General features: G+C 38.3%; 2 protein-coding genes across 2 annotated transcripts; one reads left to right on the forward strand and one right to left on the reverse strand.

The window, feature by feature from the left end:
- Nucleotides 1-26,894: 26,894 nt before the first annotated feature.
- LOC149210549 (FCS-Like Zinc finger 10-like) lies at nucleotides 26,895-28,834 on the reverse strand. The gene is made up of 2 exons (XM_089394445.1): nucleotides 27,380-28,834; nucleotides 26,895-27,268 (listed from the first exon to the last, which is right to left on the reverse strand). Exons 1-2 carry the CDS (start codon nucleotides 27,943-27,945, stop codon nucleotides 27,178-27,180), a joined length of 657 nt encoding a protein of 218 aa, XP_089250571.1. The 5' UTR covers nucleotides 27,946-28,834; the 3' UTR covers nucleotides 26,895-27,177.
- Nucleotides 28,835-30,010: 1,176 nt separating this feature from the next.
- LOC149210550 (uncharacterized) lies at nucleotides 30,011-30,892 on the forward strand. Its single transcript, XM_089398995.1, has one exon. The coding sequence runs from the start codon at nucleotides 30,011-30,013 to the stop codon at nucleotides 30,890-30,892; it is 882 nt and encodes a 293-aa protein (XP_089255121.1).
- Nucleotides 30,893-72,089: the final 41,197 nt, after the last annotated feature.

Raw genomic sequence — 72,089 nt, forward strand, 5'->3', positions numbered from 1 at the left:
TCTACAATCAAAATAGAATGCAACAACCAAACAATGAGCTAGTGACTATGAGACCCAGTATCCTTGCTGCTTCAGCAAAAGGACAAGATGATTCTATCATGTCATTAGTCATTAAAAGGTTATGTGCATCACTAATCTACAGTCAACCGGTTGAACACACTTGCATAAATTAAAATTGCATGAATGAAAAATCTAATCTATCAAACTTGAAAGCAATCAAATAACATAATGAAATCAAAGCAAAATTGAACACACTTGCATGAATTAAAATTGCATGAATGAAAAATCTAATCTATCAAACTTGAAAGCAATGAAATCAAAGCAATATTTACAAAATTAAATCTACTCTACCTTACATTATTTACAAAATGAAATCTACTCTACCTTACATTCTAATATGCTCCATGACATCTACTTCACATCTCCTTCCATGTTGAGAACATCAAAGCTTTATTCAAATTCTTTAAAATTACAACAAAGTTCTCCAAAGCTTTCAAAAGCCATCAAGGAAGAACTACAAACTTAAGAACTAGGGACTAAGGACTAACAAATGAAGGAGAGAGATCTCCTATTTATACAAAAAGATGAGAGCCATCTCATTAATGATAGTCCATGAATCTCTCCCTCTACCTCTAGAGTCCTAATCAAAATAGGAACTGATAAGACACATGTCTTCTTAGAGTTACAATACAATTAGGAGATGTGACACATATCCTCATGATCCCATGATTCTTTCCAACCAAATTCGAGTTTGGCCTTAGAGTACCACATAAGGGTCTTCTAGAAGTCTCCTTTCAACCTACACATGTCAACAACCTCAACCCATTATTTAGGTATAAGCATATGCACATTATTTTCTAATTTTTAACCACAAATTCACTTAAAAGGCTTAGAATTAATAAAGATTGGAAAAACATAAATGTGGCCCAATGATAATGAAAGTGGGATGAATGTGGTGACATAGTAGTAAAATGGAGATGAAATGGAGGTGATATAATGGACATAATAGTGAAAGTGTAATGGAAATGAATGACATTTTCAAGACTCAACAACCTACATGAGCAGGTGAAGTCAAAATTATAGGACAATAGTCAAAGGTACAAAAAAAAGAAGATATGAAATGAAAGGAGGTACAATTTAATGTAGGGGACCAAGTTCTAGCGCATCTGATCAAAGAAAGATTCCATAAGGGCGAATACAATAAGTTGAAATTCAAAAAAATTGGACCTTGCAAAATTCTTTATAATTTTTCTGCAAATGCCTATGAGCTGCAATTGCCTCCAGGTATAGGAATATCACCCATATTTAATGTGGCAGATTTATTCCGATACACTGCCAGTCCGAGAGAGGACAGTTCAGCGCAGCCAAAGCGGGATACCCAGGAAGAGAGTAGTTCATGGATGAGACAAATGCCTTCAGCTTAGACACTTGAAATCGAAGGAATCCTTGATACACAAGTGGCCAGGCAGACTCGGAGAAAGGAGTACCTATAGTACCTCATCAAGCGGAAGAACCGCCCTATTGAGGACAGTTCGTGGCTTGACACAGGACATATACAATGTGCAGGGTATTCTATCGAGGAGCTCATGGACCGGAGCCATGAATTTTCATCTAGCCCAGGAGCTTGATGTAGGAGCATCTAGCTCAGGGAGGTCATGGCTGGAGTGTTTTTCTTTGCAAACAGATATGTTTCAGTTAGTTTTTATTTTCATCTAAATTTCTAGGAACGGCTGTCTCAGCCACTGTTAGTTTTTGTTTACGTTCTCTTTTATCTTTTTTATTTTAAAATTTACTTTTAGATTACAGTTAAGAGAGGACAGTTGTCAAAGAATAACCAAATGTAACTACTAACAGTTTGATAACTGTCCAGTGATCTTTACAAAACAGAGAAAGCAAACAATTATTGTAATCTTTTTTACCATCATAGCATTGAATAGAAACAAGCGAGAAATTGTTTTTTTTTACAATCTAAATCCATATACCATAGCTTGAATATTTCCTTTCTAACTTAACAGGACCATTGATTTATTTTATAACAAAGATAGGGAATGATTAGCTTATACAGGATCAAATAGAGTACGTAGACAAATTCCGACAAACAAAGGCGCGAACTTGCAGACAAATCAAATAAATCACTGTCGAAGGAATGGACGCATAGTTACAAGTACCAAATAGAACTCATATAAATTCCTTGATACTATTTAAATGTCAACAGAAATCACTCTATATACATATATATCAAAATTGAATATCAACAGTCCAAGATACAGTTGCCAGTTACAAAAAAAACATGAGAACAGAGTTGAAAATGCCAAGAACAACTGCGAGGTCACCATAGGACCATAACCTTACAATTCATAAGTTAGATAGCCGGAAGCATAAATATATAGTGAGGCCGAAGCCACAGTAAGGCCAAGATACACTAAGGCCGAAGCCAAACCCTTAACTATAGACCCATAGAACACCACTAACAGCTAACACCTCGGACAGAAAAGCATAGGGCTATCAAGGAGCGACCCTACCTGGTTCAAGCGTAGGAGTTAAGGCGTGAGGTCAATAAACAGAGCCTAGTCGCACACCTGCATGGCCAACTAGCAAGCCATTAGAACCAGTAAAAAAAAACCATAGATACAGATTTGAAAGTAGAGGTAAGGGTTACCAAGGAACTTATCGAAACAGCCGAGATCGTGCGAACCAGGGGAGAAGCCACGGACTAAGGTCACGGCCGCAGAGTGCTCACTACCCACAAGGGCCAAGAAAAGTCAGTGACAGGAGAAAACGAGGCAGAAAAGACTAGCACAGAGAGAGAAATTACCTCTGGAAGAATGCTGAATGAGAGTCAAGAGCCGAGCCACCCCGCAACCATAACCTGTGACAAAAGCCAAGCAAATAATCAAACAGTGGAGCAAGCACTTTGAGAACAACAACATATATCAAAATCCCACAACCGAAATCATAACCAGGGCCGAACAAAATTGAAACCAGAGACTGAGACCAAGGGTTCTAGACCCAGAGCCTCGAAACCGAGCTCAGAACAGGAAGAATCGTCAGCGCATGCAGGTGGAAACCTCACAGGTATTCATGCCTATGGCCGGTGAAACAAAACCCCTGTAAAGCAACCAGAACTAGAAACCTCACCTCGCGGAGCAGCAAAGTCAAAGAACCAGAGACCTCACCTCACGAAGCAACATAGTGAAACAGTGGCGAAATGACCCAGCTTAGGGTTTCGAGGGCATGGTAAGAGACGGGAAGGAGCGAGCCCCAAGACCAGGACACTTGTCCTCCAAATAATTAAACTGTAGGTGTTCAGGGCTGGACCCATCATCAATTCACTATTTTTCTTTTGATCCTTTGCCTTTTGCTTCCTTCTTTTTTTTTGTATGTCACTAGTAGTTATTGAGCAATTCTCTTAGAAAAAATACAGAATAACACGTGATAGAAGAAAAATAAAGTCACACTACATGTGACAAGAAAGACCCAAACCAGCTTGTCCTCCCGATAAACTTGATCCTAAACTGAGTTGTAGCTATATTGTATATCAAAGATCCTTTTTTCCCTTGGGACAACCATTTCACTATGATGCATCCATGAATGAAGACCTTTGACTATTTTTTTATTGTCAAATAAATTACTATTCACCTTACGTAGATTACAAGTATTTATTTGTAATGTACAATTGTGTCGTACTTTTAGTATTTTCTCACACTTAACAATGGGCACAAAAACCAAAAAAAAATGTTCAGTGCATAGTAATGTTATTTCACTTGAAAGACAATTCTGTTTCATTTTTCCCATATGGAATTGTACAAATGAAATAAAAACAAATCAACATTAATCCTCTATGTTCTTTGCATCTTTAACAACAACAACAAAAAAAAAAAAGTTGAACAAATTATTTCGTCTCAAACATATTTTTCTCTACTACATCGTTTCGCATTTTTGACATTTATTTTTATACAATTATGTCAAATTTTAACTTATTTCCTTGTATCTAATGTCAACGAGTCATTAAATATTTTTAAAATACCATGGAAAATAAATAACCCTCATTCTCATATGTTGTATGCACAAATAAAAAAAGAGAAAAATTCAAATAGGTATGATTACCTGCTCAACTTAGCAATTTGTAACTTTGTCAACTATTGTCGCTCTATGTCAAATGTAATTTATGAACACTAAGTATCTTTATTGTTGAAAATGCACATATTGAAAATTGTGCAAACAATTCCTCACTTAATTACACAATTATGTGCACATACAAATGTTTTTGAAGGTGGTGTCCGTGTTGTATATAGGCTAGGGAAAACCAAAAATCCAAACTCACCAGTCAAGACACAACTTGTGCATGAAGATCTTGTTGATAAAAGTGGTCTACTAATAGTCACAATCAATATAAGAAATAATCGTATAGACTAATTGAGTGAAAAAAAATTGCCTGGAAAAAGCATATGTATTAAAAAATTTGCAGTAAGAAACAAAGGATTCTATGAAAGAGGAGATACAAAAAATTATAAAGTCTTACATGAAAAAAGTTCAATACAAATAATACCTCAAGTTTGCAACAATCATAGACTAGTTCCAAACACAACAATACAAAACCTTCTTCTTTCAACTGAGACATATCCAATTGGTTCTATTGCAACTATGGTAATAACATGCCACCAAAAAAACATGAAATTTGAACTCAATATCAAATATGGTGAGACTACCCATCATATACAACTACTCTAAGTCAATTATTGCACCAATCCATTCTCCAGATTCTATTACAAATTGATCAATAACTACTGCTATGATTTTTTATTTTTTATTTTTATCAAGTGACATGGAAAGAAAACATGTGCTTTCATAATTACAATATTTCCTAACTCTAATGCTTAATCCTTTGCAACCAATGTTAGCTACAACTCAATGAAAATTACAAAGGAAACTTTCTGGAGATAAATCATCAGATAGCTTGCAAAAACATAGTACTCTACTTGTTCAAAAACATTGTGAGGAATTTTCCAAAGGGATGCTAGTTCTACGATCTATAATGACAACTTTCAGTGATGTTCTCAATGAAAGTTGTGCAAAAGTGCACTTGTTATCCCTCATCAAATCAACAACATAGGTATTTACTTACATTTTTATTTTTTCATTCTATCGACATGTAATATTTGGTTCAAAATATTTATATTTTAATCAAAATATGTATATTTCTTTCAAAATATTTATATTTTTCCTAACAAAATGCATCAAAACTTAATAATTATACTCACTTTTTGTTAGGTCCCTATAATACTAGTGTATTCTCTTATTATTATTGTCATAGTAGCCCCTTATTTTTATTGTTGTGCCCATGTTGTCCCCATATTGTTATTATTGTGCCTCATAGAAGCCCACTATTGTTATTGTTGTGCTCTTACATTATTATTGTTATGTTGGCTCTGATTATATTGTGACCCTTTAGACTCCTATATATAGAAAGGAGGTTTTTTCATTTGAATCATCTAAGAATTGTTCATTTGTGTAATTTAAAGGAGGTTTCCCCCTTGAAGAGGCTAATTTTGAAGTCGTTGATCTCTATTTTCTTCTATTTTATGAGCTGGTTGCATAACATTTGGTATCAGAGCTTTGGATTCTAGGATTTCGTTGCTTCAAACAAGTCATCGTGGAACTTTCATTATAACTATTTTTCTACAATGTTTCAGGAGCCAAAATTAAAACACATTGGATTCAAACTATTGATGAACCTCAGGTCCAAAGTTAAGATTCTGTCTTGCAACGTTTTCAGAGATAAGGAAGTTAGTTTTTTTCCAGGCTCCTGAATTACATCTCAAACAGGTGACCTTGGGAAAATTGTCATAACGTTCGCTCTAAGCATTGGATTGAAATTTCGAAAATATTTTCACAAAGCAAACAGAATGTAGTTTTCTGTATATCATTTCCAGGTCCAAATTTAGAAACAGTGACATGTGGCACTTCCTACCAGTTCACTCTACTGAACCATTCTATAAGTTGGTCATCGTGGGCAATTTGACATAACTCTTTCTTCGAGAATCCAATATTGATCAGACTTGTGGGTTTGGAAAGAAGACGAAGAGGGATAGGCGATATGAAATTATAGAGATACAACGGATTCAATATTGAGATCCAACAAAGCGAAAAAATGTGTGTAGTCTTTTTAAAAATTTGCATAAGTTTGGTTTGAAAAATTAGTTTAAAGTGATTCAGAGGGCATAGTGAAGTATAATTATCATTAATTAATTTCCCAAAGAAATAAAATGGAAACACCTTGTAAGCAACCTAAAATATCTAGCATGACTCATGAAGAAGAGGAAGAAATGCAACATGTGTAGGAATTTACAGGGTAAGTTCCACAGAAAGAATACCAAAAGGACACCGCTCACAACCAGATCTCAAATCAATACACCAGTATTTTTGACGTGGTTAAAACCCTCAGAGTGCAAGGAGGGAAACAGTCCATGGCCTGTCCCAACGTGGGTACTACAGGCAATTTATTAATCAAAGAATGAAAATTTACATAAGCTTCTCTCATGCACGGATTACCCGAACAATGACCCTCCATGCGCTTTAAATAGAACTCATGGACCAATCGGGTGTCAAGCCACGGATCAAGTGTCGGTAATACCGAGGTGAGAGTGAACCGTCGGATCACTACATATCGTGACCGTCGGATTGTAAGTTACAAAATGTACAACGGTAAAGAAACACACTTTACCTAACTCTAACCTAACTCTATGCTAGACCAAGTTGAACTTAACTATATCCTATGTGTCGGAATATCCTAACATCCCCCCTTAAGAACAACTTGGGATAGGATTGAAGGATTTACAAATATGACACAATAGGAGAAGGAAGGAGGCACTAGAGCCTATCCCCCCTTAGTGACAACTTCCTGAACTCCAAGCATATATCGAAGTTTAGTGAACTTCGCCTCTGTGAGAGCCTTTGTGAAGATGTCTGCAACCTGATCATCTGTTGGACAATATTGCACTTCAAGAACATGGTCATGAATGAGCTTTCTGATGAAGTGCATGTGTAGTTCAATGTGTTTGCTGCGCTGATGCTGGACTGGATCTTTGCATAGCTAAATGGCACTTTGATTATCACACCAAAGTGTGGTTGGATGCTGCTGCTCAAAGCCAAACTCTGATAGGATCTGACGAAGCCACAAGGCTTCCTTACTAGCTTCCACGGCACCACGATACTCTGCTTCTGCTGACGAAAGAGAAATGGCAGCCTGTTTCTTACAAGCCCATGTAATAGGTCCTGAACCAAGAGTGAAGACATAACCGGCAGTAGACTTCCGATCATCAAGGTCACCAGCCCAATCAGAATCAGTGAAACCAACTAACAGAGGAGCTGCTTTGGCACTGTAATGAATCCCAAACTGTACTGTACCTCGAACATAACGAAGTATTCTTTTAGCTGCTTTCCAATGACTTTCATGGGGGTTTTGCATAAAACGAGCAACAAGGCCAACAACAAAGGAAAGATCAGGACGAGTATGGGTTAAATACAAGAGTTTTCGACAAGTTGACGGTATAAGGTAGCATCAACTTCAGGAGAAGTACAAGAGACTGAAAGTTTGACTCCAGACTGAAAGGGAGAAGGGGCTGGCTTACAGTCTTCCATGTGAAAATGACGAAGAATATCACAAGCATACTTGGACTGGGAAAGGAAAATACCCTCTTGGGATTGCAAGACTTGAAGACCGAGAAAATAGTGTAAGTGTCCTAAGTCTGTCATTTCAAATTTCTTTTTAAGGCTGGACTTCACATGGTTTATAAGGTTGGGATCACTACCAGTAAGAATAAGATCATCAACATAAAGAACAAGGATGATAAGAGAGTTGCCCACTTTCTTGGTGTAGACAGTATTGTCAGAATGACACCTAGAAAAGCCAGATTCTAAAAGAAAGCTATCCATTTTGGCATACCAAGCCCGAGGAGCTTGCTTGAGGCCATAAAGGGATTTCTTAAGTCGACAAACGAGGCTGGAGTCTGTTTGTATGAAGCCAATGGGTTGTTCCATATAGATTTCTTCCTGCAAGTCCCCATGCAAGAAGGCAGATTTAACATCCATTTGATGGACTTCCCATTTTAAAGAGGCAGCAAGGGAAAGAACAAGGCGGATAGAGTTCATTTTGGCAACTGGAGAGAAGGTTTTAGTGTAGTCAATGCCTTCAACCTGTGAAAAGCCCTTAGCAACTAGACGAGCTTTATGTTTATCAACTTTCCCATCTGGTCCATACTTGGTTCTGTAAACCCATTTGCATCTAACAAGTTTGCGTCCCTTTGGTAGAGGAACAAGATCCCATGTATCATTTGTCATCAATGAATGATATTCTTCATTCATAGCTGCTTCCCAATGTGGATGGCCTGAAGCTTCTGCAAAAGTGTCAGGATCATGATTTACTGGAGCTTGAGCCAGTAAAGAAGAGGCTCTTTCAAACTGAGAACGTGTACGTCGCTGATCTGTAGGATCACCGGCAAGATCACCTGCTGCATCCCGAGTAGCACGGACCCATCTTGGAAGTTGAGGATCCTGAGAAGGTGGGGGAGGATTATCATCCTCGCTTTCATCATCAGAAGAAGAAATGTTTTCAAAGATAGAAGAGATAGGAAGAGGTGGCACATCCGCCGGACTAGGCTCGCAGGCCGATTTATTTTCATCAAATTTTACATCTCTTCTAATGATAACATTTTTGGACTTAAATGGAATAAGTCTATAACCTTTTACATCTTCAGAATATCCAACAAAAGTACATTTCTCACTCTTAGGTTCTAAAGCTTTATGCTTTTCATCTGGAATATGGGCCCATGCTTCACTTCCAAACACACGAAAGTGACTTACATCTGGTTTAATGGAACTCCAAGCTTCTTCTGGAGTGATATTCTCTAGAACCTTAGTAGGAGTGCGATTGATTATATAATTTGCACAATTAATTGCTTCGGCCCAAAAACTAAGACTGAGTCCTTTAGATTGCAGCATACAATTAGCCATTTCCTTTAAGGTGCGATTTTTCCTTTCAGCTACACCATTTTGTTGTGGAGTGTATGGAACAGTATGTTGCATTTGAATTCCATTTTCGTTGCAAAAGTTGATGAATGCGTTTTTAACATATTCTCCACCATTATCAGTTCTTAGCTTAAGAATTTGATGTCCAGATTGTTTTTCAACAAATGCTTTGAAGGCCAAAAAAGTGGTAAATACTTCGCTCTTGAGTTTTAAGAAGTATACCCAAGTGCGTCTGGAGAAATCATCAATGAAAGTTAAGAAGTACTTGCAGCCAGAGAATGAAGCAACAGGAAGAGGACCACATAAATCACTGTGCACAAGCTGTAAAGGGGCTGAGGCGTGCCAAGAGGCACGTTTGTCAAAACTGTCCCGATGATGTTTTCCGAGTACACATCCGGAACAAACACCATCTTTGCAAGATACCATAGGAAGACCTGTCACCATATTTTCTTTACATAGATGCTGAAGGGAGCGATAGTTTAAGTGACCAAACCGCTCATGCCAAAGTTTGCTCACTTCATCATTATGAGCAACAAATACTGAGGGAAGATGGGATGACCCAAAGTTGTGAAACTTATACAACCTTTTGGAATCATCAGCAAGACCAGTAGCTAGAATCTGTTTAGGATCTTTTAGATCCTTGATTACAACATCATGAGGTGAAAATTCAACAATTTTACCTTCACCTGAATGAGTTATCTGATAGACAGATAGAAGGTTGCAGGATAAGTTTGGAACACATAATACATCATTGAACTGACCATTGTCTAGATGAACAGTTCCAGTCCCTACAACATTAAGAGATCTATCATCACCAATATATATATTTTTGGTGTTACAATCATTTAAAGAAGAAAACATGGCTTGGTTTTTGGCCATGTGACAAGAGGCTCCAGAATCAATGAGCCACTCATGAGAATGAGAAGAAGAAGAAGATACATTTAATGCATAACCAGACTGAGATGATTGACGATGACATGCAGAAAGTGCCGTTCCGGAAGTTGAAGTTGAAGTAGGCTCCAGATGGATGTTATGTTTCTTCATTGCGGCTTCCAAGGCTTCCATCTTCTTAAAGCATTTAGATTCTAAGTGGCCATCTCGATTACAAAAGTTACAATGTCTATCAGTCTTCTTCCATTTGTTTTTATTGGTCTTATCATTTTGCTGAAATGATCTTTCATTTTGAGGTTGAGATGGTTTAGGACCATTCTTTTGAGGATATGACTTCTTAGGATTCTTTGAATTTGGGTGCTGCTGGGCGGCTAACGCTTTTGTGGAAGAGTTTCCAAGATTAAGAAGACCAAGGTGTAAGAGTTTTTCTTGTTCTCTTATTAAGGAATCACAAAAGGAGTCAAAGGAAGGGGCCTTGTAGTCTTGTCCTTGACAAATGAAAGCTTCCCTTGTAGAATGGAAAGTGGAAACAAATACAGAGTAGGCTGGTCCTAACTTAGTAAGGATGGAATAAATAAGGTTACCATCATCTTTCTTAACTTTAACACCTTCCAAGAGATATCTAAGGGTCTTGAATTTGGACAAGAAATCTTCAATGCAAGAAAAATTATTAGGATCCAAAGTAAGCAGCTCATTTTCAAGTTGATGGGATCTAATTTCATTTTTAATCCCAAAAACTTTAGCAAGTTTTTCTAATGCTTCATGAGGAGTCTCAAGTCCTGCAATGTGGAATCTAAGATCAGGAGAAATAGACATCCCTATCAAACCACGTGCTTGATCTTGTCTATTTTCCCATTTTGCCGCCTTGTCTTCATCTGTTGGTTTCTTCTCTTGGTTTGTGGCTATTCTGAAGAGACCTTTACTTCTAAGTAAATCTTCCATGTATTCTACCCATTGGAAGTAGTTAGTGCTGTCAAGAATGACTTGGCATGGACTTTCCATTTTAAAAAAAAACTGAAGCTGAAGATGCTGAAAGTAAGTGTACCAACGGATAGATCTCGAAAAAATAGGCGGTTTAAAAAAAACCGGCTCTGAAAAAGGCTTCCGGATGAAGAAGTTATGGCTTTTTGAAAAAAAACTTGTTGACGTTGCCGGCAAAGTGCGCGAATGTGCGGGAATGAAAAAATCCGCCCCCACAAAATGGAGACTTGAACCCAAGACCTCTACTCTCTAAAAATAGCTTTGAACCAATTGATCTATACAAAAAATTTGAGAGAGAGAGAGAGAGAGAGAGAGGGGGGGGGGGCCTCGGTTTGCGTGCTTGCCTTGAGAAAGTTCTTTTTCCCTACAAAACACAAAACACAAAACCCAACACGAATATGCAAAGAAAAACGAACCTTGCGGCTCGAAGTTAGCTTTAGCCAAAAAACTAGAAATTTTTTAAAAAAAAATCTCAAGGTTAGCTTTAGCCGAAAAACTAAATATTTTTCTCAATGTTTCTGATTTTCCGAGATCACACTAAGGTGCAGGGAAAAGAGCATACGCATGAGAAAAATCCTTCCTTTCTGTTTCTGATTTGCCCAGATCGCACAGAGTCGCAGGGCAAAGAGCATACGCAGAAATGAAAGGTATAGATCCGGTTAAAAAAAAAGGCTAAATAAACTCAGACCGAAATAAGCAGAGAGAAATTAACAGTAAACTGCAAAAAAAACACTGTATACCTCCCGATCTGAAAAATGACGCAGCTAGGGCTACCGGAAACCTTTTCGCATGAAACGAAAGGGGTTCCTCACTGGAACAGATGCTCCGAACGCAACAGAGCAGTCCTCTTGGCCCGAAAGCAGTCAGAAACAACAAATCTAGGAAACGAAAGCCGCATGCAGTTCTACCGGCTTCAGATTTGGATCACCAACGGACGCGGCCCTCAAATAGCTCTGATACCATGTAGGAATTTACAGGGTAAGTTCCACAGAAAGAATACCAAAAGGACACCGCTCACAACCAGATCTCAAATCAATACACCAGTATTTTTGACGTGGTTAAAACCCTCAGAGTGCAAGGAGGGAAACAGTCCACGACCTGTCCCAACGTGGGTACTACAGGCAATTTATTAATCAAAGAATGAAAATTTACATAAGCTTCTCTCATGCACGGATTACCCGAACAATGACCCTCCATGCGCTTTAAATAGAACTCATGGACCAATCGGGTGTCAAGCCACGGATCAAGTGTCGGTAATACCGAGGTGAGAGTGAACCGTCGGATCACTACATATCGTGACCGTCGGATTGTAAGTTACAAAATGTACAACGGTAAAGAAACACACTTTACCTAACTCTAACCTAACTCTATGCTAGACCAAGTTGAACTTAACTATATCCTATGTGTCGGAATATCCTAACAACATGATATATTAAAATTACAAGACCAAGTGCATCAAATTTCACTCTCACAAAAAGTAACAAAAGCTAAGTTGGATGGTTCAAAGAAAGGCATGAAAGCTAAGATGAATGGTGTGGAAGATAATATGAATGGTGTGGAAGCTAATATGGATGGTTTTGAAGTAAACATTGAATATTTGAAGAAATACATGGAGGGTTTGAAAGGAGGTTTGGCAACCTTGCTACAAGAAATGCTTCATAATGGTGAAAAGGTAGTAGAGGAAAATCATGATGAGAAAAAAATAAAAATTTAATCATGATTTCATATAATCTAACATTGGATTGAAGATCCACCATGTTCCAAATATCGATATGAGGAATTTTGATGGCAAGGATCTCTTAACATGGATACTACAGATGGAGCAATATTTCAATCTTGGCATAATGTGAAAAACACACAAAAGGTACGCATTGCAACTTTATATTTGGCACCCAATCAGTTTGTATGGTATCAATGGATTTTCTCTTGTAAACAAATTCTCACTTGGTCATTTTTTATGGAGGAAATGATATCACATTATGACGATACAAAAAGCAACACATTCTTTAGCCAATTGATAAATCTCAAACAAAAGGGTACAACGGCAGAGCACAATGAGGACTTCCAAAAATTGAATATAAGGGTAAAATATATTCCAGAGTAGCATAAGATTGATGTTTTCATAGGGACTTTAAAGAATAACATCCAACATGGTTCGTCTTTGGGAATCGGATTCATTGGAGAAGGCATTCAGGTGGGCAAGAAAAGTTGAAAGAAAATTATGGCAACAAGGAAGCATACCACTCACAACTATAAAGATGGAAGTGTTGCTGCTCCCAGACTTCCAAAACCTACAAGGTCGATACCTCAACAATTGGAAGAAAAAAGAGTGTTGTAGTAGGCTACAACCACCCTCCAAAATTTTTCCTTAGCTTCATTTTGGATCCTCCCTACCAACCATCCTTAGTAGCATGTCTTGCACTGTCAAGTACATAGGATTCAACTGAGTTTCAGTGGCCTGTCTTCTTGTGCATGTCAATGTGTTTGTTCCCCACCCGCAGGCTGTCATTCCAGACTTAGACAATTTTCTGGCTAAGATGCTCCCCTTGAAAATTGCGCAATTCTGGAGGGGAACCAACCTTCCCTCCAGAAATTGCACAATCTAGTCAAGAAACCCTCCCTTAGAAAATTGCACAATCTAGCCTGACACTGGGCTTCAACCCAGAAATTGTGCAATTCTATGAGGCAGTGACTAGCTGACCCCAGAAATTGTGTAATTCCTGAGGAACATCCAGCCTTGCTCAGCCCAGAAACTGCGTAAATTTCATCCCCAGGCTTGCAGACTGTTGCATGTGCCTTCAGGTTGACCAGTTTCCTCTGAGACTGAGCAATCCTGATTTGCATGCATGGGCCACTTTTCCTGAAAAGGAAAAAACAACATGTAAAAAGCATCCCTAGATTTTAGGGATCTATTTTTAGCAGTGGGAGGTTACATGCAAAGATCATTTTAGAAATTTCCTTCTAAGTGTCACTTTTTCCTAGATTTGTGGCATCCACATCATAAGCCTCAAAATTATTTATTCGACATTGCAGAGCTCATTCCTCATATCGCATCTAGGATTCATCAGCACGTTCAACTTAGCTTTTTTCTGGGTAAGTTTGCTTTACATGTCTTTTGTTGCTTTTCTGTCGCTTTTTGTATTTCAACTTGTGTGATTGTTATCTGCTTTGTTTCAATGAACACTTGTCGTCGTTTTGATGTATGTTAGCTTGTACAAGCATTGTTACAATTTTTATTTGCATCTCATTGTTATCGCATGCATGGCATTACTTTTGCACTAACAGTCATTGTTGTGGCGACTCGCTTCACAAACATGCATGCTTTCCCATATTATGAATCTTTCATTCACTGTTTTCATGCATGATCATTCACTCTTTCTTACACTTAGTCTCGCGATGCATTTGAACCTTCTCATGTTTCCAGTTACCTGTTGGCGGGTCTAGGCTGCCTTGGCCAGGGCCTTGCCTTGCCCGGACAACATTTCACATTTTTGAGAATGAAGGAACTTCCTTCCTCCCAGAAAATGCACAAAACTGGCCAACACTGACCTCCAGACATGGTTTGTGCAATTCTGGGAGGCAGTGCCCTGTTGGCCCAGAAAATTACGCAATGCAATCCCTGGGCTTGCATGCCTTGTTGATTGAAATTGCGCATTGCAGAATCTCAGTCCTCAGTAGGCCAAGATGGACTACGCATTGTGTAGTTTCAGTAGAAATCCAACCTCCTAATAGTCTAGACTGTGCCTTGCGCAGTTTTGGCAGTCAGTCTCCCAGCCTCCGAGTGAAAATTGCACAATATTTACTGTCAGTCACCTAGGTATGTTGCATGTAAGTCCTCAAATTTGTTTTGGTTTTCAACTAACATATTTCTTTCCATGAATGTCATTATTTCTCTAGGTATCGCAGGCATTCATCAATTTCTCAGCAATTCAGGTTCAATGGCCTCCAAGAGAGCATGGTCAAAGGACACCGTCGGAAGTGCAACTAGAGATGCAGTTGAGAAAGTGTTTATGAGCTTGCCGATTTACAAAGACACTAAGTTTTTCGTAGACAAATACATCTAGTTGAAATCGCAGGAAATCAATGACACATTCTCATGCACATTTGAGTAAAATATGGAAGACCATAGGGTCTATGTGAACATCCAAAAGTCTAGCTTGTACTGGATTTTATGCAGGTATCCTGCATTTCCATGCGCGGACATGGTCCACTAGATCGTCTCGAACACTGATCATGAGATGATGGTGTTAAGAATTATCAGCGGGACATAGCTTGCTACCTTCAGGGTGGAGGACTTTCAGCAAATATACCACTTGCCACAGCCGGTGATCACGATGGAGACACCCTTCAGCAGACTCAAATGCAAACTCCAGAGACATCTTGAAGAGTTGGGTGAAAGAGCTAGCCAAGTTCAGGACGACACCCAACCAATTTTACAAGATGAAGATACTGCAAAAATCATATAAGTACTTGGTCATCTTTGCATGTTGCTTATACGACCAAGAGAGCATAGAGACCTTCCTGTAGAGTTGGGTGATCGCATTGGACCAACTAGCCAACGAGGGCAGACCGTGCAACTGGTCCAACATGCTGGCTCTCAGGTTGAAGGAACATGTAACAAAATCCTGACGACTGCCCAAAGGTCAGCAAGAAGATATTTACATCTCTGCATACATTCTTGATGCAATTTGTGCCCGTCAACCGTTCCCTGGCTTGAGATGGGTATAGACACGTTCAGAAACCTCTATGCACACTTACTATAGGTTGTTTTCCGAATGCAACCTCTGCGGAGTTTTCACATAGATGTCAGACCACTTTGTCACCCCAGTGTACAAAATGATATTTGAGTAGGATCCACCTTGCATGTCGCAGCCAATGATGGAGACATTGATCGACATAGTAGATTGGTATGCCTCACCCCTTTGCACCTTCATATGGATGTACAACACAGAGAAGCCTCCACATGTTTTACCGAAGTTTTCCATGGACAAGCAAGTCATGTAAGAGGTGTCATATCACATCTCGACAGGGTTGTTAGCTAGATTGCCTAGGAAGAAAAAGGCACCTTGGCCCACTCTTCCTTTGCGGCCCGAGTTGTACAAAATACGAAATCTCAAGCATGCTGAGGCCGAAACATATGATTTCAAGAGATTCACCTTTGACACCAAAAGTTTCAATCCGTATGACTTGCATTGCTTGGTGAAGGAACACTTTTCTAGAGTGTGGTTTCCTTGGATCCACGAGGTGTGTCATTGGCCTGAGGAAGACCCATGGAGATACTGCTATCATTTCTCCAGGCTCAATGAACCAGTCAGCATAGTTGTGGAATGGTTGGCAAAGTAGGGAGAAGCAACATCTCAGAGAGCACCATCATCAGTAGTAACAGAGGGTAACGTACCTGTGCGTGACAAAGGTAAGATAAAGGTTGTTGATTGCACCAAGGTAGAGAAAAGCTGCAAGCTCAAAGCAGATCCACTTCTGTTGAAGTAGCTTTTGAGATTGAGGGTAAGAGGTGACAACATGACAGGAGGAACACGCAAAGGAAAAGAGAGAAACATAGGATGGAGGAAACAAAAAGGAGTTGCAAGAGTTGAAGCTATAACTCTCAGAGGAACAAGAACTACATAGAAGAGAGAGGGAAGCGTAGTAGGGATAGATGTAGAAGGAGATGCAACATGCACAAATTGATGAAACTGCGCCCATACAGGTTGTAGACTCGTCCGAGCAGCTAGCACAAAGAAGATAGGGTGAGCAGTCGCAGGAGAATGAATTCGCTCAAGAGATTGAACAGATGCTAGAGAAAATGGACATGGAGATGGTTCATCCAGAGTCAAAATAGGATATTGACCTCATGCCTCGTAACCAAAAGACCAACCCACCGACTTCACCAGATCCGGAAGCGGAGCAAGTCTTAAGAGATCAAGGAGACACTGAGATCCTTGAAGACAATATGGAAGCAGAGATGCACAACATATCGTTTGACGAGGCGCAACACAGAGTTGTGCAGTTGCGCAGAGTGACTACCCCGTATGTCCATGTATCTCCTGCACATTCTAGAGAATGAATTATCGCATTCAATGTGCACAAGAATCCAACAATATTGGCCGATGCTAATAGAGCATATGCCGAAGCCACTAGCTTGAGTGTTCGATTCTTGATAGCAAAGAACGAGCGAACGGCTAAGGAGTTACAAGCGGCCAAGCAGGGAGGAGAACAGGTTACAACATCCACCTGAGTAGAATTGAAGAGAGAAATATTGAGTGAAGTATCGTCTCTCAAGACAGTCATGCAGATGTTGTATTCCAGAATTGTCATCGTGCATAAGTCAGTTGTCTATCTCAACGGTTGGCAGCAGCACTATTCTAGGAGAGCACATATCTTGTCAGATTTTCACACTGTTTTCGACCACATGAAAACATGGAAAATGAGATACAAAGGAGCCCCATTGCACTTGCACAAGTTGAGGAAGCCCAAGGCAGTAGAGTTGAAGGCACGCATTTGGAGTCAGATCCGAAACTATGAGGAAATCCTGCAGCTCATCACCAGTTTGTGGGCTTCACATGCACAAGTGTTCAGAAGCATGGATGTTGTTATGTGCAAGCATGCGATCCCGTCCACTGGGACACTCACCGAGGCGAAGAAAAAGAATCAAGTCCGACTAGAGTTCGACATGTACTTTGATGAGTTGATGCGCATAGCCACCATCATAGACTTGGAGATCATCGCATACACCATGCATCAGTATGTTTCTGGTCTGGCTGCACTCAAGACTATGATGCACATTTTGTCAGACGAGTTGGACAGAGGAGCCAAATCAGTGTACCCGGATGCAACGAAGGTAAGGGTGCGTTTCCAAAAATATGTCACCACAGAGTACACAGACACCATCACGGACTACCAAGCTTGGCATCAATTTTCCACTGTCGATCATCGCGAGGATGTCGAAGAGTTGGTCTTCCCATTATTGTCTGAGTCTTAGTGATGTGTTGTATGGATTTCTCAATCCTATTTTATCTCACATGGGTATAATGTAGATTGTAATGTAACATCTTGCAAAAGTGAAAGACAAAGTGTCGATAGTCGAATGTAATAGTCATGTAGTAGTTGAAGATTCATGAGGGTAGGTGAAGAGTCACAAAGGGGAATTTCAAGGGTCACCCCACCCTTTTCTATTTATAGAACCTCATAACTCATTGTACAAGATTTTGGGAGCCAAGCTTCCTATATGAGTATATTAGAGAAAGCATGGAGTGTATTGTAAGGAGCCTTGACTTCTCCACATTGCAGAACTAATACATCTCTTTGGAGGAGTAGGCGACACTGACTGTAATGTTCTGTTATCAGGACCAGTAGTTGGACATGGTTGTATGTATGATTGGAACTTTCACTTCTTCATATAACAGAGCCATCACGTTTCATGCATATGTTGTTATTGTATTTCAGTTATCTTGGTTACTCTAATGATATATGTATCTGCTTGCTTATGCATGTAGGTATGGACTTTTCTATATATGTATGTATGAATCTTATTGAGACGTGTTATTGGTTTAACCATCACTTTGGATCGTTGGTTCACCTCACTTCCATCTTGTGATGTATCTTTGCTCACGCGTTCCCTTCGAAGCCACATGTTTCCACAAGTTTCCAAGGGGTGCACTTATTCCACTTTCCATGTGTTAGAACCCTTCATACACCTTCCTTCTCTTGATGCGCTTGTCACACCCTTACTACAAACAAGGACATATTGCTTGCCTCTACGTGAAACCACGGTCAAGGCGATATGGTACAACCCACTGCTGGGACTCCTACACGAAACGGTCTGAGGTCTAGTTAGGACTTCTTACTGGGGAGATCCCCTAACATGTTGGTGGGTCCAACACTGTCAACAAAGAGAAAAAGGGTTTTGCTACATTTATTATAACAAATACACTAAAGCTCATAAGTGTGTTGAGAAGAAATCATTTTACATAGATTTTGAAGAGGAGGAACAAAAGGAACAAGAAACGTCAAAAGAAGAGGATATACACCAAGAACCAACCCTAGAGAAAGAAAAAATGAATCTGACCATATCTTGTAATGCATTGGCAAGAATTACCACTCCTCAAACTCTCAATATAGAAGGACATATCAAGAAGAAAAAGGTAATAATGTTGATAGATTCGGGTAGTACCCATAATTTTATTCAATGTACGATAGCTAAGGAATTGAATTTCTTCCTATATTCAACACGAGAGTGTCAAGTAATGGTTGCAAATGGAGGAACCATAAATTTCTCTTGAAAGTGCCATAATATCAAGCTATCCATGGTAGATTATGTATTGAACAATTCAATGCTTTCTATTCCAATGGGTGGTGTTGATGTTGTACTAGAAGTCCAATGGCTACAATCTTTGGGTACGATAGCTTTTAATTTTCAAGAACGTTTCTTGAAATTATTTTGTGAAGGAAAGGAAGTTGAACTAAGGGGTATCACAGGGAAACCGGGAAATATAATTAGCTCTAGAAGCATGGAAAATATTCTAAAGAAATAAAAATGGAGCGCAATACAACAATTATGTTCAGTAGAGGTTCCCACATCGAAATCATCTATTTCTTTAGATCTCTAAAAAAATTTGGACAATCATTCCAAGGTATTTGAGACTCCCAAAGGCCTCCGACCTATTCATGATCATGATCATTTTATTCATTTGATTCCAGGAAGCGTTCCTCCAAACATCATGCCTTATAGATATCCATATGCCCAAAAGAGTAAAATGGAACATATGGTTGCAGAAATGCTAGAGGCTGGCATAATTTAGCCTAGTCAAAGTTCTTTCTCTTCTCCAGCAGTATTGGTGCACAAGAAGGATGGATCATGGCACATGTGTCCGGATTATAGGGAGCTCAACAATCTCACTATTAAAGATAAAGTTCCCATTCCTGTCATTGATGAATTATTGGATGAATTACATTGAGCAATTTACTTCACCAAGTTGGATCTTTGTTCAGGATATCATCAAATCAGAATGAAGTCTGAAGACATTCCAAAAACAACATTTAGAACTCATGAGGGTCATTATGAATTTTTGGTCATGGCTTTTGGCCTTACCAATGCACCTTCTAGATTTCAAGGTTTGATGAATTCCATTTTCAAACCCACCCTTAGAAAATTTTTGTTAGTATTTTTTGATGATATACTAATCTACAACAAGTATTGGAAGGATCATGTTCAACATGTTGATAGAGTTCTCAAACTATTGGAGGAGAAACAATTATATGCAAAAACCTCCAAATGTTTCTTTGGAGTAAAAGAGTTGGAATATCTAGGTCATATTGTATCTCATGAAGGTGTTAAGGTAGACCCTAGCAAAGTTAAATCCATTAAGGATTGGAAAATCCCCACATCCATAAAGCATCTGTGAGGATTTCTCGGGTTGATAGGGTATTATCGCAAGTTTGTTAAGAATTATGGGAGAATAGCAGCACCTCTAAAAATATTACTAAAGAAAGATGCATTTTCTTGGACTCCAAAAGAAACAAAGGCCTTTGAACATATTAAAGAGGCAATGTGCCAAGCACCGGTCTTAGCTATGCTAGACTCCACAAAAACTTTTATTGTGGAATGTGATGCCTCAGGAAATGGAAATGGCGTTGTTTTAGTGCAAGAAGAAAGACTCACTTCTTTCGAAAGTCATCCAATAAAAGGAAAGTATTTACAGAAAGTTATTTATGAGAAGGAAATGTTGACAATACATGCACTTAAGAAATGGCGACCTTACCTAATGGGAGGACACTTCAAGTTACAAACGGATCATGATAGTCTTAAATACTTTTTAGAACAAAGATTATATTTAGAAGAGCAGCAAAAATGGGTGACAAAAATGTTGGGTTATGACTTTGAAATCATCTACAAAAAGGGGAAGAAAAATGTTGTTGCAAATGCACTCTCAAGAAGAATGTGGAAGCATTATTTTGTGCAATTTCTATTATCCAACTAGGTTGGATAATCAAAGCAAGGGATGAATGGAAGAATGATGAAGAAGTGTGGGAAATCATTCAAAAGGTACAAGTCCATACAACTTGATTGCAAGAAGTCTAATGATGTATGTAGGTTGTGCATGTTGTAGGGGTTGTATGTAGCCCAAAGTGTTGATCTCTTCCTCTTCTCAGAGTTCGATTGAGTTAGTTGCATTGAACTATCTACTAAGTGTGCCATTGGTTTGGATGTCACTAATTAGTAATAGGTGACATCAAATTAAGTGCTAAACAACATCAAAATTTAAAATTCAAGATTGGTTTTCACCCAATAATGCTAACATCCAAATGAAGAAGGTTGAGAATAAATTGCATGAAAATTTGATGACCAAAACCATATTACTTAATGCTTCAATACAAATAATCAAACAAACAAATGATTTAATAATTTTAATTTCCAGTAAAATACAAATGTACAAACTAATTTCCATTACAAAATATAATTATAATAATCAAATTTAAATTTCCAATTAATATGATTAAAAAATTTGGTTACAAAACATCTGGTCCCGATGATGAACAACATGTCAGCCAAATTTTTTTTTATGTGATTTCTACCAAAAAACTTTTCTTAATTCATTGTGGATCACAGAAGCTTGAATACAGAAATCATGAAATAATAATAATAATTTTAAATGAAATAATTGTAATATTTTTTAATGATTTAAAAAAGTTGATGAAATAAAAGGTAACATATTAATTTATTATTAAAAAATAAAATACAAAATATATGAAAACGTTAAATATTAAAAACAAATTCATTTTAAGTGTTTTTTGTTTTCAAATTTTTAATAACAAGGGTTATTTTTAATGAATTTCTGATATAATGAAAAAGAAATCGAAGTCTTTTATATGAAATGTGTTTGGAGCTTAACATTTACCAATAGTAGAGATAATTGTTTTTTGTTAATTAAGTTATATAATGAAAAAGAAATCGAACTCTTTTATATGATTTGTTTTTGGAGCTTAGCCTTTACCAATAGTAGAGATAATTGTTTCTGGTTAATCAAGATATATAATGAAAAAGAAAACGAACTCTTTTATATGATTTGTTTTTGAGCTTAGCATTTACCTATAGTAGAGATAATTGTTTCTTTGTTAGTCAAGATATTTATGTATTGATTTGAAATTAAATCAAGTTAATATGTTTATTAAATAAAATTTAAATTAACGAATATTTTGGAGATCCAAGAAAACAATGTAATGTTAATTTTAAAATATATAATATTTAATTTAGAACATAAAAGAAGTATGTTTTAAAAACTTTATTGTATATATTTAATGTTTATTGTTTTGTGTGACAAATGATTTTGTTATTTCAATTTATTTTTTTCACAAATTTTTCACAATTGTATGGAGGATTTTGTTAGATTTTTTTTTAATGAAACAAGTAAGGATTATTGTATTAATAAAAATTAGATATGGGCGTAGAATTTTTATATAGATTTTATGATATAAAATGGAAATTTTCAACAGAGTAAACAAACTATTTACTGCTTCCTAGGTTGATTAACTTTTTGAAGGACCCAAGTAGAAAGAAAAATTTACAGTCTAACATTGAAAAGCTAGGAAAGACATAGTCTAGATAAAACAAGCCAAAAATACTTTAAGAAACGAAGTATAACATTCACCACAAACCACTGATATTCGCTTTTGAACCCCTAGCATGACAAGATCTCCTCCTTTTCATACGAACACCATAATTGGCACCATTGGATGTCATTTTCTCAGCATGAGAAGGCGAGACTTCCAACACTACCACAAGCCGAGACTTCCAACACTACCACATAGACACTAATTGATGATCTTCCTCGCTTAGCTTGTCCAAAGAGTCCTCCACATCGGTGTGATGAGATAATAACTTAGCTTCCACGAAGAGCTGGAAAGAGCACCTCTGTTTCTCAATCATATATTCAAGATTAGTAATTGAAGTAACCAAATCTTGAGTTGAATCCATGAGCTTATCAATCATTTTTGAAGCATTAAGGGTTCCCTGAAGATTAGAGTTCTTGGCCATCCTGAGTAGAGGGTTTGAATCATAAAATCCTAATTAAAAGGAATTCACACCCCCAACATAAATAAATAAAGGTGAGAACTGTATGGGTAAATGGGTCGAATCCCAACTAATTGAAACAAAATAATTCACCCAATTAACTTTAGAACTAGGGGGTGAGTGTGGAGGTAGGAAGGCTTTGGAGTTCGATAAATAAATGAGCATAGGGCCCTAGCATGAGCCAGTCTGAATTTTGAATGAATTAACATCTTTACAAAAAAATTTGCCAGGACAGAGAGACGATGTCGAGAACCCATCGCAGGGCATCATAAGAATTAAATCCATAACCAATCTCAGTGCAAAGAGCGTCGCAACCACGACATTCTAAAATAACTCATAGCTAGGACATAATAAATAGACAAGACCTCTTGAAGGGAGTGAGACCAAAGGATGATGCCACCTATACGTCATAGTGTGCCACCGAAAACGTCCATGCAGGGTTCAGGTTGGAAAAGAGGGAGAATCGACTGGAACATGTAATTTAGATGGGCCTAGTGGTCCACTGAGGGATAGAAATGAGTACCCCTTGAGAAGCCCACTAAATCCTAAGGATGGAGAGAGAAGAAAAGGGGCCTCTCTCCTTCAATCATGTTCTAGTATATTAATCCTATCATTTATGGGATTGGAGAAAGACCCAACCTATGGTTTAACTTGATGATACCTTGGTTCATAGTTGCTCCTTCTTTAGCAAGCTCGTCTACCACCATATTTAAATGTCTGTAAATATGGTAAAATCCTACCTGCTCATATTGAGATATTAAAGCCTGGATTCTTTGGTTTAAAGGCGAGGAGTTAGAGAAATTAGCCTTTTTCGCTTTGGTGAACTAGCAATTGGCTAACATAGAGTCACCAAAAACAGTGATCCTGGAGATTTTTTGCTCATTGGCAAGTTCCAATCCTTTCCAAAGGACTAAGTACTCCACTTGGTTATTTGTTGTTCTTCCAAGACCCCACACAAATTAGGAAACTACTTTTTCATTAGAACCGAGAATGACCCCTCCCCTACTTTGGTATTTCAATTTAACCCTTCCGTATACATCAATTGTATAGAAGAGTGATGTCTATGTTAAATTTTTTTTGAGATTTTTGATTTATATTTAACTTTTAACTAAAAAAATTATATTATTATTTTTAAAATTATTATCATTATTTTATTCCATTTTCTTTATTTCCATTTAAAATATTTAATAATATAATTTTATAAAATAGTTTTAAACCTTTATTTTTTTACTATTATTATACTTCTTAATTTCTTTTATTTTCGCTGTTATTATTGTTTCATTTTATTTTTATTAAAAAATATTTAATAATATAACTTTATACAGCACATTTCTTATATTTGAATTATAATTCTTAACCTCATAGACACCAAATGTCCAATTTAATGTTTTCTTATACTACATGTTAACAAAGAAACTGTGTTTAAAAACTTTCTATAATGCTGTTACAAGAGTTTGGGTAGAAAATATAATGATACGATTCTTTGTAAAGCAGCTTTGATGAAAAATTAAAAAGAATTTGAGTGGTCCTTGATCACACCATTCTCGCTTTACGCGTATGTCAAAGTGGTATTCCAGTCGTAATCATGGTATGATTGCAGAATAATGGGTGGGATTACTGTAAATAGATTCTAAACACCAAATTAAACACCAAAGTTTAGAGATTGGAATTAGCTTATTCATAATTTGGGAAAAGGTGAAATTTTTTATACAACATAGGTACATATTACATTCAAATTAAAACTTTAAAGTAACATTGAAATTAAAACTTTAATACTTTAATAGCAGAAAGCTCTAAGCCTGTAAAAACAAAGATATAGGATGCAGGTTAACCAATGATTCAAACTGAGACTAAAAACCTTAGGCTAGAGAATTTTGAAAACAAAGATATAGACTTGCAAACCCGCCAATGAAAACCGCGAATGGAAATATCAACAAATCCTACAAAAAGGCCACGAAACCCCACGAAAGGGCAGCCAAAACATTAGCAAACGAGACAAAACCCCGAAATGGCACCAGTCCCACGGAACAAAAACCCCAAGGGGCATAAAAATACAAAGCAAAAACCCAAGACTATGCAACTTCTAACAGAGCTGGAAAGGCCACAGCAATCCATGGCAATCTGCAAGAAAAAACTGCGACCACAGACGCAGTGCGAAAACTAGAGACCACGACAAACAAGGAACTATCGGCAGAAAATACCCTGCGCAGACGAAACCCCGCACAGTCGGCAGAAAATACCCTGCGCAGACGAAACCCCGCACAGTAGCGTGGAGCAACGATTGACGAAATCCCAAACGCAACAAAACCCCGCACCGCAACAAGGCCTACACACCAACGTCCATGGCCGCACCTGTCAAGGAGAAGCCTCCCCGAAAAGGAGAACTTGGGGAGGCACGAAAATAGGGGAGGCAACTATGGTTCAGCGAGCCCCTAAAGGGTGAAACTTATATGGTAGTAAATTTAGTTTAGTTTTAGTAGTGTGGGCAAAGAGTAAATTGAGTTTAGTTTTAGTAGTGTGGGCAATTTCATTATTATGTTTATTATTTTTATGGAAAGTTGATGATAATTTTTTTTTTTGAATTAAGATTATGAATTTTTATTATTTAGAATGTGTTTTTAAATTTATAAATAGATTTAAAGTTTTGAAAATTTTCTAGAGTATTTAAATTGGATTGTGTAAATTATCTTATCAAATTTTTTTATTTCAAATAATCTCCACCAATTTTAAACAAAATTAATAGAAAAATATGTTCTAGAAAAAATAAAAAACAAGGTTTAATGGTTTTTTGAATGAAGAAATTTTGATAGAAAATTAGCAAACTCCCAGAATACCTAAAATATATGCAACAGTTCACAAGCCACATATATCAGAAATTTATATTTCATCGTAGGACAAAGACATCCACTGAACACTAATACTGAAACTGGGATGCAAATTCGAACAAGGGCACCTATTCTTCCAACCTTACTATGACGGACCAATAGTTAAACTAACCTATATTTCAGTGTTCAAAGCCCATTATAAAGGGTAACGGTCAAAAACAGTTTATTTGTAATGATTGAAAGTTTGACATATCAGTTATTTGAGAGAGCATCCACGTTATATGATGCAAGGCTCGACAAAATAATTGATAGATATATAAAGAGGTCTGTTCTTTTAAGATTATTTATAGGTCATGAAAATTTCATAGGAAATGTTTCTCCATATCCCTGAATATCATCGCTAATAATGTCATCGGGTAAACTAGTGCACTTAACCCAAAAAAAAATAATACACAATATTGATGACAACCACCAATCCCGTAGATTCTGCTCTTCACTGACATACAAAGGGAACAGCACACCTTAACCAAGCAAAGCACAAAGCTCCAGATTGTACTCCCTGTACAGTCGGCAGATGGATACAATGTGAAAAATGAATATGATTCCCAATATATCAAAATTGCTTTGACATCATCTTTATCAATGTTAGCAAGAATTTGTCCCAATATATCAAAATTGCTTTGACATCATCTTTATCAATGTTAGCAAGAATTTGTTATTGACAGCGGAAAGAAAGCAGCTTCTTATCTGACATACAATTTCAGTGTAATGCATAACTCTGATTGCAGATTGACAGAATTTGTATATAAAAGTTGAAAACCACGTAGAAGTCCTTTGCAGCCAATCTGGATGAAGTTTCAGTGAAATATACTAAGCATTTGCAGTGATAATAGTTACTGTGTGAAGCAACAATGACAGGATAAAGATCCATAGAAATAGCATTCACTCGAAGGGAAAAGAACTTCATTAACGCTAAGAACTTCATTAAATTCAGATGAAGTATCGATTTTAAACAGATTCTTGGAGATAAAACTAAGGATCTGTTTAAAATGGTTCTCCTACCAAGGGAGTAATCTGAAGGATTGGAAATAAAAATTCTATTAGCTTATTATTGCATTTGACACTTGAAAATTGGATCAAAAACTCTCTCCGTATTAATATGCCTCAGAAAAGCCTACACCATTCAATCCCTTTTCCTCTGAATAAAACAGAGATACATTTTTATATCATCTGTAGCAGTGTATTTCTCTACAGCTACTCTGATGCAAAAACTACATATATTGAAACGCCTCTTTTTGCCGCTCTGATGATGGACAATTCTCATGCTTCTGATCTTATGAAGCAGCACTCGATGAAGATGGAGAAGCAGCAAATGCCTCCATTCATTCAACCATCAAAATCTGTCGTTAAAGGCATTTCATCATCCATCAAAATCTGTTGGTAGCGGCATTCCTCGCTGCAGAATGCCATGTCACCCCTGCAATAATCAGCAAACAGAGAATGAGACTAACTCTTAAGAATGGGAAATTTTAATCAATTCAATCGATTCTCAGAGGTTTAAAGCAATCGTGTGATCATTATAACAGACCTGTACATGTAGATGTCCTTTCCATGGTTTAATTGCCGTTTGCAAAGATAGCAAGCCCTGAGAAAATGGGCAACGGGAAACGCTGGAACATTTGAATAGCTCCGAGCTGGCGATGCCACATCCCATATTTCATGTTCATCTTGCTTTTGAACAGGGTATTGCACAATTTCACACTCTATACCGCAATGAGTATGCATGTTGTTTGTGCTTGAATTTGAATCACGGGATATAACACAAGTATAGCTCTCTGAATGCTCCATTCCTGTTTGATGGGTGGATTCTGTAAATCCATGGGGAGAACAAATCGGTATTGTCTCGCTTTGCTGCTTGGGAGAACTCAACTGGCAATCAAAGCTGTTTTCAGGCCAATAAGTGATCCCAACTCCAGAAAATGTCTTCAAATCCAATGGAGAAATTGGGCTTTTGGCCCCCTCTGAATCTGAGGACCCCTTTGGATTAAAACCTATTGAGATCCCAGGAGCATTGCAGAACCTGTGCTTGTCTTCGGGCCAGACTCTGGTGGGTGATGAATCGGATGGGTAATCAGGCATCAGATGAAGCATCATCTTTTCTCTCCTCTTTTCCTTGATGCTACTGAGGAGTCACCCCTCAATCCTTGTTCTTGAACTTGCTTAGCACACTTTCTTCAATTGAAAAATAAAATGACGTTCAAACCCAAAAATTCCTTGTACACCATTCACATGCACAATCCCTTACAACTTCTGGTACACTCTTCCACAAAAAGTGTAGTAGTCCTTGGAACTGGTGACGGATATACTGCAATAAAGAAAACCTCACACTACGAACCTGGTCTAAACCTCCCTGGACGTAGTGAGCATATACTGATCCTAAGATAAACCTGAAATGAGTGTTTTATAAAGACAAAATTTGCTGCAAAACCAGGATAAAAAATCCTCAAAGCTCCTGACTACTCCCTCAATTCAAACTGGTATTTTCCAAACTTCTGGTTGGCAAGGCCTTAAATCATTCCATAGTTTCTCAGGCTTGTGTCTGATCAACACTGACAATCAGAAAAATGACAGAAAACCTTCCCCAATATCATTCTACTCCAGTACCGGGACACCAAGTATACAAAACATCCTTCAATTGTGCCCCAAAACTACTCACAGACACCAATATTTTCTCCCTAAAACAAAACAATCCCCTTAAACACTAAAACAACCTCCCCGTGTATCAAAACCCCCTGCTTCCATCAATTGTATAAACCCCTTCTTCAATCAACGCTACACAAGCAGGAACCCTTCTTGGAACCTTAGAACAATGAATTGCCTGCCACTTTGTGCCAGGGTACATATACCCACTCACGTACGGCAAGAATCTGTGGGTACCCAAATGCAGTGAATCAGGCATGAAACAACACCCACCACATCACCTGAAAGAATCTGGGGTACGTAACTGCAGTAAACCGGGTCTGAACAATCCCCACATTACCAGATGAATCTGGGGGACCCAAATGTAGTAAACCGGGAATGAACAATACTGGCATCATATTGATCTCTGCCATTGATCTCTGCCATTCCTTAAATGGCAGTGGCTAACCCAGTATGTTATAGGACATTAAATGTCCGGGGAGATGCAAGCTGGATAGCCCAATAACACGCGAATTCCTATTTCTTATTTAATGCCCAGTCTCCCCGCTCGTGGAGCCTGATTAGCGACTGCCTTCCTTGAACTTGCTCAAAGTCCACTTGACACTGATCTAACGCAAATAACAATAGGTGATAAACGTTAAAATAATTTTTATTTATTTTTTCAATCCAATGACACAAAAAACAACACTAACACTATTATATTCATTCAATATTACATTGTCATAAGAGACAACACTGACCATAATATATTCCCTCAATATTGTGTTGTCCTATGTTCTTTGCTTTAATCTTGAAGGTCAATTTTTTCTCTATTTTAAATTAAAATAATATATTCCTTCCATATTACGTTGTACTTGTTATTTGCTTTAATCTGTAAAGACAAAATTCTTTTCTGGTAAAAAAAACCATTTGGTTATGCTTTTACTGGTATAATCTCAATATCTTAATATGTTATTGGCATATAATCTTTTAAAAAAACATTATGTAAATGTTTTTATTATAATTTTGAGATTTTATATGTATTTATGTGTATATATGATTAATGATTTTTTAAATAATAAGAAAATTTAAAATAATTAGTTGTCAAATAAGTAGTGGGACAATTATTATTGGTTGTTATATGAGAATGTAGGATGACTCATCATTTTTATTCAAGGAAAATCTAAATGGGCAGGCTTTCACTGCTGTCAGATAGCTTTGCCTCGACCATTAACGGGTTTCTTTATATTCGAGAAAGACAAGCTCTTAGCCAACCCAAACCAATTTAAGGGCATGCTTCATGGACTTGATTTTTTCTTTTACTCGTTTTTTTTTAAATTATTTTAAAAGGGAAGAAAATTATCTAAAATAATATTTTTAAATAATTTAATATTATATAAAAAATACATATCTATGTGAACAAGACTACTTATGAAAATAAGTCTCAACAAAAAAAACGCAGCGCGCGCCTGCTGCTCCAGCCTGCAACAGCCTGCCCAAACCCTCGCGCTCTCGCCCTTAGCGTTCCCCTGCCGTTCCAATGGAGGGCAGTGGGGATCCGGATCCGCCCCGAGAGCCGCCGGAGGTGTTGGCCTTTCGTTCAATGATTGCAGCTGGATCAAAGCGGCCGCCCTCAGGAATGCAGAAGAAATTCGTGAAAAAACTGGATTCGATCCCTTCAGTGGCTCTACCTGAACAAGAAACTTGCAAAGCCGCAATGAATCTCACGGAAAGAGGCCTAATAGGCCAGTTCACAGGCCTCTGGCCATCTCCTAAATCGGTAGAGGACTGGACACAAAGGAACTGGAAGCCCCTCATCAAAGAAGGAGTTAAGAGCTATTTCGTAGGTAAGGGTTTCTTCGTGTTTGTCTTTGAAAACCCTGATGACAAAGGATTGATATTTAGGAATGGACCGTATTTTATGGGGCCTCAGGGTCTATATTTGAATAAATGGGCACCAGATTTTGACCCCACTCAGGACATCCCTTCAGCAGTTCCGGTCTGGGTCAGATTGCCCCATTTGCCATTGCATTGCTGGAATCAAAAATCTTTTCAAATCATAGGCAACGCCCTGGGAAAATATATAGATCAGGCAGCGAGGAAAGACCAATACTCGTGTGCACGGATCTGCGTAGAAGTGGACTTAGAGGAAGGGTTACCGGAGGCTATCAAGCTTACAGTAGCTGGGTGGTCGTACGTTCAGGAACTGGATTACGAACAGTTGCCCTTTAAATGCAGACATTGTCACAGCCATGGCCACTTTGCAAAGAACTGCAAGAAGAGAGCAGAGGAGCAAGCAGAAAAACAGAACAGGGAACAATGGACCCTTGTTCAGAAGAATGCACCCTCCAAAAAAAAAGGAAACGGTAAAGGCCCAACGGAAGAAGTCCCCAGCTCCAGTAAAGCCAATCAAGAAACATAAGTAAACCCTAAAGATGCAGAAAAGGATCAGGCCAATCAAACCATCCTAAGTCAAGAGAATGAAGAACAAGAGGACACATCTATTCCTAACAAGGAGGTAGAAGAAGTAATACAGAGGGAGATCAATATGGGCAGCCCATTGAACCCTACATATGCAGAAATAATAAAAAAGAAAAAACCAATTGAAAGTTCTAGCTCCTCAGAGGACGAAGTTTACGAGCGCCAATCGAAAAAAGCAGGAAGAAAATCCCGCAAAGAAAAAAGGGAGGAGGAGGCAGAGAGACTCAAAACGCAAGGAAGTCAAGCCACCATCGAAATGACTATTGGGAGGAACACCAGACCAAAGGCCTCCAAGGGAGGACCCCCATCAAGTAAATAATGAATATCGTCTCTTGGAATTGCAGAGGTCTGGGGAACCCCTCCAAAATAGAGGCAGTCAAGGATCTTATGAAAGCAGAACCCTCAGACATACTCTTGCTCCAAGAGACTAAAATAGAAGGGCAAGCACTTCTAGAGATTAGTAGCTCTAAGTGGAATAAAAAAGCAGGCAAAGCGGTCAGCTCAAGGGGCACATCAGGAGGACTGGCAACACTCTGGAATGACGACCTTTTCCAGCTGGATAATCACAAGGAAACGCAGCATTGGATACAAACGGAATTAATGCACAAAGCAAGTAAGTTAAATATCAATCTCTTTAATCTTTATGTCCCTGTCACTTATCAGGAAAAGAGAGAATGCTGGAGCTCTCTATCAGCCTATCTAGATCAGACTTCCCCTAGCAATATTATCATAGCAGGGGATCTTAACATTATTATGAAAGCTAAAGAAAAAAGAGGAGGGGCAAATAACAGAGATCCCATGCTCGATCAAGTGGAGGAACTCTTCCAGCGCTGGGACCTCCTGGACTTTAACCCCATCAGAGGTATTTTCACCTGGTCCAACAATAGACTGGGATCTGATCACATATCAGCGCGGCTAGACAGATTCATGGTCCAAGGATCCATAATGATGAAGAAAAAAATTATAACTACAAAAATTTTAGCCAAGTTAACCTCGGATCACAAACCCATTCAACTCCTTCTAGAAGATGAAAAAGACTTAGGACCCATTCCTTTCAGATTCAGCCCCTTATGGATTGAGAAGGAAGGCTTCGAAGAGACTGTAAAGGCAGCCTGGGGTAAACCAGTATCGGGATCTCCAAGCTACGTCTGGGAGCAGAAGTTAAAGGCCACCAAATTAGCGCTGAAGAACTGGATAAAAAAGCCAATTCATACCCCTACCGAGCAAAGAAAGGAGTCAGTTCAGGCACTCCAAAACCTGCAAACAGAGATGGAAAATATTGATATAACAACAGATCTATTGGAAAAAGAGACAAAAGCCCAATGTTCTGCGCATCATACCTTCAGAAAGGAAGAGGAACACTGGCGCTTAAAATCCAGGAGCTTGTGGTTGAAGGCCGGGGACAGAAACACTTCATACTTTCACCGACAATATAGAGCGAGAGTGATCAAGAATCATATAGCAGAGATTAAAACTCCAGAGGGCAGGGTATGCAATAGCTATCACCAGATCAAGGCAGCTGCAGAGAACTATTTCAGGAACCTATACAGGAAAGAAAACCTCAGTAATGATGAAGAAATCGTGGACTTTATGACCAATATTCCAAATCTGATTAGCTTTGAAGAAAACGCAGAACTGTGTAGGCCAGCCACGGAGGAAGAAATCACTAAAGTTGTCTGGGCCATGGAGGCAGACAAGGCACCAGGGCCCGATGGATTTTCAATCCATTTCTATAAGGCGTGCTGGCAAATCATTAAACTGGATCTATTCAAAATGATTAGCAGATTTATGGAAAAGGCTAAGGTAGGCGGAGGAACAAATTCTACATACCTCACACTAATCCCCAAAGAGACAAATCCGGAGACATTTGCCAGGTTCCGCCCGATCTCGTTGTGTAACGCATCATATAAAATCTTGGCAAAGCTGATCGCTAACAGGATCAAGCCACTGCTAAATAAACTAATCTCACCTTCTCAAGGCGGATTTGTGGAAGGCAGAAACATTACGGATAATGTAATACAGGTTCAAGAGATTGTTCACTCCAGCAAACAGCGCAAGGAAAAGGGCATGCTAGTCAAGTTAGACATGGCCTCCGCATTCGACAGAGTGGATCGAACCTTCTTATGCAAAGTTCTGACGGCATTTGGCTTCTCCCAGCACTTCATAAATCTGATCAAGGCATGCATAGAAAAGCCGTGGATCGCACCGCTAGTCAACGGGCGTCCAACGAACTTCATTCAAGCGCAGAGGGGCATCCGACAGGGATGCCCCCTATCCCCGTCACTGTATATCCTCATGGCAGAGTCGTTAAGCCGAAAATTAGCAGAAGAAAAAACAAGCGGCAGCATTCCGGGCCTTAAGGCATTCCACGGAGCAGAAGGACACAATCACGCGCTATTTGCTGATGACACAATTCTATTAGCAGGAGCCACTACAAGAATTGCCAGATCCATAAACGCCACTCTTAAAAAATACTGCAGAGTCTCTGGGGCGCTAATAAACGAAAATAAAACAGAGGTTTATAGCTGGAATATAGAGCAGAGGGAACTAACAGACATTACCACGATTTTAGGATTTAAAGGACAGGTAAATTGGGATAGCTTCAGGTATTTAGGCCTCCCCATTTCATCAGGAACAAACAAAAGATCGTTGTGGAGCGATTTAATTTCGAAAATAAAAGCCAAAATCGCAGTGTGGGGAGGTCACTGGCTGACGAAGGGAGGAAAGGTAATTTTAATTAAAGCAGTACTTTCAGCACTACCAATATACCAGGCAGCATTCCTATTTGCTCCAAGAAACGTTACAGAACAAATTTCCAAACTACTCAGAGATTTTCTGTGGCAGGGAGGAAAGGGAAATGAAAAGAAAATTCATTTGGTGAAATGGGATGTGGTAAAAAAAACACAGGCAGATGGAGGGTTGCAGATCAGAGATCCAGCCCTCATAAACTTAGCTTTGGGTGGAAAGATCCTATGGAAACTGCTACATGAACCCACACACCCGGTCAGTGAAATTCTGAGGACTAAATACAGCCCTAACAAAAATCTCAGCAATCTACAGAACGCTAATATAGCCAATAGTACGCAGGTATGGAAACTTTGTTGTAAGAGCAGTAAGTTTTTCATCAAACATCTCTACAAGATCCCGGGCAATGGCAAGCACACCCATTTATGGAATGACAGAATCATGGGGAAAGAACCCTTGAGGGACAACGAGGATATAGGCAACCTAAGGAACTGGCTGAAGCAGGCAGGAGTCAATACTGTTTTTGAATTGTCAAAGTGGGATCAACGAGGGGACTGGGTTGGCTGGGACTTTCATGGAGTCCCAGAGAGGTTAACTCATCAACAAACCTTGCTTGAAGATAGGCTGGAGGAAGCAGCACCCATTAACAGAGCCATGAGAGACAAATGGGGGTGGGGACAGACCGGAATTTACACTACAACAGCAGGATATAGAGCTCTACAGGCCTCAAATAACAACAGAGAAAACTTGGCTTTTTGGAAGAATGTATGGGATCCCTTAGCGCTTCCGAAGGTAAATTTCTTTTTTTGGACCCTAGCTCATAACAAACTATTAACAGGGGACAACTTGGCTAAAAGAAATATAGCAGGACCTCACAGATGTGCACTTTGCAACAACAATTTAGAAACAGCACAACATCTTTTCCTGGAATGTAACTTTGCAAAACAGGTATGGAGCTATATATTACAAAATTTTCAGATCACTATTCCTCCTCAAATCAATGTAGCAGATTTATATGCCAACTGGAACAGAATCTACCCTCAGAGCATCCCCTCCAAATCGTTCTAGAAAAAAATATGGATAGCTATCCCAAAGTTTGTATGTTGGCAGCTTTGGTTAGCCCGAAACCATCAGATTTTTAAAGAAATAAGCCATACTCCATTGAAAGTAGCAGCAAAAGCCAAATCCTTTCTTCTGGAAGCAGCTCAGCAACAGTATTTCAAAGAAGACTTTCTCTTAATGCCTGAAGAAAAACAATGGCTTGGTATGCTAGAGCCTCATCCCCACAAGCAGCTCTCTTATCCAAAAAAGACAAATCAGGAATGGCGCATAAGAGAAGAGGATGACAAATTTCAACAATGGTGGCGGACTCAAAATCTAATCACTGTTTTCTTTGACGGAGCATCTAAAGGTAATCCTGGAAGTGCAGGAGCAGGGGGAGTCATATACTACACAGATGGGACATCAAAAGACTATTTTAGCTGGGGACTCAGACAGAAATCTAACAACCAAGCAGAGATCCTCGGGCTCCTGAAAGCATGCATTATAGCAAGAGATAAAGGAGCTAAAGATATCCAAGTGTTTGGAGATTCAGAACTAATAATAAAAAGCATGAAGATGGCAAACCCTTTTAGAAATGCCAGCTTAAACAAAATCCAGGACAGGTTGCAGAGAGTCATGCTAGATTTCAATACATGCAAGTTTTACCATATACTCAGAAAATCTAATGGGGAAGCAGATCAGCTGGCAAACAAAGGCAGCTCTATGGCGAAAGGACTCCTTATTGTAAATAACGAAAGCAATATTCATATGCCCTGAAAAGCAAGTTGATTTAATCAGCAATAGAGTGAAGTATGTAATGGAATTGTAGCTGGAACCAGACCCAAGAATTTCCAAATCAATAAAAATATAACCGTTTGAGTTAAAAAAAAAAAAATACATATCTATGTGAAAAAATTAAGAAATAATTATAAAATGATGGTGATTAAATTCCACTTAATCAAATTTGCTCTATTAGACTTTAAGAAGGTAAGAAATAACAAAGAAGTCCCTAAAATTTTATTCTTGTACTTAAAAAACATTAAGAGATCACCATAATTTTATTGAGTTAAAAGGTTAAAAAGGTTGGTATTGTGATAAATATTTAGAAGTTGAGATCTATTGTGAATATATATTAGATATTTTAGATTTAACCCTTTTAGTGTTACAAATATCACAAACTCTTTCATCCTATAAGTTGACAAGTACATGGTTTCACTATAGAATTCATAAGAACTTGAAGAACTTGTTCTAGGTTAGCAATGCTTATCTTCTTCTCCACACTTAATCAAAACAAAGAGATACTTTTGATCTTTTAGATTTTGGTTGATCAACTCTCTATAATATTTTCATTCTTTTTCCTTCTAACCTATTATCAATCCACAAATTCTCCTTAAATTTGATGTAATAATATTTTTAATAATATCCTTATTTTACAATATTATTTCTTCCTTTATTCCCCAATGGTTTAGTAAAAACAGGGTATCTTTATGCAAATCCTCCCTTCAGCGAAAAATGGTTTTGGTTAGTGTTTGAAGCAATTTTATGAAGCAATTATTAACCCCCTTATCCCTTATTAAAATATGGCAAGAAATTATTAATTCTAAAAATACAATAACGATCATATTATTTGTCAATATAACATTCCAGCATAATACTACATAATATATAAATACCCATTTATTAATCTTTGAAATAATATTAATATTTATAAATACCCATTTATTAATATATATCTATATATGTATAAACTAGAGGGAAGGTTAATAGTGAGTAAAGGGGATTACAAATTACTAGACTTGGATTTTTATGTTGGGATCCATTTTTTGCTTATGGCCCATCCTTTATCTCAGTTTAGGTTTTTAGGATGTTTATTGATTTCGATGGCTTCTCGAATTTTGTGTGTGGAAATAATGGTCAAATTTTGCAAGGATGCGGGTTTTTTGAATGCATATATGATGCTTTGTATTAATAGAGATGAAGGATGGACCATATGCAAAAACTGGATCCCAACATTAAAATCCAAATCCTGTAATGTGTAATCACTTTAACTCACTATTAACCTTCGCTCTAGTATATATATAACACTTACATTTTTAATATGATTCCTTTAATTACTAACCCCCTTATCCCTTATTAAAATATGACAAGAAATTATTAATTCTAAAAATACAATAATGATCATATTATTTTTCAATATAACATTCAATCATAATACTACAATATATAAATACCCATTTATTAATTTTTGGAAGAATAACAACTTTTTATTTATTTAATTTATTTAACAATTACATAATTCTTCTCCAAATAATTTTATTGTCACCATTTTTCTAAAACCTTAACACCATCTCCCTATTTATTAAACACCAAGGGATGATTAGTTTTCCACATACTTTGATCCTAATGATGAGCTTTAGTTGAAGGTTCGAAACATCAATTTTCAAATCAATATGGATGGGATGAATCGAGACAATCTATTAACATAATCATTCTCATTTGGGCTAAGTGCACTTCTTTGGATCAAAGAGCTCTTCATCAATCCTCTTTCCAAGTAAGTTTTGCATGTTGATTCTATTGTTTTTCCTTTGATGTTTTTGTTGCCGGTCTTCATTATTTACTCGAACTTCACTTCTTTTCAGTTCCTTCGTCTGCATTTCATTCTATTCTCTCTAGTACAAGTGTGTACTTACTATCGCAGGTTGTGACTCTTCATATTCTATAACTCTTCACATTCTAGTCATGATTGTGACAAAATCTATAAGAATCTACGGATCCTTCCTCTTCTCATTCCACATTTTATCTTGTTGTTGAACTTGTTCTTGAGTCATTTCAAGCCAAAGCGCACTTCTGGAAGTGAAGGCCTGAATATCTCATAAAAATGCACCTAGAAAATAAGGTTTCCCTCTTGAGTGCACTCTTTCAACACAAAGAATTGCACCTTCCTTAAGCACATGAGGGCACCATGAACCAACAAATGATTTCCCCTTCATGCTTTGACTGTGCACCTTGTGCCCTCCTAGTTCTTCTTGAGCACACTAGTGTTTTGGGGAACGCTCGAAGCTTGACCCCTTCGCTCTTTCAGAGCGCAATCTTGCACCCTCCTTAGTCCCTTTGAGTGCATCCCAAACCCACGAATGGCTTCTCTTTATGCTTTGACAACATGACTGTTATAGACATTTTTGTGCCTTACAACTATAAGCATGAAATGTCCATAAACCAAGGGATCCTAAGTCCCTAAAAGTGTTGTTCCAGCTCCTAAAGAAACAAGGTCAACAAATTACAGCTTCTCCCATAAGTTCTCCACCAGAAACTGCTCAGAACTAGTCAAATCAGGATCATTTCAGGTGCTCCACTAGCTAGCTGCGTTGCAAAGCACCCAAATACACTGGCTAGGTGCGTTGCAACGCACTTGAATGCACTACCAGGGTGCGTTGAGCGGGAAATGACAAGTGGCAGTGTCATTCCACGAGGTGGAGAGACAATGGAAGCTTCCAGAATCTTCTCCAATGACACTTGCCTCACTGAATTCGACCAGTGATGAGTAAGAGGCTCTCAGTCTCCAAGTGGAAGCAAGAACTGACAGAGAGAAGCCACTAATCAATTCATGAGCTGACTCATCCTCTTTGCATACATATATATATGGATCCCTCACCAAGAGATCTAGAGGCTGGAATTTTGTACATTGCAGAGAATTACTGTTGGTTTTCAGAGTATTGGGTGATTTATGCTTTGTTGGAGGTGAAGAAGGGATTCTATGCTGGGAGGTTGATGCTGGATCAAGAATCATCGGTTGTAACTCCTCCTGGATCTTCTTGTTTTATCAATAAAACTATTTGAGTTTCTCTTACATGCTTGTATATCTGATGTGTGTTATATTAGTATGTTTAGCTTAAATCTGATCCTAAGCTTTTTATGAACATAAATCCATGTCTTTGTGTAGTTTCTTTCTTCTGTGAACTTGCAGGAACTTGGCGACGCTGGGCAAGTGAGGGAGCAGATAGCTGGGAGCTGCCAAAGAGAAGAGAGGTTGGATCAAAGGACTAGTGCAAGACACAGGTTGGTTCATCCTATTCATCTTCGTTTATAGTTCATAAAGGAGAATACAAAAATAGTTTTCCTTGTTTGTTTCTGAGGTCTCTGTCACAACCCAGTGGGATAGGGTCGTTCTGAATAGACACTTTTCCCGAAAACAAAATGGCGACTCCACTGGGGAACGTGTCTAGTTAGTTTGTTTGTGTTTCTATTGTTGTTCATCTCATAAACTTAGGAGTAGCGAATCGAACTACATTTGCCATTTACAAATGCAAAGTAGACATCTGCTACTCTAGTCCATTCACTGGATCTGTTTATGATCTGAACAGTTGATTCACAAATGATCTAATCACCCTTTGTGATAGCTCTTAAACCTCTTGTAAATCAACCCTCTGATTGTGCATTACTGATTGCTTTTACCCGGCCAAAAACCATAGATTAAACTGCAAACCGTGACCCAGAACCCGGAGAGAATTCTCGTTTCTGCTCCAGCGCAGGCTCTGTGAAGAGACTCTGCATTTCAGCATAGTTCCCGAGAGGGCTACCTGCGTTGCAATTCAGTTTCTCTGTGTAGTAGGTGCGTTGATCAGCTTAGCCCTGTCTAGTTGAGGTTCTTTGCTCACTTTTTCCAGTTTTGCCTCTGATTTTTGCCTGTGATCAGTGTGTGTGTCTGTTTAAAAGCCCCTTTTCTTTGCCTTAATTCCGCCTCAGTTGTATAAAAGAAACTGTATTTGTTTTTGTGTGTTTGTTACGTCATTTACAGTTTCCCATTGCAAAAGTAAACTAGTCATACTGTCGTCCTTGGATTTAGATCTGTCGTAAGTGTCGATTTTGATCTTAGGAGAAAGTTTATTTGTTGTTGACAGTCGATTACACTTTTACTTTTGCCTTTGGCTTGAATTTGTGAATTTCTAGTGTCGAAACAAGTGTTTACTTCAAAATCATAAAGTGTCGTAATCGTCTCTACCTTTTGATTTCGAAAAGAAGCTTGTTTGTGTTTTTCACTTGAAAGCAAATTCAAATTTGTACAACAACTTTCTTTTTAGGCATCAATATTAAGAAAGTGAAAAACAAATACATGCACAAGTGCATTTGCATATTGACAGTTTGTATGGCTTGATTTAGGAAAAGTGCATTTACAATGTGCTCTTTGCTCTTTGAGAAAAGATTGTGTCTTTCTTTTCCCCTTGTAGCTCTGGAAAGAGATAAAAGCTTGCTTATCATCTTTAGATTGCATTTTAGGAATTACATCTACATCTCGTGGTGAACCCAAAAGGCAAACTTCATAAGAAAGATCAACCTAAAATAAATTCAATGAACTTAACAACGCTTTGTAACTTAATTCACAACATCTAGAGGTCTAGGCTAGAGACGTATTCCGGCGTCGTAAAGCCTGGTAATTGTTGTCCTCACTGATGGTTGGGTGATTCCTCCACTTTGAGACGATAAGTGCCAGTACGGACTTGTGCTCCCACGTACCGTCGAGTATATATTGGGAGACCCCTATATGCATAAAACCTTTATCCTTAGGAAGCCGTGTCGGCCGCCCTACTGATCGCAATGCACCGAACACAGCATTCGGGAAGATTGACTGCCGTACCCTAAAAAGTATTCTGCAGTTTTGCGATTGGTTTGGTACTCCCTCTACCTAGACCTCCAGAGCAGTCCCTTTCGTTCATTTTCAGACTCCTTAACGGAAAAGGTCCATCTGAGCACTTGTCACTTCAGGCTCATTAAAAATCGAAGGAGACTAGAGTCATCTTTTGTTTTTTCTCGACTCTTAAAAACTGAAAAAACAAGTTGTGTCAAAGCGTGTTAAAATTTATTTTAAACGGAATATTCATACCCTTTTCCTGCGTTGATCTTTAGGTTGAGAAAATGGAGCCTACCAACCAAGGAATTCCCCTTGGTGGAAAGCCTAGTCCCTTCTCCTCTTGGGGAGATGTTGGTGCGCCCCATATGGCCACATTGTCGCTTCCAGGACTGACAATTGGTGCCAGTATGGCTCTTCTCAACCAATGTCGTTCAGAACACCACTATTCCTAAACAGTCGAATCAGCAATTAGACGCGTCCAGAGTTACCCACCAGCCTTCTAATTCCTCTAATTCTTCCTCTCCTCCTTCCTCTTCGCTTGATGGGACTGGTAAAGCTAAAAGCCAAGTTCTTAAGGAGAAGAAGGAAAAGAAGAAGAAAGAGAAAAAGAAGAAGGAGCCAAAGGCAAATAAGGGAAACCGAGTGTCGTCTAATGAAAATCCACACACAACACCGACAAGGCCTAAATCGCCATGTGTCATTTGTAGAGGAGACCACTTTCACAGAGATTGTCCTTGCATCCCCGGATACTAAGGGACTGGTCTCCTCGTTTGCACAATCCGGTGTCATCAACCTCTGGAGATCATGTTGAAAGCACACCGTCAACTAGTGAAAGTGAAGCCCCAGGACAAAAAGGGAAAACTAGATTTCCCTGTAGACTGTGCGAATGCGACCATGCCCTCCACCGTTGTCCCTTCTTAGACGAGGCTAAAAGAGTTTTGGATGATCGTCCGGTTTCACCGTTACGACTTCCTCCTGGATATAAAAAACTCTTGCCGAGTCCGTCACTAGTTGAGAACCCAGCTGGCTCGCTCAGGTGGTCGGCTGAAGCACCTATCATTGAAGATAAACCAACTGAATCCATACCAGACGAAAGTCAAAGGGTCGAGGCGGCAATTGACCCGGTTTTGCCTTTAGAGGTTTTACCTTCGAATGATACAGTCACTGAAGAGAATAAGGATGACACCGTCCATATTCTCTTCATCAACACAGACTCCGACGAATATGGGGGCAATCCACCCATTCCTTTACCGCAAGAAGGAAGTTCGTCAGAGCCATACCCGGTCGTCTACTCAGTCCCACCTCCAAGCAACCTAGTTGTATCCTTCGACTGGAATCAACTAGGCAGACCCCGTTTGCCAGCAAGCATACCATTCCGAATTATCATTCAAATATATAGAATGGTCATGGCTGGCACCATCATAGATGAGGGGGCTTTTGTGAGTATCCTTTCCTCTATTGCTTGGAAAGCGCTTGGTTCGCCATCGTTGTTGCCTGAAATGAGAAATCTGACAGGCTTTGATAAAGGAAGCAGTCGAACTTTAGGGATCCTTCCCGATGTGCCCATCACATTGAGAGGGAAGACAGTTTGCATGAACGTCATGGTCATTCAAGGACCCTTGGATCATAACCTACTCCTTGGACGAGACTATATTTATTGCATGGGAGCCATCATCTCCTCACTCTTTAGAGTAATGTGTTTTCCGCATGAAGGAAGAGTGGTCAAGCTCGCGAACCAGCTTTCATTTCCCGGATCACGCATAGCAAATAGTCATATACCGTCCCTAAACGGTCTCTTCACGCAAGAAATGTCTCAATTCCCAGTCCGTCCTCCCGATGAGCGCGAGTAATTCGGAGGGATATAACTGAAACCCAGGGGGCATGCGTCCTGGTCTGCTTCGGCAGGAAAACTTCGGGTATAGGGTAGGTTTCCGCGGGAGAATATGACTAGTCTGTACCCCATCCGTCGGTGGAAGAGGGGTTATTCTAGAATAAGATTCTCTTGTCAAAGTTATGTGGGTTGACAGACGGAGTCACTCACCTTTGTTTATCTCGGTAGACACCACCAAAGAAGTGTTTTGTTTGCACCGCAAATAAAGCAATCTTTGGGTAGCCTGTAAGAGGTAGACCTCTCCTGATAGAACAAATGTTTTGTCTGCAAATTGAGGGGTAACTTTGAAACTCTGTTTTATACCTGGGGGCATGCAAACCTTTTGGCATGCAAGCAAGGGGCAGCTATTTATTTTTAAAATTTTTAGGACCTCTAACCCTTTAAACTCGTAGGATTAGTCGTCACCAAACTTGCATAAAGAGAGGATGTGGGGAAAAAATCTAAAAGTTGTCGTTTTTATATGAGACATTCTTATCATATGACTGGATTAATCGAGCAATTTTAGCGCATAGTTCAAGCTCGTTAAAAAATAAACATAAGATCGAGCAAATGTTTCCACCCACGTTTAAGCTCATTAAAAAATGAACTATCCTCTGGTAAATAACCACTGTGAATGAAGCATTTTCAGCCATTAAAGCCTTGGTCGTGTTTGCACCATCACCTCCACTTTTCCATTGGCCGATCATTCACCTCCATTTGATTGTTTACCCATTTTGAGGAACAGCTGTGAAGAGTGATTTCACTAGCCATCCTTGTGACACTGCCGTGATTGGAAAATTCCAAACCTTACCTGGAATCAGCTGCTACCCTTTTTATCACTCGTTCCTCAAAAGACGAGTCTTCTTTAAGCTCTTTTCATCTGACTCGTAAAATATGAAAAGATTGCCGAGTTTCGGCCTTCCAGCTCGTTAAAGCGACCAGAAGTGCTATCCCTCCTCTAGATTTTAATCTTTTTGGACCTGAGGGATTATTGCACAAAACGATCGAGCGCTTGTTTTGTTCGGCTCGTTAAAACTATCGAAAACTCATCCCTTCTGTATTGTTTTATACTTTTTCAGACTTAAGGGATTAGATGACGAAAAAGGAACTTTGGAGTTACCTTTACGTACCTTTTCAGACTCTCTAAATATGAAAAGGACCGAGTTATCTTTGTCGTTAGACTGGTTAAAAAGATTAATAGTGACAAACTTGTCTTTAGACGAGAACGAGTTTCACTATCGCTAGGCTCGTTAAAACATAGCGATGGGTTTTCCCGAAGGGCGAATTATAGAACAAGCATATGTTATCCTCCTCAAGCTTGAAAAAAATAAAGAGGTACTGGTCGGCAATGACTGGGGAAAAATTGGGAAGAAAACTCGAAGAAACTTTATTGGTAGCAAGTCGCTCTTGAACATGACACTTCCACTCCGTGCCAGAGTCAGGTTGGGTTGTTTCATTCACCGGTCACATCACCATGGTCACGCCATACCATCCACATTTGGGGTAAATGCTACTGATCCATCACATAAGTGTCGCCGACATGTTCAAGAGAAGTCATCCAGAGAAGTCACCCGTGTCCCATCCACTACCATACATTATACTTCATTCTTTCATGACCGCCACCCTGAACCATATATCACCAGATTGTTTTCACCACCTTCAAAATCATTTGCTCCGTTCCGTGTCATTGATGCGGGATTCATTAAGGCCCTCCTTTGACGGATCGCTTCTTGTTGACATCATCTCATTATCCAAGAAGTTGATCTAGGAACACCCCTTCAATACTTTGAAGCTTGCATGCCTCAATGGCAAGTTTCTCACTTCCAGCGACAGGTATACAGCAATGACCTTCGATCGAAAGATTTTGCGTGGTGTTCGACGCCAAGTCCTTTATTCACACCACGTGAATTGTACTGCAGTACCTTGAGGGTCATTATCATTATCGATGATTCCTCTCGCGCTTGTTAACAGTTTACATCATTGGCTGGTAATCAAGCGATGTCTTTCCATGTTCGACTTCAAAACATTTCTCACATGGATCGACTTGTACTTAGAGTGAAGATCAGACCAGATTGAAGACCCCGGATCTAGTTTCATCCATCCGGGCTGCGATATATATTCAGGAAAAATAAAGACATTTGAATGTACAGTATTGCAGCACAGATAATCATCTTACCAAAAGGATGATGACTTCATCAGAATCATCAGTCTACCATCAGACGATTGTCTGTCCTATGTACATGAAAATGAATTTATAAAGCTGAGCATGGGAATGCCCGCCTCAGCTAGATCATGAAAATAGTATGAAGATAATGTATTGTATTGTATCTTATTACAGGTCTCCTCCCCAGCATTAGAAGAACTTCGGATCCTCCTAATAAAGCATTTCACCCGATAAACGGCCTCATACTTTAGGGGGCAACTGTTATAGACATTTTTGTGCCTTACAGCTATAAGCATGAAATGTCCATAAACCAAGGGATCCTAAGTCCCTAAAAGTGTTGTTCCAGCTCCTAAAGAAACAAGGTCAACAAATTACAGCTTCTCCCAGAAGTTCTCCACCAGAAACTTCTCAGAACTAGTCAAATCAGGATCATTGCAGGTGTTCCACTAGCTAGCTGCGTTGCAAAGCACCCAAATACACTGGCTAGGTGTGTTGCAACGCACTTGAATGCACTACCAGGGTGCGTTGAGCGGGAAATGACAAGTGGCAGAGTCATTCCACGAGGTGGAGAGACAATGGAAGCTTCCAGAATCTTCTCCAATGACACTTGCCTCACTGAATTCGACCAGTGATGAGTAAGAGGCTCTCAGTCTCCAAGTGGAAGCAAGAACTGACAAAGAGAAGCCACTAATCAATTCATGAGCTGACTCATCCTCTTTGCATATATCTATATATGGATCCCTCACCAAGAGATCTAGAGGCTGGAATTTTGTACATTGCAGAGAATTGCTGTTCGTTTTCAGAGTATTGGGTGATTTATGCTTTGTTGGAGGTGAAGAAGGGATTCTATGCTGGGAGGTTGATGCTGGATCAGGAATCATCGGTTGTAACTCCTCCTGGATCTTCTTGTTTTATCAATAAAACTATTTGAGTTTCTCCTACATGCTTGTATATCTGATGTGTGTTATATTAGTATGTTTAGCTTAAATCTGATCCTAAGCTTTTTATGAACATAAATCCATGTCTTTGTGTAGTTTCTTTCTTCTGTGAACTTGCAGGAACTTGGTGACGCTGGGCAAGTGAGGGAGCGGATAGCTGGGAGCTGCCAAAGAGAAGAGAGATTGGATCAAAGGACTAGCGCAAGACATAGGTTGGTTCATCCTATTCATCTTCATTTATAGTTCATAAAGGAGAATACAAAAATAGTTTTCCTTGTTTGTTTCTGAGGTCTCTGTCACAACCCAGTGGGATAGGGTCGTTCTGAATCGACACTTTTCCTGAAAACAATGACCTACGCCTTTGATCTCTCTCTCTCTCTCTTTATCTTGCTTGAGTGCATTAACACACCCTAAAGGCCTCTTGTGAGCCTTGACCTTCCATTGCTGCTCCAAAATGCACCCTCCCTTGTCTTGATGTTGTTTTCTTGCCCAAGCAGTGACCATGTCCTACCTATAATAGGCTTGCACTCTCAGTTACACTCGATGAATCTTTAAACAGATTTTATGAGTATTACTTGTAATAGATAGAGGATTTATTGAAGCTAATGTTTGTTGCGGTGAGTGTGCTTCCACATGCATCTATTCCAATTATTAGTCTTATTATTCTTTCATCATCTGTTTGAGTGATGCCTCCCACTACTCGTCGAGTGGCCCAAAAAGAAGCCTCGGAAGCAAGCACTGAAGAAGTAGTGTAAGTTACAAATCCTACCATTACTATTCTCACAGATACACAATGTTTTATAAACAAATCTACCGAGGTTACATGGAAGGATATTAAATACACATTCATGCAAAAAATAGTTCCCTGAGAATTGGGAAGACAAGAAATTCTATATAAACATGAAGTAGTCTAGAATAGATAGGATTGCATGCAATTTTCTAGTCATACCTTATGTAGAATCAGTTGAATGGATTCTATCACATATGGATGATTCAAATTTGGTGTTGCAGTGAAAATGGTGGTCAGCTTGCCACCAATGATGGAGAGGACATTAATACTTATTACAAGATGTTGAAACCCACATAGTATGTCAATAATAGATTATACACCAGATGGGCCAATCTTGACACAAGTGATATCATCAATTCTTGGTGTGAAGATCTTGCCAAATTCCGACAACATCCGAGTAGAGTTTACTCGACTAGGATTATGAGGGAGGTCTACCAGTATCTTATTGCTATGTGTTTCCAGCTGCATGGGAGAAATAATGCCAAAGTATTTGAAGAGAATTGGATATTCATGCTCAACTTGGTTGTTACCCGAGGAAAAATATTCAATTGGGAAGATATACTTTCTTTTGAGTTGCAACAACACATTGGGTGGGCTAAAGAAACTCTAAGAGAAAATTAGGCACCAAAGTTCTACATGTTAACATATATATTAGATGGGATCTATGCCTGGTATGCATTCCCAGGAATGTATTGGACCTAGACCCCACAACACAAATTCCCAATCTAATTTCATTGTAGGGTGTTGTCAGAGTTGAGTTTCAGAGGAGCATATGACAGATTAGAAGAGAATTTCTTTGCAGTCATATTTCAGATGATTTATGAGATCGACCCTCCTTGCATGACTGACCAGGTGAAAGAGGCATTGCATGATATCGAAGATTAGTTTTCTGCACTAGAAGATTTTACATATATCAGATGCTTCAGATTCCAAATTTCTCCCCATGTTATGCCACATTATGTGACTAACAAGGTTGTCCTGCAAGAAGTTGCTTATCAGTTAAATAAAGGATTGTCAGGAGTTCTTCATAGAAGGAAGAAAGCCCCTTGGCCTAGTTTCCCTTTGAGGATTGGAATGTATGAGTTGAAGAGCCACAAGGTGGAATAAGTTGAAATCCAAGAGCTAGATGACTTACACTATGCAATCAAGGACATTCATGGGTATGACCCTAGGAAGGTGTGTAAGCAACATTGTGACATGATTGGATTTGCTTGGGGATACATCAATGACTACTACAAAGGAGGAAAAGGTGAAAAAATGGTACAACACATTAAGGTAGACATACCAAGGACTTGAAGCTAGATCCCCCCAAGCTCCACCAGCTCAAGATGTATAGATGTAGGAGGCACCACAAGCAATAATCCAAGCAAGTATCACAGCTCCCATGAAAAGGATAAAGCATGATCCAACAACAAAAAGTAGAAAAAAAATGGAAAGTTGATTCGTTGAATAAGGGAAATATTGAGGATGAAAAAGAGGGAGAATTAAAGGCAAAGATGCAGCAAGATGAAGAGCAAAATAGGAAGCAAGATAAATTTCTTAGAAAGAAATAAGAATAAGAATAGGAAAGAAGGAGAGTAGAAGAACAACAACAAAGGCATTTAGACGAGGAGGAAGCAACACAGAGGAAGGACGAAGAACATGTGACTCAGGAAATAGAATAAGAACTGGAGGAGAATGATGTTATCCAACCCATAGATGATGAACTTTGTCCTCTAGTAGAACCTTCTCTTACAGGTGAACATCTCCCATTTGATGAGATGGGAATCACACCTGCACTGGAAGACAGAGCCATGGACGTGTGTAATGTTACATTTGATCGAATGAAGAAGAGGATCGTGTAGCAGAGGCAAATAATATTCCCAAATGATCCTCAAAATCTAGTCTTTGTATCCATGGAGAACGTGATTACTACAAATACTAGGAGGAATCCCCGAGCATCGATGGAAGTTAATGTTGCTTTTTCTACAACAACACATGATAATTCAAAGTATATTTTGAATGAGAATTCATGTTTGAGGAAAGAATTGTTTGCATTAAAGAAATAAGCGGAGCACCTCACTACAAAAAATAAATGATTATCTTCACACAATTTCAACATGGTAGAATGACAGTCAACCATACAAGACGAATTAAGGCCAATGGAGGACACCATGGTACATTTGTATGATGAAATGATACTTCTACATGAGGTGTTGGCACTGCTAGTCAGTATACAAAAGAAATATCATGAGATCTTATGATCCAGGTGGATGTTGGTGGCCACTTGCCTAATCCACTTGGATCCCCACCACTTCCTCTTTCGATTTTTCAGTTTCCTTAATTGTAGCAAAATTTACTATTTTTAGCATTTTTTTGGGTTCTGAACTTCCAGAGTCGTTTTTAGGCCCTCAACGACGTGTTTTTGGCAAAATTACTCGATGATTGCTATGGAACTCATGATTTTGGCTGTAATCCTTGGAGAGATCTTTCCAATGAGGTATCATGCGCGTCAAACATAGATAATATGACCAAGTTACGACCCCGAGAAGTTGGCTACCCAAATAACCCCAACGGGGCCCATAAACTCTTGGTGTTACATCTCCTCGGGTTAGGGTCCTCGTTGTTTGGGGTTTTCTCTTATTCTCCAATAATAAAAATGCCCTGGAGCCTCATTGTAACTCAGTTCAGAGGCATGTAGCTGCCACATCTCTTCTCAGAGATAAGCTACTATCACCCAAGAGAGTTCAATGCCTTCAAAATAAGCCTCTTCGAGGGGGCAACCTCCTTTACATTACAAAAATGAATAATACTTGGATGATACAAATGACAAGAGTTTATTTCTATATATAGGAGTCTAAGGTGCCATAATATAATGAGAGCCGACATAACAATAATAATGTAAGGGCACAAAAATAACAATAGTTGGCTTCTATGGGGCACAATAATAAAAATATGGGTATTACATGGGCACAAAAATATAATAAGGGGGTTTCACTAATAACAATAAGGGGTTACACTAGTAGTATAGGGACCTAACATGCCCCTCTCCTTCAAAAAGTGTTGTCCTCAATGCTTGAGTAGTTATGGATGCTTTTGTATAAAATTATCATCCTTCCATGTGGAATATTCAATGGGTAATTTCTTCCACTTGATGAGATACTCTAAAATTGATCTATTTCGTAGCTGTTGATTTCTCGGTTCTATGACTTCTTTAGGTTCCAATATGATTTTTCCTTCCTTGTCAAGTTCTGGAAATATTGTTTGAACTGGGATCTTCTGCAACTTTTGAATGAGTTCCCACCTTGCTTCATCACTCTTCCATTCATTCCTTGATTCGTTTATCAAATTTGGTTGGATAATTATACCAACCTCTAGCATTTCTACAACCATACGTTCAATTTCACTCCTTTGGGCATATGGATATATGTAAGGCTTGATGTTTGGAGGAACACTTCCTAGAATCAAATGAATAGCATGATCATGATCACAAATAGGTGGGAGGCCTTTGGGAGCCTCAAATAACTTGGAATGATTGTCCAAGACTTTTTTGAGATTTGGAGAAATAGATGATTTCGATGTGGGAACCTCTAACGAACATATTTGTGTAATTACGCCTCATTTTTCTTTCTTTAGAATTTTTCTCATTCCGTTAGAGTTGATTATCTTTCTCGGTTTCCTTATGATACCTCTTAATTCAACTTCCTTTCCTTCCGAAGAAAATTTCATGAAAAGTTCTTGAAAATTAAAAGCTATTGTACCCAAGGATTGTAGCCATTGGACTCCTAGTACAACATCAACACCACCCATTGGAATGGAAAGCATTGGTCTGTTCAATACATTTTCTCCCATGGATAGCTTGATATTATAGCACTTTCTAGAGCAATTTATGGTTTCTCCACTTGCAACCATCACTTGACACTCTGGTGTTGGATATAGGAAGCAATTCAATTCCTTAGCTATCTTATAATGAATAAAATTATGGGTACTACCTAAATCAATCAACACTATTACCTTTTTATTCCTGATATGTCCTTCTATCTTGATAGTTTGAGGAGTGGTAATTCTTGCCAATGCATTACAAGATATGGTCGGATTCATTTCTTCTTTCTCAATGTGATCTTTCACTTTTGAACTTTTTTCTTCTTGATATGCCCTTCTATCTTAAGAGTTTGAGGAGTAGTAATTTTTGCCAATGATTTACAAGATATGGTCAAATTCATTTCTTCCTTCTCTGGGGTTGGTTCCTGGTATATATCCTCTTCTTTTGATGTTTCTTGATCCTTTTCTTCATCCTCTTCACAATCTATGTTAAATAATTTCTTCTCAGCACACTTATGGCCTTTAATGCATTTTCTATCACAAATGTAACAAAGCCCTTTTTCTCTTTTTTATTCCAATTGTTGTGGTGTAACCTATATAGGTTGTGGAAGGCTAGGAGAAAAAATACTTCCATATTTATAGTTGTGAGTGGTGGGATTCCTTGTTTCCATAATTCCTCTTTCAATTTTTCTTTCCAACCTGAATGCCTTCCCTAATGAATCAGGTTCCCAAAGATGAACCTCATGTTGAAGATATCAATTCTTTGCTTCTCTGGAATATCATTTACCCTTATATTAAATTTTTGGAAGTCCTCAATGTGCTCTGCCATTGAACCCTTTTGTTTGATATTTATCAATTCGCTAAAGGAGGTGTTTCTCTTTGTATCCTCATAATGTGCTATCATTTCCTCTGTGAGAATTGAACACATGACAAGTGGTTTACGAGGAAAAAACCCTTTATACCATGAAAATTGATTCAGTTCTAAATATAAAGATGCAATACTTAAATTTTGTAATAGTTTTACCTCATGTAGATCAAAACATTGCTCCATCTGTAGTATCCAATTTACCAGATCCTTGCCATCAAACTTCCTCATATCACTTTTTCTTGATTTTAGGAGCTCGACCTTGAAATGATTGTAACTTTGTAATTTCAAATCTTTAAGTTCTAAAATTTCAGCCTGTAGTATCCCTATTAGTCCTCTTTCTAACCCCAAAAGTCTGATCACAATTGGATTTCCGAAGAAAGAGTTATGCCCAATCTCTCGCGATGACCTAATTATGGACTAGTTGAGTAGAGCGAACTTGTACGATGTGCCACATGTAACTGTTTCAACCTTAGGTTCTTTAAATGATACCCAACAAACTAAAGTTCGTCTGCTTTCTGTCACTTTTTACGAAACTTAAATCAGATATTCAGAGAGAGATTTATTATGTGTTTACCAAAGTCGCCTGTTTGGGATGTAATTTAGGAGCCTGCAGAAACCCTAAATGTCCTGGACCGTATCTCTGAAAATATAAAGAAACAAGATCTGAAATTCAGGCCCAAGCTTCACCACAATTTCGTCTCCAATGTGTTTTAATTTCAGTGTCTAAATCTTCGTAGATCACAAATTATAGCGCAAATTCCACGATGACCTGTTTGAGATGAGATTATGGAGACTGAAAAAAAACCCTAACTTCCTCAGATCATATCGCCGAAAATATAGCGAGACAAGATCTGAAATTCAGACCCGAGGTTCAATGAGATTTCGGCTCAAATGGCTTTTGTTTGGGATTTGGAAACATCGCAGAAAAAAATTTATAGCAAAAATTCCACGATGACCTGTTTGGAGCAGCAAAACCCTAGAATCCAAAGCTTCAATACCAAATGTTATGAAATCAGCTCACAAATAGAAAGAAAAGAGAGATCAACACCTTCAAAATAATCCTCTTCAAGGGCGCAACCTCCTTTACATTACACAAATGAATAATTCTTGGATGATACAAATAACAAAACCTCCTTTCTATACATAGGAGTCTAAGGTACCATAATATAATCAAAGCCGACATAACAACACTAATGTAAGGGCACAACAATAATAATAGTGGGATTCTATGGGGCACAATAATAACAATATGGGTACTACATGGACACAAAAATATAATAAGGAGGTTTCACTAATAAAAATAAGGGGTTACACTAGTAGTATAGGGACCTAACATTCTATTTGTAAGCATACTTCAATATTTGATATTAATGAAATGAAGTGTTATTTTTGTTGCATCTCCATATTTATGGTTATATCTGTAATTTGTTGTGTTCCTGTTTAAATCCAGATCAGTGGTATTAGAGCGGTCTGCTCTTTCTCTATTTTTCTTTGCATGTCCCCAACGAGGTTGAGATATAAGGAGTTACAACTTGAACTGGTTGAACCTTTGCAAGACCAACCTCAAAAATCTTGATGGCCTCCCATGGTGGATGAAAAGAAAGATGAGGGGGAAGGAGATCCTATCAAAATCTTGGTCGAAGAAGCCCTCGAGTGACAAAGGAATGTGATGATGGACAACTTTTCACAGATCCTTCAGCGGCTAAGCAAAGGTGACGCATATACTTACAACAACTACTCTAGAAGCACCACGCCCTTTAAGGTACAAGTTAACTTTGACATTCCCATATTGAGGGTTAGATAGATGTGGATGTCGTAGATAAATGGTTAAATATACTAGAAGGATATTTTTTTGTTCATGATTTTTCCAACTAAGAAAAGATCACTTTTTCACTTCTCAAAGCTGCGCCCCTCGTCAAGGATTGGTGGGAAACCTACTTCGAGTAGAAGGATGAAAGTAAAACCTCACTATTTTCAGCCACACCCACTTGCAATTCAATCTGGAATGCCATCAAGGAGTAGTACTACCCTGTCGGAATCTATGAGGATAAATACATAAAGTGGACCATGTTGCGGTAGGGAAGGGACCAAGACGTGCCATAGTTTACCAATATTTTTCATACCCTTGACACAAAGTTTGGTATCAAGGATTTTGAGCCACATTTGGTACTCAAATATTGCGACTTCCTACACAGGTACATCCAGGATGAGATGGAGTTCCTAGACATCTCCTCACTTGGGACGATGTATCAATACACATCAAGATCGAGCTAAAGTTTAAATAAAAGAAGCAAGAATTTGGATCTAAAAATCTAAAGAATGAAGGACAAAGCCAAGGTGGGGTGACCCAAGACAACCCAATGAAGCTGCAAGAAAAGAACACCACCACGAAGTCAAGAAAGGAAACAGGAAAGTGGTGTGAGATCCATAAGATCCCCCCCTCACAACACAAGTGAGTGTTGGGCCAAGCAATCGATGGTGGCCAAGTTGAAGGCTTCAAAATCAGATGCATGTTCCAACCCTGAGTCAGAACCCGACAAGAGGAATGAAAAAGGGAAGAAGATTATTGTGTTTGTAAGCATACTTCAGTATTTGATATTAATGAAATGAAGTGTTATTTTTGTTGCACCTCTGTATTTATGGTTATATCTGTAATTTTTTGCATTCTTGTTTAAATCTGGGTCATCCTAAAGCTCCTAAAGGTAGAAAACAAAGTTGTTGATCAAATACATGAATGGGTTGCAAAATATCTAGAAGTTCCACAACATTTGGTCAGAAAAAATAGGGTTTCTACTGAGGTAGACAAAGTATAGTTGAGGCTTCATAGTCAGAACTACATTCGTCCTAGTGAATAGTCGGCTAACATTGTAGCTGCTTATATTTGACAACATAATGGTTTGGAGTCCTTGGTGCAGAAACATGAGATGCCTTTAGTGGGATCACTCAGAGAGATAAGAGGCAGGGAGATCATATTACAAGAAGTGAATTAGTACATTGAGCAAATCAAACAAACATAAGAACAATAAGCCTTGGAGATGACCAAGGAAATTATTCTACAGTACACCATTGCACTAGCTAAAGCACACATGAAACTATTGTGCATGTGGAATAGTGTACAATCTAACAAAATCTATATTAACAGAATCACTAGAAGTAAAGATGCGGTTTGCAATAGATTTTCTAGTCTGAATCAAAGTAATTGCTACAAAATTTAGTGTGGAATGTAGAAATTTCTCTATGGATCTACCTCTGATACCATGTATACTTTCCTGCAAATTCTCTACAAATATACCTCTGAGATCTATGTAGAAAATTTGACTGTAGATTAACTTGATAATGCAATATACCAAAGAAAAATACTATAATCTACTTCTACTATCAAACTTGCTGAAGCTTAATCGATTTTGAGCAAGATCAAACAGAACACATATAACAGAGAAGAAGAAACAATCACACATGAAACACAGAAGAATACTTTGGGGAAAGCCTCAGTTAAAAACCCCGCTATCTGTATTATCATACAAGTGGAAATATCTCAGGATTACACAAAGCTTTAGCTCTCAAGCTATCCAGCTCTTAGTACAATCCCTCACTGCTGCTCATAGACAGAATAGACAATAGATATACCTTCTCCTTTGTCCTCCAAGCCTCCTATTTCCTTGCGTTGTTTCTCCTGGGTCCTCTAGTTGCCACCTGTGTGATTCTCACCTCACACACTGCTCTGACCTTTGTAGTAATTGTGCAATCCTCAAGGAATGAATTCCTTCTGTATGCAAGAGATATTCACATTGGAATATTCTAGAAATTGATAGTACACTATCCCTGCCTTTAATCTCAACTGGGTCTTTGTCTGAACTGACATGCATGAGTTATTTATGAGATAATATTCAGTTATCTGGAGAACACTAGTTGCATGCATGCATCCATTAATTGACTGAACTCACAATTAGTTCCTCAAACTTTTTGGAACTAATTTAACTAGACTTAACTCAGTTAACTGAGCTAACTAATTACAACTCAAATACAACTCATCCTTATCTCCTTAATTAGTTCCTCAATCAAAGGGATAATTGTTGCATGTCTTCACAAAAACTTCATGTATGAATTTCACCAACTAATTAACTCAAGATGAATTAATTAATTATTTTTCAAACAACTGGTGAGACTAAATTCGAATTTTAGTTCTCAATTTTAATTCAAGGAAAAATTAAAATTGGAATATATCCTGAAAAGCTATCTATTGCAATGCCATTTTTAGCATTTCTTGTTGCTATTTTCAACATGGAATTCATACATCACTAATGAGCTTCATGAAGAAGAAAATGACTTGTCTATTTGAAATATTTTGTCCTATTACAAGTTTTGTCTTATGTAGCCACAGTCTTATATGTATTTTTTTTGTAATGGGATATGAAAAGACACATGTGAAATGTAGAAGGTCATATATGGAATGAGAAAAGTCGTATGGAAACCCATAGGTCATTGAAGTTGAAAAGCCATGAGGAAACTCAATATTTATTGTCATTTTTTATAAATAGTTCCTCACAGCTCAAGTAAGGGGGTTGGATTCTTAGAGTCTTGCCTTGGCTTCTCTTGTATTGTATAGGAGGTAAATCATTCTTTGGAGAAGCAAGTTGTGGCTTCATGTTCCACTACTGGATCTAGTGTTTCACCTTTGTAACAGTGTACTTGGAACCTTTCATTAATAATCATAAGCTCTTTCAGCGAGAACTTCTTCATGAATGTATCATGAATGTAGTAAGACTATTCTTGATATGTTTACAATACATGTTGGCATAATACATACTAACACTAATGAACTATTTCATTGCTTACATATGTATATTGTTGAATAAGCGTTGTTATTCTTTTATGATTGTTTTATCTTGCAAATTAATTTGTAGGTTAATCAATAGTCTTTCTCTTCCTCTAGCGGGTCTCTCTTAGGATAGTACTATTACTTCCCTAACTGGAGGCTTATTTCCCTTCACTAGCCGTGGAATTTTCATGTGCATTCTACATTTGATGTCACACAAAGCTTATGTGCTACCCAAAGAGGTGTTTGTGATATCTTGTGTTTGTGTTGTAAGCAAGGCACATCTCTAAAACCTTTGCAATTGTGTCCAAACCATATAGTCAGATGGGACTCCTACACCAAATGGTGTGAGTTCTAATTGGGACCTCACATCGGGGATATCCCTTATATGTCGGTGGTATCCAACATCATCAACATTTTTGTGCTACAAGGAGGTCTAAATGACAAGATGAGCCCGTGATGTCTGTTTGAATATCTTGCCTTTAATGGCTTCATCCCAGATCATAATCCTAAGGTGTTTTGTTGAAGCTTTAGATATTTCAATCCCCGTGGAATGTTTACATAACTTGTCACATCTAATATTCAATGGAAAGGGTACAACAACCATCCTTGATTATTGGATTGAATTTGTTCAATTTTTTTTTTAATTGGTGTTTATTCTAAAGATATTATCGCTAGGTTATTCACCCTTACATTGGATGCTCATGCTAAGAAATGGTCTTATTCTTTACCCACTACTTCTATCTCCTCTTTTAAGCATTTGATTACTGAGATTCGTTGTGTTTTCGAAAAAGTATGAATATCAAGATGGTCTTAATGAAATAGATCAACTTAGATTGGAACCTAATGGATCACTTGAACATTTTGCTGACATGTTTCTTCATCTTTGTTATGAATTTCTAGATGAGGATGTGAACTGATAATTTTTGGATGAAAATTTTCATTTCTTAGTCATGATTCAAGAAAATATTTTGAACGAGATTCGTTATGTACTCCTATTCAAAAGGAATTTCAAAGTACTGAATAATAATCCAATATTCCTTTTATCCCTTGTCCCCCTTCCATTTGATGTTCCGTGTGTTGAGCCTATTCTGATTAGTGAGTCGGAAGATCAATTTTCCGATGAGGAATTAAATTTTCTTTCACATCTTTCCCCGGATGATGATTTGTCTGATCCTATTAATCAATCATCTTCTAATATTGATAATCCCCTTGTTGATCATGAACACATTGATCAAGTTGAATCCTTGACCAACTATTAGCCCGATCATCTTGTTTCTTATTAATTATATGATCATGATTGTTCAATTTTCATGAATGAATCTTTGTTCCCACAAGAAGATTCAAATTTGCAGAAGTTTCAAATAGAGTCTAATGAAATTATTCAATATTTCCTTTTAGGTATTCATTATTTTGTTCAAGAAAATGATATGCTTATTATTGAGGATTTCTATGGAAATCTTGAAAATCTATCTAACGAACCTTAATTTCTCCATGAATCTTGTGATTTGAATGATGAGTGTTGTTTAGACAAGCAACTAACCATGTTTCATTTGTATAACTCTCAATATTTTAAGAATTCAAAGTCAAGTCAGGCGGATAGGCACTTCAGCACATGCTGATGGTTATGTCAGGTTCCTATTATCCCAACGGTACTTGTGAATTCGGCCAATTTAAAAATTTCTCGCAAAATATTATCATCAACATGATCTCATGGGATGTCGAGTCTTTCTTGAGGGATTCTTTCCTTTTACATGTTCAATTTTTAAACCCTAAAGGTGGAAAGTTTAATCTTATTTTTAGATTTCAATTTTCGCACCCCTCTTCGTGCAAATATCTGGCTTGTGATGTGGAAACAAAGAGTGATCTTAATGATTGTCAGTTCCTCTGATCTAACATCTCTCCTTCAGCATCCATTGAAAAGTTCAACCCATGCACTAGCATGGATTGTGGTCAACCTACTAACCTTGATTTTAATATGGATATGTATTTGGTTAATATTTCTCATCTAAGTTTTCCACAAGGTTGTTTCCATCATCCTATTGTTGATTGGCTCCAAGAATCCTATTGGTCAGGACCCATGTCTCACAGCCTGTTTCTTCATGCATTTAATCGAGTCGGGTATGATTGTGAACCTAGGATATGTTGTTGTTGTGAAGTTTTTTGTTCGATAAAGCAGTCAGATGTGTCACACCATTGTTATTGCACTATATGCTTCTATGTTTCAGTGTGGATGTTGTGGTTGTTTGTCTTTCTCACTACATTGTATCTCACATTGATTTTACACGCACACATCTTTCGACTCAAAAGTCGGGAGAAACTTATATGGTTGTATTGGATGTTCCATTTCACTTAGCCCAACCCTCTAGTTGTTATTTTAGGATAGGATAGGCTACATATAGTTAGATGCATTGCATTCTCTCCTTTGTGTTTTCAATTTATCATGTTTTTCTTTTTCGGTTCTAATAAACCGTGCATGAGAGCTGATTTTGAGCTTCAAAACGATGTGGCTAATATTTTGTGAAATGAAAGTTGTGGTAACATGCAACCCCTGGCTAATGTGTCACCCTCTTCTTTAATTTTAGTTTAACATATTAAAGTCAATGATTTTGGATGGAAAATATGATCCTTCAGTTGGGAAACCATAAGCAAAACCATGATGCTCATATCTATTTAGGATTTGTGTTCCTACACTTGGTTTTTTTATCATGCAATTCTTCTTGCCTCTCTATTTGAGTAGAGAAATATAAGGGGAAAATACTTAGCGGGATGAATATTAGAGGTTTATAAACCTATCTCTAAAGGAGAAGCCTCTTCCGCTCCCAATAATTTGGGATCCCTCTTCTGCCCCATTTAAAAATAATAAGTGAGTAAGCACAACTCTATTAAATAAAAGAACTAAAGGGTGAAAGAAGAGAAAGGATTCTTGCACAGGGAGGTGAAGCAAGCGACTTTGTTGGGGTACTGTCTAGGCTCATTGGTAGAGAAGCAATGCTTGTGATCCTGAAGTGACTCAGCCGAGATACTGTCTAGGCCTATTACTAGTGGAGAAACACCATAAATGAAAATGCGGTATCTAATTAGTTTCTTTTAACTCATGATTCTATATTACCCTTATCCTCATCGAAAAAATTAATGATTGGGATAGAATTTCGATGAGTTTTTCTGAGTAATTGAACAAATAAGACTATACCTATAGCCAGGTAGAATGGGGAGCTGAGGTAACTCACCGATTGAATCAATACTTCCTAGAAGATTGAGACTTTGTACATAAAATGAAACTAAAACAAAGAAGTTGTGGTTCTCTCAGTATGTCGCCAGGTGTTGTTGTTGCAACAATGACCCTCCAAGATTTAAGCCTAATCTAATTTGGATCCTATGTGAACTGTTGTTTCAAGCTACCTAGTGTCATCATAAAGTTTTCTTAACTATACTTGTGTTTTCCCCAAGTGTTGTTTCCTCCTAAGTCAATGTTTTATAAGTGTCATCACCATATCTTTATAAGCGCTTTGTGTTATCATATCTGACGATAAGGGAAGGCATGACTTTTCATAACTTAGTATATATGTTTTCCCGACATGAATCATAGACGCAAAAGAAATAAAATAACTTTCTTCACACACTGCAGTTGAAAGAAGAACTGTTGATAAACCTATGCCATCCTTGGGAAAAAGCACACTCTAGAGTCTAAGATGATGAATAATTGCACCCTTATGGAGCGCACTCCTTCAGGATGAGAAATTGTGCCCTAGTGTAGCGCACTCCTCAATGAGTGTGCCCTCACCCTCTAGTTGAACGCAACCCTTCGGCACGAAGCACTGTGCACTCTTCAACCTCATGCATGTGCATTTTGTTGCATGTGGGCGCACTCCTAGAAAATATAATCCCACTTCAATTCACTTAACTAACTCATTCATCCATCGACAAGTGCTGAGCATGCATGGAATGGATTTTCATATAATCTCTGTGTAATCAACTTAGTTAATAATTCTTTCACATAATAATTCTCATTTGGGTTGAGTGCACTTCTTTTGATCAAAGATCTCTTCATCAATCCTCTTTTCAAGTAAGTTTTGCATGCCAATTCTATTGTTTTCCTTCGATGTTTTTGTTTTCGATCTTGCATTCTTTGTTCGCTCTTCACTTCTTTTCAGTTTCTTAGTTGGAATTTCAGTCTATTCTCTCTAGTACAAGTGTCAACTTGTTGTCTCAGAATGTGACTTGTCATATTTTGTAATTCTTCACATTCTCGTAATGATTGCGATAGAATCTTAAGAATATGTGGATCCTTCCTCTTAGTATTCCAAAAATTTTATCCTGTTGTTGGACTTGTTCTTGATCCATTTCAAGCTAAAACACTCTTTTGGAAGCGAAGGCCTAGCTATCTCAGAAAACTACGCCCAATAAATTAGGTTTCCCTCTTGAGCGCACTCCTTCAAAATGAATAACTATGCCCTTCTTGAGTGTATGAGCACACCCTAAACCAACAAATGATTTCCCTTCATGCTTTGATTGTGTGCCCTACGGCCTCCTAGTTCCTCTTAAGTGCACTAGCGCACTAGGAAGTCTTGAAGCCTATCCCCTTCATTCCTTCAGAGGGCGCCCTCCTTAGTCCCTTTTAGTGCATGAGCACATCCAGAACCCACAAAAGAATTTTCTTTGTGCTTCGATAGTGCGCCCTACACCCTTGATCTCTCTCTCTCTTTCTCTTGCTTGAGCACATTAGCACAAGCTGAAGTATTGGAAGTAATGCTTCCATGAGTTGTTGTGAGTTGTCATTGTGAGTCTCTAGGTCTGATTCTAGAAGTAGTTATTCCCTATGTGGGTGAGGTGTTTATGAGTGAAAGATCCACCTTATTCAGATCTTATCATCTAGAAGTCGATGATCCAATTCTTATATATGTAATTGTTTTATGTGATCAATAAATACAATGTGTGAAGCATGATTTTGTGATATTTCTCTCTTTCAATTTTACTAACATGGTATCAGAGCAGGTACTGGCTTGACTCCCTTAAGGGAGGGCCAGGAAGATGAGAGGGAGGGTCAGGAAGATGAGAGAACATTGAGTTTTACTGCTCTATAATTAGATTAGATTAGAAGTATCTTAGATTGCAGTTGTTTTTTTCATATTGTTCATGTGAAGGTTCTCGTGTGTAGCTTTAGAGTACAAAGAAAATATTTGAGCTTAGCGTGTGTAAAAGCTACAAAAAGAAATGGAACTGAGCTTGTTTGAATTCATTTTCAAATTGCCAGATCATGCAAAATAAGAATGGAGACCTCTCCTACTATTTGGGTGATCGGAAATAAGAATGATTATTATATTTTTGTTGGTGCAACAAAATAAGATTGTGATGTTGTACGGTCATAATATTAAAAAAATGTGAACATGGCAATCCAAATATTTTTTTAGTCAATTGGTCTATGTGGCAATGCTCATTTGGTGATGGCAGATGTGCTGGAGCCGCTAGTGAAGAGATTTTGTGTGAGTTTGTGTTTTGTTTGTATATCTCTATGCATTTAGCAACGCATTTAGTTAATGAGGCCAGTTCTTACAGTGAATCTACACAAGATATAATAGACATAATTCACATCGATTTTCTGTCGCAAGAAAATTGACGGGAAGAAATGGTACTACAATGGGTTAACTATCTCCGGTCTGATCTCAAGCGCGAAAATAGCACTCCTGAACAGGAGCATTTGATTGTCAAAATCCATTTCGGGAACACTTCTGTCTGCGGGATCTGGTATGAAGCGACTTACATAAAAAAACCACGCTATCTTCATGTTGAACTCATTGTTGTTGCAGGGCTTGATGCAAGTCCTCTTCAAGGTCACCAGAAATTGGTTATTTATGGATGGATCCGCGTCGTGTGTGGAAGAAAAGTTTCCCTGTGATTTTTTTGAATGAGGAACCCTGTTGGCTCAACGATTTTTTTTGTGTGATCAGATATGATCAGAGAAGAACCTGAGTTACTTCCTCTGATCCACAGTAGCAAGAAAGCAGTGGCATAATTATGTGGTGCAGACCCCACGGGTTTGATTGAGAGCAGATTCAAGTCTGAGAGGCTATGCAACTCATAAGATTCTTTTTAAGGAACAAAAGTTTCTATGGAAAAGAAATATGGCCACTGGTTAGTTCAAGCATAATTCTAGAGATCAAGACCGAAAGGGGTGCATATCTGATGGAAAACATAGGTATTTAGAGTCATTGTGTGGTGTGGGTTATAAAATTATTATGTTAAAGAAAAGAAAAAAAACCTTTGTTAGTAGAAATTTGATTGGTGAAAAGGAGTTGTTGGTAAAAATCAAATGCATAACCACAAAGAAAAGACCAACTATTTAACAAACTAATGTGACCTGTCGTGCTCCAGGAGCATTACTCACAGGTATTTCTTACTAAGGTCAAGTTGGTGTGACCCGTCATGCTCTCGGAGCGTCATTACAAGTTATGTATACAAGGTCAAGTTGTAGAATTGACTGTTGAAGACACTCCATACCCATAATTCTATCCTAGAGAATTGGTGAATATAGAAGAAGGCCATATATTCAATAGATGGCGGCGGTTCCATAGGATGGTTCAGTATCAATACTAACTTGTTGCACTCTGGGAGGTTGAGAAACATCAATTCTACAAAGCACATCAATGATGGCCTGAAACAATTATGTTTTAAATGGAGGTCAAGTGACAACTCGAAGATGTGGTGGTGAAAGAGCGGTGTTTGCAAGTAATTAGAGTGGATGTGAGTGCTGATGAAGACCAACTAGACAAATATTACCCTTATTGTTGTAATGTGTGTTTTTATATTAGTCATGTAAGCATTAAGGGAGGGTATTGGAAGTAATGCTTCCATGTGTTGTTGTGAGTTGTCATCGTGAGTCTCTAGGTCTGATTCTAAAAGTATTTATTCCCTATGTGTGTGAGGTGTCTATGAGTCATAGATCCACCTTCTTCAGATATTATCATCTAGAAGTCAGTGATCCAATTCTTATATATGTAACTGTTTTATGTGATCACTAAACACAGTATGTGAAGTGTGATTTGTGTGATATTTCTCTCTCTCAATTCTATTAACATGAAGGCATATTGTGAGCCTTGACCTTCCATTTTTGCTCCGACATGTGGCCTCCCTTGTCTTGATGTTATTTTGTTGCCCAATCAGTGACAATGTCTCGTCCTTAATAGGCTTGCACTCTTAGCTAGACTTTATGGCTCTTTAAACATGATTTGATGAGTAATTTCTCGTCACAGATAGAGGATTTATTGAAGCTAATATTTGTTTCCATGAGAGTGCCTCCACGTGCAGGTGTTTTAACTATTAGTCTTAATACTCTTTCATCATTTGTTGGAGCAATGCCTCACACTACTCGTCAAGTGGCCTCAAAAGAAGCCTCAAAAGAAAGTATTGAAGAAGTAGTGGAACTTACAAAGCATACGATTCCTATTCTCACAGACACATAGTGTTTTATAGACAAATCTAACGAGGTTACATGCAAGGATATTAAAGACACATTCATGCAAAAATAGTTCCCTGATAATTTGGAAGACAAACAAGTTTATGTCAACATCAAGTGGTCGAAAATACATAGCATTGCATGCAGGTTTCTAGTCATACATTGTGCAAAAGCAGTTGAATGGATTCTATCACATATGGATGATTCAGATATGGTGTTGCATAATGAAAGTAGTGGTTAGTTTTCTATTTACCATGGAGAGGATATGCATACTTATTACAAGATCCTAAATCCCATTGAGTATTCCAATAACATATTCTACACAAGATGGACCAATATCAAAACGAGTGATATCATCAAGTCCTGGTGTCAAAAGCTTGCTAAATTCCAACATCGCTCAAGTGCAGTTTACCCGACTAGGATTCTAAGGGAGGTGTACCAATATATTATTGTTATGTGTTGTAGGTTGCATGGGCAAAAGAATGCTAAATTATTTGAAGATAATTGGATATTCATGCTCAAATTGGTTGCTACTCGAGGAAAAATCTTCAATTGGGAAGATTTAATTTCTTTTGAGTTGCAGTGACATGTTGGGTAGGCTAAAGCAACTCTAAGAGAAAATCAAGAACCAAAGTTCTACATGTTAGCATATTTATTAGATGAGATCTATGCCTGGTACGAATTCCTGGGAATGTATTAGAATTGGACCCCATAATATAAATTCACAATCTACTTTCATTGCAACATGTTTTCAAAGTTGAGTTTCACAGGAGCATTGACATATTAGTGGAGTAATTCATTGCAGTCATATTTCAGATGATTTACGAGATTAACCCTCCTTGCATGAATGATCGGGTGAAAGAGGAGTTGGATGATATCACATATTGGTTTGTTCCACTAGAAGGTACATACATCATATTCTTCAGATGCCAAATTTCTCCCAATTTTATGCCAGGTTATGTAACTAACAAGGTGATCTTGCAAGAAGTTGCTTATTAGTTAAATAAAGGGTTGTCAAGAGTTCTTCACGGAAGGAAGAAGGCCCCTTAGCCTACTTTCCCTTTGAGTATTGGAATGTATGAGATGAAGAGCCACAAGGTAGAAAAAGCTGAAATATAAGAGCTAGATGACTTGCACTTTGCAATCTAGTACTTTCATGGGTATGACCCCAAGAAAGTGTGCAAGTAACCTCGTGACAATATTGGATTTTCTTGGTGTTGTCACTACTACAACGCCCTCCAAAATTTTTGCCTACACCCAAATTTCAGAGCCTACTTTTACCTTGCATATATTTGGCACAATAATTAAGACTTATTGCATGTGTTTTCTCTAAGCGTTTTTGTCCCATTTGCAAGAAAATAAAAGTGTTGTCTTTTGGCATGAGTGTCGCACGTTGCACAAAAGTTAGTTTTGGTGGTTTTGAGGAGTAATATTTGTGTAAATGAGTTGGTCTTACCATGTAAACATGTGTCACACTCATTTCCAAATTTTCAAGCATAGTCATACAAAGTGTCATCATGGTCATCGCAAAGTGTATCCTTGGTGTTGTACTTGTCATAATTCATTGCAAAGTTGTTGCACTGAGGGAAGTATGTTGTTCATGTGTTCAAGATGATCTATGTTGTTTCATCAAGTGTTTTAATTTTGTGATCACAATCAATTTTTTTCATTGCTCACATCAGCATCATGATTCCCACACTTAGTCAAATCTGGAAAACTTCCCGAGCGGGCAACCTAGCCTCATCCAACCTTCCTAAATTGTACATTGCATAGTCTCAAACCTCAAGTCACAACCCTACCTATTGGCATTGCGAAATGTGTAGTTTCTTCCTCCCTAAACTGCACACTGCGCAATTTCACTGCTCAAGTTGATCCCTTGAGCTCCAAAACTGTGCAATCCTTCCTTCCAACCAGGCCTCAATTGTGCATTGCGCAGTTTCAGTCATAAAGCCCAGTCCATGAGCTCCTGAAATGAAAAATTATTTGGCTTCCCTGTACTTCTAGCACTGCACTGTGAGAAACTTCAGTCATCAAGTCCTCAGCTTGGCTCCTTGAGCTCCCCAATTGTGCAATCTTCAAACCTAGTCTAGCCCGAACTACGCATTGTGTAGTTTCAACGCTCATACCCGAATCTTGACTGCTTGAGATGCACAATTGTGTAGCCAATGAGAATCTCTCTCGGCCTACCAACCGATTCCAACTCAGTCAGTGGATCATCATGCAACATCCTAGACTACGGGTTTATCTGACTAATGTCGTTTTATCATGAGTGAATTACAGGTTCATGTACTCTATCATGCTATGACAAGATGATGAAGAAGGAGATGGGGGAGGAGATCATGCTAGAAGACACCTCTATAGCTGAAGATACAAGTTGATCAATTAGGAAAAAGCCAAGGGACATCAGTTTGCAACCATAGCTCAAGACCTGCTAAGACTGAAGACTCCTCATGTCTAAAGCCATATGGAGGTGGAAAAGAGATAATTCTCAAGAAGATACAAAACAAGAAGCAACAAAGTATGGCTTGACGTTGCCATGTAATCATGTAGTCCATGTCATCAGTGTCATGTCATGTCATTTCATGTCATGTCATGAGTCATCATATGCCACATCATTTGTGGATTATGTAAATTATTATTCGAAAATGTATTGTAAAGTGGAATTCCAAAGGACATGTACAGTATATGAAGAGTCATGTTAAATTCAAAAAGTCATAGGGAAGTCAAACAATCATGAGGTTAGTCAAAGAGTCACAATGGAGGTGAAGGATCACCCCATTGATTATATATACATGCTCATTGTACAAACAAAGGAATTTTCACTTTGGTTCCTCGAATAAGGCATGAGAGAGACAAGCTAGTTCTTTTGGGGAGCAAGTAGTGGCTCCAACACTCCACTAATGGAGCTAGTGGTGTTCATTGTATACATGTGTCCTTGGAATTTTACTTAATATATGAAGCTTGATGCCCAACACATTATTCATGCATCGATTATGAATATTTGTAAGACTATTCTGTGAATGTTTATGATTCATGTTTGTTTTCACCTATACTAAAATAGTTGAACTATTTCTGTTATTTTAGTGATTATCATATTGAGAATGTGTTGTAATGGTTGAAATGACCGTTGTAATTGTTGTAATGTGTGTCTCTACTAGGGTGGTACTACTACCTCTCTCTTAGAGGCTCACTTTGTTTTCCCCTTAGTAGTAGAGGAACCTCGACACACCTATAACTGAACACTCACTAGACACACTCACTTGCTTTTCTAAGGCACATATGCATTCTTCTCTCTTGTTGGCAATTAGAACCAAGAAAAACCTTTAAGAAAATGAAAAGGAAGCCATATTTCATATGGGGATCCTATCCTAAATTGTGTTAGGTCTAATTGGGACCACATATAAGGGAAACCCTTTTGAATGTTGGAAGGTCCAGCACTGTCAAAATTTCTAGCGTTAGGAGGGAAACCAGATTTTTATGGCTGATAACTCCACCCACCCTCATCATACATATTCCAGTCAAGGCAACAATATTCCCAGCATGTCCCCTACTCATATTTCTGGAGTTGGCAGATATTCTCAGTTCGGTCTTGGAATTTTTTTTGAAATCTCTTTCAAGCATATCCGGGCCATCTGGCCTATAACCCATTTCTTTGCAAAGGCTATTAGATTGATCCCTAGAGTATATAATCGTCCTTATTTTCCAAAGAAGAATGCAACCACTCCTACTAGGATAGTGGTCATTACATTCGAATATTTGGTTCTCGCCACCCTTGAAGAATTAGTAGAGACTGAAAAAATGCAGAGAAACCAGAGTAGCCTCCATGTTTTAATGGAGGTGATGTGATAAAAAATTCTACTCTCAGCCAAAACATTCCATGGGTTAGGAAGTTACGAAGAGGAGGAGGAAGATCCCCCATATTTTGAAGAAGCAGAGGATAAAAAAGATGAAGACATGGTGGACCAAGATCTAGATAGGATGTCTCAGGGCACTTTCCCAACTGGGTGTTTTACAGAAGATGTTGAGACACCTAGAAAAGATGTTAACTAAGTATGACCTTGACAAAGAAGTCAAAGTCGAAGACCACTTGGAAAACTTCTACCTACAGTTGTAGATGCTCAAGGTACGTTACGATCATGTTGCATGTACACTTTTTCCTTGCACCTTAGATGGTAGAGAAGTTGTATGATACCACAATATTCCTGAAAACTCAATCCAAAATTGAAAGGGGTTTAAAAAATTGTTCCTTGAAACGTTTTTCGATGGAAAAACCCCACTAAATTAAAATAGTTGTGAAATATGAAGATGGAGCAAAAATAAAAAGTTAAAGATTTTAATTAGAGGTTCAATCACATATTGAACAATTTTTTTGCAAATGTGAATCCTCCTGACTCCATCATGATAGATTACTACACTTCTACCATACCAATAAGCATCATGTAGTTCATTAAGAAAACTAAAAAAGAAACTTTGGCTAAAAATTACAAAGAAGCCATTACGATTGAAAAGGACTTGTGTGAAATTGGAGTCATTGTTGATGGTGAAACATCAAAAGACTCCAAGTTCATGGGTAAAATGTCTCGGACCTCTTCAAGTAAGGCTAAGGATAAAGAAGCCACTGATCTTGAAAGTTGGCCCATACCATCAAATCTTTGTCCAAATAGCGGGCAGAGTTTAAAAATAGGTCAAGCGAGACCAGCGTTAGCAGGAAGCCCCCAAATTTCAACTTCCTGAGAAGGTCTACCAACCCCAACAACAACAACAATCAACCACCTAAGTCTGCGCAAATCTCAAACGTCGTGTTAAATTTCGAGAGCATGGGCATGGACCAATAATGTTCTTTTCATTGAGAATATCATTCAGAAAAGACTTGCCCATAGTGGAATCACAACATGAATGATCAAGGTGGATGTTGGTGTCCACCTGCCTATTCCATGGAGACCCCCACCAATGTGTTTTTCATTTTTCCAATTTCCTTAATTGTAGCACAATTTACTATTTTTGGTAGTTTTTCAGTTCCTGAACTTTCGAAGCCGTTTTGAGGCCCTAAACACCATTTTTTGGGAAAATCAGGTCCAATAGGGGTTGTTGATTTGTGTTGCTTGGTTAGAAGTTTTATTCCTCGGATAGGTCTTTCTAATGAGGTGTTTTGCACATCAAATGGAGATCATATGCCAAAGTTACTAACCCGGGAAATTGATGTACCAATTTACCCAAGTGGGGCCCATAGTTTGGGTGCTTCAACTCCTAGGGTTGGGTTTTTGGATGTTTAGGGTTTTCCATTATTTCTCAATAATAAATAGGCGTATGAGCCTCATTGTAACACAATTCAGAGGCATGTAGTTTCCACATCTGTTCTCAGAGATAAGCTACCATCACCCGAGCTAGTCTTATTTCCATTATGTTTGTAACCATATTTCAATATTTGATATTAAAGAAATGAAGTGTTATTTCTACTACATCTTTGTATTTATGGTTATATATGTAATTTGTTACAATCCTATTTAAATTCATATCAGTGGTATTAGAGAGGTCTGATCTTTCTCTGTTTTTCTTTACATCTCCCCAACGAGTTCGGGATATAAGGAGTTAGGTCTTGAAGAAGTCAAACCTTTGCAAGAATAGGCTCGCAAATCCCGATGAACTCCCATGGTGGAAGAATAGAAAGAAGAGGGTTCAGGAGATCCTTTCAAAATCTTGCTTGAAGAAGCCCTCGAGTGATAGAGGAATGCGATGATGGACAATTTTTCCAAGATCCTTCAGCGGCTACCCAAGGGCGACACATCTCCTTCTAGGGGTTACTCTGGAAGCACCACACCCTTTAAGGTACAAGTTAACTTGGACATCCCCATATTTGAGAGTCAAATAGAGGCAAATGTTGTAGATAAATGGTTACATTTGCTAGAAGAGTATTTTTCTATTCATGATTTTTCTAGCGAAGAAAAGATTACTTTTTCACTTCTCAAAGCCACCCCCCACGTTGAGGACTGGCGGGCAACCTACTGTGCGAAGAAGGATGAAAGTACACCCTCACTATTTTTGGTCGCACCGACTTGGAATTCATTCTAGGACGTCATTAAGGAGCAGTACTACCCTGTTGGGAGCTATGAGGATAAACACATAAAATGGACCATGCTGCTGTGGGGAAGGGACCAAGACGTGTCATAGTTTACCAATATTTTCTTACCCTTCACATGAAGTTGGGTATCAAGGATTCTGAGCAGAATTTGGTACTTAAATACCGCAACTGCCTACAGAAGCACATCCAGGACGAGATGGAGTTCTTGGACATCTCTCCACTTGACACAACATATCGATATGTTGTCAATATCAAGCAAAAATTTAAACAAAAGAAGAGAGACTTTGGATCTATGAATCTGAAGCAAGGGAAAGGCACCCCCAAACCAGAGAAAAAAGGATAAAACCAAGGTGAGGTGACCCAAGACAACCCATCGAAGCCACAAGAAAAGTACAACACCACTAAGTCAAATAAGAACACAGGGAAATGACGTGAGTTCCATAAGATCCCCACTCACAACACAAGTGAGTGTTGGACCAAGCAGTCATTGGTGGCAAAGTTGAAAGCTTCAGAATCATATGCATGTTCTGAATCTAAGTCAGAACCCACCAAGAGGAATGAAAAAGTAAAGAATATTATTGATGCGGAGCCCAATGCCACTGTTTCCACCACCAAGATCCAGAAAAAAGAGCCTTAAGATGCATAGGAGGGGGAGCATCTCTTCCACTCACAAATGTGGGAGAAGGGTTTGTTGCTGCAATTCATTGTCAATAGTGGGAGCTAAAAGAGCACATCTCAATAGAGGTCATGAAGTGGATGGGCCTACTGACCACACCACACCCACAACCATACAACATCAGGTGGCTTCACCAAGGACGAGATCTCTGAGTCAGCCAACAGTGCCGACTTCCCTACAACATCAACCCTTTCATGAGGTATTGTGTGATGTTGTTCCTCTTGAAGTTTATGATGTATTATTAGGACAACCATACTTGTGGAGGTGACATGTTGTATATGAGTCTAGACCCCGCTATGTTATTATTTCTTTGGGTAATAATTTATATAGGATACCGAAGGTAGCCCCACCCACTGCCACCTCTTTGATCTCTGCTAAGCAATGCAGTAAGATCATCTCCCAGACTAGGAAATTTATTTTCTTTCTGATTTGCTCGCAAAGTAAGGGGAAGAGCGTAGCCACATCCACGGGCCCCTAGAAGGGTTCCCCCACGCAGTAGATCAGGTGGATACAATCACAAAAGAATACATGGACATCCTCTTGTCGCCCACAGGGCTACCCTCGCACTCTCAGGTTAGCCATTCATTCGATGTGACACCTGGAGCACCTCTACCCAAAAGGATGATATATATCTACTCCATTATGGAAAATTCCAAGTACAAGTAGTGGCATTATCAACATCGGGTGCCACACAAGTTTCAGGTGGGCGACAAAGTTTGGTTGCATTTTCAGAAAGAATACCTTAAAAGAGCCCATTGGAAACTCACACCACTCCGATATGGTCCTTACACCATTACCAAGGCTGTGGGAGACAATTATTTTGAGCTCAACATTTTCCCATTCATTGGCCTACATTTAGTGTTCAATGTGGACCGCCTTCGACCATACTTCTGACCATTACTAGACACATCAAACATCGCAGAACAACTCACACCAACAAATTTAAACGTAGATTGCATAGAACATGCCACAACTGACCGAATTATGGACACATAGGTCAAGAAAACTCGCTAGCAGAAGATCCAACTGTATCAGGTTGCCAAAGCTGGCCAACTCCTACAGTAAGGAAAGTGACTCACCAGGGACCAAGTTCAACATAAGTTTCCCCATCTCATGGAGGGACTCAACAAAATGGGGACCATTGCTTCCTAAGGGGGGAGGACTGATCTAGGTGGATGTTGGTTTCCATCCTCCTATTCCACTAGGACCCTCATCACTATCTTTTTTTTTTTTTTTTTTTTCAGTTTCCTTAATTGTAGCACAATTTACTATTTTTGGCAGTTTTATGGGTCCTGAACTTCCGAAGCCATTTTGAGGCCCTAAACGACATTTTTTGGGAAAAACAGGGCCAACAAGGGTTATTTGATTATGATGGATGGTAGGAAGTTGTATTAATCAGATAGATATTTCTAATGAGGTATTGTGTGCGTCAAACAAAGATCATATGCCAAAGTTACGACCCGGGAAGTTGATGTACCAATTTACCCAAATGGGGCCCATAATTTTGGTGTTTCATCTCCTAGGGTTAGGTTTTTGGATATTTAGGGTTTTCAATTGTTTCTCAATAATAAATACGCCTCTTAGCCTCATTGTAACACATTTTAGAGGCATGTAACCACCACATCTCTTCCCAAAGATAAGCTATCATTGCCCAAGCTAGTCTTATTTCCATTATGTTTGTAAGCACATTTTAGTGTTTGATATTAATGAAATGAAGTATCATTTCTACTGCATCTCTGTATTTATGGTTATATCTATAATTTGTTGCATTCTTGTTTAAATTCAGATCAATGAATGCTCTGTCTAGGCATATCATTGCGATAGTACTTTTAGATGAGAAGACTGAGCCAATGGAAGACAAGGAAAAAATTGTTGCGGCTAAAGAAATTGCGAGTGCTGTGCACATAGTGAATGCTTTTAGTTGGGTATTCATAGCTGAAAAGAAAACTACCAAAGAACTACCACTGTGTGAGGACCCAACACAAAAGTAGAATAGTTGATATAAGTTTAGAATTCAAGGGTTGTTTTCTAAACAAGATCTTACCATGGACCAATTGAAATAAAACCTATTAAGGAAGATCAGACCGCCTGTCAACTCAGCTCAAAATGATCTGAATAAGTCTGGAAATAATGCTATAGCGAAAAATACTTTTGCCAATTGTAAAAGTAAGTCTACCACTCAGAAGTATCATAAAAAGTTACTTCTACAAACACTTCGGCGATGCCCATCATTATTGATTATAATATAGTCGAATACATGAAGAAAGATCA

This window comes from Pinus tabuliformis, chromosome 1_2, assembly GCF_031772625.1.
Source record: "Pinus tabuliformis cultivar Carrire ecotype Pingquan chromosome 1_2, CPIR1, whole genome shotgun sequence".
NCBI lineage: Eukaryota > Viridiplantae > Streptophyta > Pinopsida > Pinales > Pinaceae > Pinus > Pinus tabuliformis.

Excerpts from the sequence above, each read along its gene's own strand:
- LOC149210549 (XM_089394445.1), bottom strand. The coding sequence starts at position 27,945 with ATGATGCTTCATCTGATGCCTGATTACCCATCCGATTCATCACCCACC. Across the intron at positions 27,269-27,379 it reads AAGGACATCTACATGTACAG|GGGTGACATGGCATTCTGCA; the intron begins GTCTGTTATAAT and ends TGATTATTGCAG.
- LOC149210550 (XM_089398995.1), top strand. The coding sequence starts at position 30,011 with ATGGAGGGCAGTGGGGATCCGGATCCGCCCCGAGAGCCGCCGGAGGTG.